Source organism: Oreochromis niloticus, linkage group LG19 (assembly GCF_001858045.2).
Source record: "Oreochromis niloticus isolate F11D_XX linkage group LG19, O_niloticus_UMD_NMBU, whole genome shotgun sequence".
NCBI lineage: Eukaryota > Metazoa > Chordata > Actinopteri > Cichliformes > Cichlidae > Oreochromis > Oreochromis niloticus.
Window position 1 is genome coordinate 13,842,197 of NC_031983.2, and position 65,752 is coordinate 13,907,948.

Sequence of the window (65,752 nt, forward strand, 5' to 3'; positions counted from 1 at the left end):
CTTTTGGATTCTAGTGGCAACCTCTAGTGACATGTTATAATAAACATGTAAAGGTATTTACCTCGTGGTGAACCAGAATTTCAGGTATGGAGTCAGTCACACAGGAAATGCAAATCTCTTTAATCTGTAATCGTTTCCATATTCTTATTTTTTAAAATCGACATTGAATGGTGACAATGATCCCATAACTCTCTAAGCCCTTAGCTAATATCGCCTGTGAATATGCCACCACCATCCTTCTGGTATGGAGGTGTTATACGTATTTGCACAGTATTACCTTATTAGAGGTGGGTGTGTATTTATTTGATTGTATATTTTTTACCCCTTTGAAATGGTGGATATATGTTATTAATGCCTCCTGGGTTTTAGCCTTTACCATAAGAAGTGCTCTGTAACCCTTTAAAAAAGTAAATAAAATCCAGATTAAACCAGATTAAATCAATGCTCAAAAATACAGCTACACTGCTGGGTATGGTTTTCCTTCAGTCTGTGATTTTAGTGTTGTTGCTGACCCGCTTCTCTTAACTCTGTTAAACATTTTTAAGTGATTCAAAGCAAAACTTTTGTGTTCATAAATGTGTGTTTACACTTTACTTGCTTTGTTGTTTGGCAGCTTTCATATTCATGTATTTATTACTTCTAGGCTGGACTACTGTAAATCATTATTGTCAGGTTCTTCTAAAATTCCCCTAAAAGCCTTCAGTTGGTCCAGAATGCTGCAGAGGGTACTGACAGGGACTAGAAAGACAGCATATTTCTCCTATATTGGCGTCTCTTCGTTGTTTCTCTGTTAAATCCAGAATAGAATTTAAAATCCTTCTCCCCTCATACAAGGTCAGAATATTAAGGGCCCATCTTAAAGACCTCATAGTACCAAATCACCCTAATAGAGCACTTTGCTCTCAGACTGCAGGCTTACTTTTGGTCCCCGGGGTATTTAAAAGTAGAAAGGAAGGCAGAGCCTTCAGCCTTTAGGCCCTTCTTCTGTGGAATCAGCTCCAGTTCAGATTTGGGAGACAGACACCCTCTCTACTTTTAAGATTACGCTAAAGCTTTCCCTTCTTGATAAAGCTTATAGCTAGGGCTGGATCAGGTGACCCTAAACCCTCCAGTAGTTATGTTACATTCGCCTAGGATGCTAGGAGCTTCCCATGTTCCCATCTTGTTCACTCATCTCTTTTCACTCTCTATGTGTTTATACACCACTCTGCATTTAATAATTAGTTATTAGTAATCTCTGGCTCACAACCGGTTGCTGCAGATGGCTTCCCCTACTTGAGCCTTATTCTGCCAGATGTTTCTTCCTGTTAAAAGGGAGTTTTTCTGTCGCCGCCGCCACTGCCTCCCGCGTGGTCGGCCGCCGGACCTGCTCTGTCGCCGCCGCTGCTGTCAGCGTGGTCGGCCACCTGAACTGCCTGAACTGCCTCATCGCCGCAGCCTTCCCCGCCTTCCCCGCGGTTGGCAGACCCGTTTTGTCCCTGTTGCTGGCCTCCGGGTCGGCCTCCTGAACGGTCTTAGTGGACTTTGTTTTGGTTTGATTCCGCCTGCCGCACAGCCAACCACGACAATTATTTTTTTAATTCAAGTTTATTTAAAAGAAACTGCCATTTTTCTTACACTCTTACATGCTGTAACATACAGAAGGCCTGTAAAAAGCCTCAAACGAACAGCTCTCACTTTAAAAGTGTGACTCACGACTCAAGCACCACATTTTTTATCTTCAGGGTTGCAAGCCAGATTACAGCAAAATCAATGCAAATAATTGTCTTCAGACTCAACAAAAGCAGCTGCGTGTTATTGTAAAACGGTCTTTACTCTTATGGCTCAATGGGTTTCAATAATTTAGTTGCACACCAGGATAACTGGAATGGTAATGCATGCTCGCGCCTGAAAAAAATCTTATATAGTTCGAGGAAAGAACACACACGTTCTTTCTGGCACTTGACCTCACTTGACCTTTTGACTCATAACTGCAGGTGGAACAATGCATTGGAGTAATCATACTCTGATCAATAACCCAACATGATTTACAACACAGGCCACGATATGTACCTACTGTGTTTATTTGGAAATCAATGTAATTCAGTGAAACGAATGAACTGGCTTAACCTCGTGTCATGTGGTCCTGACAGCTCTTTATCTTTGTAGAGCAACAATATACTTGAGTGGAAAAACGTGTGTCTTCAGGGTTGCTAAGGTCAGAGCTCATGCACATGTAAAGAGTTTTAGTAGAGTATGTGCCAAAAGGCTTTCACCATGACCTCTCTGGAGTCTCTCTGGATAAACCTCTAACTTAAATTTACAGTATGAAAACTCAAAGCATGTTTCATTTTTGTTGTTTTTGCTTTTTATTTTAGGTAAACAGACGAATTCAAACAGATGAATGATTCCAATAATTCACCTCTGTACTCATCACTAAATGGTATAAATACAAGTATTAGGAATATGAGGTTGCTGTTTGTCACATACAAAAACAAGTTCTCTTAATGAAAAATTAATTGCCTTCTGTTATCTGCTGTTCTTACAGCACATAATGAAAAGGTGTTGTGCAAATGTTACCAGCTGTGACGTGCGTGTGTGTGTCTGTCATCACGGCAAACCTGAATACAAGCACGAACAACCACAAATCCACTACTTTATAGGTGTTTATATTTTTGTCTGTCTGCTAACCAGCTAAAACTGAAGAAACAGTAAACACGAACTGTTTGGAGGCAGCTTATAAAAAATCCATTTAAGAATATGGGAAGCAATACTGCATGTTAAGTGTAAGGACATAAAACAGTTCACACTGTCACTTCAATTCTATATACAAAATAAAGTGATCATTAGGCTAAATTATAAAATTTTATGATGCTGATTGGTCACCAAAAGTCTTCTGCATTGTTCCAGCAAATGTTCTCATACTTTGTGCAAAGTAGCATCAAATGATGAGACATAAGACTGTCATGCATTGTGAAACACGGTCACTGTATCTATCCATTTGAAGAAAAAAACCTGTCTTGCATGTGATAAACAAATTTTAGCCAAAGCTAGTCATATGCTTTTTAGCCAAGTTAGAAGCTAGGAGGCTAACTGCCCCTGTTTTGCACTGCTTTTTGGCTAAATAGTGTGTTATAGTTTCTATACCCATGAGAGTACGGGGGCCACTTGCCCTAGTACATGTGACATAAATTTTGTAATCAGACAGTAAACGTGAGGCTTTATACGGACATCCAAAACCCTGCCAATTTGTATCTAGGTTGCTAGCCATAGCTTGCTAATGCTGTCACTAGCAAAGAACCATCTGAAGGCACCTCATTTTTCTTTCTTGTTCTTATGTGGAGTTTATGTTGTGCTGGCTGCCTGGTTATTTCTTGTCATTAATGATTAATGTTCTCCTAGGATATTAGTGTTGTTCACTGCTGACGCTGTAATGGAGTGGAACAAACACTAAGGTAAGACATTTGGAACCAAGAGTAAATATTCTTCTTCTTCTTAGTTACATTTCAATCCATTCACACATTGGTCCAAAAAGAGTAAATAAAATAAAAAAAGTTAGTATGTTTTCTTTGAAGTCATGGGAACCCTGTGTATATGATTTTAGGGCTTACAGAGTCTGTTTATCACCACCCTTCTGTGCATGAGGACCACATAGCAAAATGTCATCCCTTTCCCTTATAATGCCTGGGGCATAATGGTGAGCCTCTCTGTTTTCCTTTCATGTGCATACTCACTCCAGTTCTGCTTATTTACTTTGGATGCTCTTACTTTGTTGTACTTTGAGGCCAGACTCCTATCCATGCAATACCATAAAACATGATTAATTGCTCCAAGCTCTCATTTTGCATTCTCTGTTACACATAAAGCAATACTGCAAGCCGGATATACCTCTGAGTTACCACTGAATCCCACAGGCAATTTGTTGTATATCTTGACCACTGACTGTAAAAGACAGTCATTGATCTTGACCTATTAACAATGCCGCAAATAGATGAGCTGTTGACCTTGTAAGACCTACTGTGCCTTACGCTGTCCACGTCTGATCCACTTCTTTAATTCAGATGTATTTCAGATACATTTAAGTGTTTCAGGAGCCTGAAATGTATCAAGTTTAATCCTCTGCAACACAAATTGCCCAACAAACCATTATATATGTTTTTACTTTCTATAGCCTTCTAAAATCAACAATTCACTATCTCCCCTTAACACTAATTTTCCTCTGTGTTTAGGTAACTATGTGCTTCCCAGACTCTGTTACTCTCACTGTTAAATATTTATGGGACTTTTTATATACAGCTACTCCATTGTCACAGGGGATTTGTGACTCTAGCTGGAACTGAACCAGCAATTTGATTCCAGCCAACCAGTACCTGAAACGTGTTAACTACTACACCACTGGAAGCCATTTTTAACACTGCAAATACAGCATGATCAGTACCTACCTGGACAGACTTTCAAATCTGTGACATAATCACCATATTTAAATAACTTCCATCCCAGGTCAGTTTTTTTAAGCTTCCAGTTTGGTTATTGGAACAACTCTAAATACATAACTGAGGACATTGTCCAACAGCATGTCTTAAGTAAGAACATACAGTCATGTGAGCCTTAATTCAAAAGCAGTAGAGCCACTGTTAGTTGCAATAACTTGAAGTAAGTGTTTTCTGTATGATTTTCTCAGTGTCTCACTTTGTTGTGGAGGAATTCTGGCCCACTGTTCTTTGCAACGTTGCTTCAGTTCATTGAGATTTACAGACATTTATTTATACACAGCACTATCAAGTTTCTGCTACAGCATTTCAGTCAGGTTAAGATCTGGACTTTGACTAGGCCTTTGCAACACCTCGAATTTTTTCTTTTTCAGCTATTCAGATTTGCTGCTGTGTAAACCTATAGCTGTCAGGGAGACGCCCTCACATTTAGCTCTGATAGTTTTCTGTAGCGATGAGTTCATGGTTGACTCAGACCCTGTAAGGTGCCCGGGTCCTGTGGCTGTAAAAACAAGCACAAGTCATCACCACTCCACCAGCTGGTGTTATGTATTATTGCCAAACATCTCCACATTGAACTTGTCTGTCCAAAGCAGATTGCTCCAGAAGTCCTGTGATTTGTTCAGAACTTTGCGAACCATTTTCCTTTTAAAGAGAAGTTTCGCTTTCTCCCGGCACCCCATCCAAATGAGCCATACTCGTTCAATCTTTTTTTAAATTTTACTGTCAAGAACCTTTAACATTTAAAATGCTAACTGAAGCCTGTAGAGTCTGAAATGCAGCTCTTGGTCTTTTTGCAATTTCTCTAAGCATTGCATGAATTTGCTGGGATGTCAACTCCTGTAAAGACTGTGACATTGTGTTAACACACAACTGAACCAGACTTGAAGTCACACTTGCTTATGATCAGTTAATCAAGTGCTTTTGATTTTAGCACCCAGTACTTATCCTGTTATGGAATTAGCAACCGTACATTCTTGCTGCTTAGTTTTTAACAGGACTGCATATGAAATTATTCTTAAGCAACTTCAGATGTTTAATGCAGGAACTTACAGCAGCCTTAAAGTCACAGCACATTTTTATATCTGCCCAACAAATACATTTCAGAAATAAAATATATTTGTCAGTAGCAAAATTTCAGATATACAGTATTTACCAACAAGGAAAATAAGGTCATGTTGACTTACTATAGCACAAACTATTACAAAGACAGTTTTCAGTACTCTAGCAGGAGTCTATGTCTGCGTCTCTTCTCTTGTGTGTGATCTTAGATTAAAGTTGAAGCTCAAACTTTTCCTTGAAAGGCTGAAAGAAAGCACCATCAAACTTTGTGTAATAGAAATGTCTTTCTAAAGCTGACGCTTTCTTCTCAGAACTTGTGTCGGTACTTCATGTGAATGGAACTTAAAAAAAACCCCTCTTTGATCGCTTCTGTCTTTTGTATTGTATGGTAACCTTATTTTTATCACCTTGACTCACACAGATCACAGTGGCTTTGTAAAAATAAAAAGCTCACCATCATAGACGAGTTTGAATTTTAGCCTTACTTTATTAAAGGAAAACCAAACAATTCTGAATCTTGTCTTTCATCAGCAAGTATAAAGGAGTTCCCATTACCGCTGTGCATCAGATAATCAGTTAATTTCATGCAGGACTAAACAGATATGTAACACTAAAGCAGCATGGTGATCCTGAATACAGATTAAGCAAGATGTCATTATCATCACTGGGAACATGAGCCATTAGTTTGGTGACAGTATGCTGGTTCGCCCAACTTACTTGTGCCTGATTAAACTAGCATAGTTAAAAGGAAGCAAATGAATCAGGCAGTGGAAAACAGCTTTGCTGTGATTCTCTGAGGATTATCAACTAAATGGTCCTGAAAGCAATTTCACTTTGCTAAATTGTATAGAAATTACACTCACTTGTTTGCTCTCTAGTTAAAGCACTGTCACTTAAAAACAATAAGATAAAAAATGCCCACCAAAAGCAGTAGGTGTTTTATTTATAAGTTACTACCACAGCTGAGTGAATAAGCTCAAAGCTTTATAACCCCGTCTTCCTGCAGGGAAAAAACTGGCCATGTTTATAACTTAAAAATGTTTTCCATTCCCAGTTACTCAGTGGTACAGTGGTTTACACTCACAAAGCGAGGTATAGCCATCCTATGATCAATGCAGACAAACCCCACAAAGATGTAACACAGTGTAAATGGCTGTCCCATTTTGCTGCAGCTAATTTCAAGGCAGTTATTCACTGGCATATTTATATGCAGATTGGAGACATTCAAACCTTCTGTTTAAATGTTGGCACATGTAAACAACCTATACTGTTTGCAGTAATCTGAAAATATGCCAGATAGGACAAAAGAGGGGAATAAAGCTTTGGGTTTGCCACCATGTAATCAGGTTTCAGTGTAATCTGCATGCATTAGGCTAATGCAGCACATGTAAATTATGGCATGGGGGTCTAACTCTGAGCTGTGTTGTGTAGAAGAAGAACAAGAGACTTCCCAGGAATAATCACTGAATAGTTTATTTCCTCAAATACCCACGGTAAAGAACATTGTGAAGAGCAGACCATTCACATGATTTATTTGCTGCACATATTCTCGGCATCTGCTAAGGTGGTGAAAAATGAAATGAAAATAGTTTTATAAACACATTTTTGTGAATTGTTTGTGTAATATAAGATTAGGTTCTCAAACTAGCTACCATGTTGATACTACTTTAAATTTGGGAAAAGACATCCCGCAAGATGTGTTAACCCAGTCAGGTGTAAAAACCTGTTAATTATCTATTGTGACATTGTATTCTGCTGGGTGGAGTTTTTGTTTAGAGACCCAAAAGAAAGGCGCAAGAGACCAAAGAGATAAAGTCAGCATTTACTGCTAATAAGTCCAGGGGGCAAACAAAGACCAAAGCATGGAAATCCAAGATAACCGAAATCACCACACAACAGAGGAAGACTGAGATAATATAAACGAGAGGGGTGGAGGAAAGAGGTTAAAGCTGAAAACAAACTAGATAATGAGCCAGAGGAAGTAAAGTTACATAAGATAAACACGAACAAAACCACTACCAAAATAAAACAGGAAATAAAACAACTGAAGGGAACTCCAGTTAGGGCTGAATCAGGTGACCCTGAACCTCCCTGCACGGCTCGGTGCTTTCCGTGATGCACTGAGTATTTATTCATCACTCGCTCTTAATCCATATTATTAAACTCTGACTCTCTTTTTAAGGGTGTCTTTTGTCCTGTCTTCCTCTCCCAACCCCTAACCAGTTGCAGCAGATGGGTTCTGCCTGAGGTTTCTTCCTGTTAAAAGGGAGTTTTTCCTTCCCACTGTTGCCAAGTGCTTTCTCATAGTGGGTCTTCTGTATTATTGTAGGGTATATAAGATATACATCTTATATACATATAAATGATTACAGAAAGAAACAAAACTAGAAAATAACTCATAAGAAAATAAACAAGGTTTCTAAACTGCTAAATACAGGGGCTAAATATTTATAAGGGCCATTGAGGAGGTAATGAAGAATATAGCCATTATAAATAATGATCCCCCAAAAATAAAACAGATCATTCTCAAAACCAAAAGGCATTATGAAGTCAAAACCTCAAGTCCCTGGGACAAAGACGCAGGGACCATTACATACAGTGTGTAGTAGCACACCCATCAAATGTCCAATGCTGGGAGGAGCAAGGACCCCACATGTCCAAAAACCCAAACTCTATTTTATGTAAATATAAATTCTGTATCTGTAGAAGATGAACATTAGAAGTCAGTAAGTGAGGCCAGTATCTGATGCATGCTAAGATGCTGGATTTAGTTTTTGTTTTGCTATGTTTTATTAGTTTTTATTATCATTATGACAGTAGCATATTTCTGGAGAGGAACTCTTGTATACCTTTCAAGAGAAAATTATTCACGTACTCATCAAATTTTAATGCAGTGGGAAATTACAGTTGTACATATCAACCACCTACTCAGCACGTCTTCTCCAGGACGTCTGTCTCAGAGATGAGCAAATTAAGGGGTGAGAAGCAAAATGTGCGTTCCACTAATTCCCATCTCATATTGCTTCATTTGATTGCTTTCGCAATGTGGAACAGATGCTGACCTTTAGTCACATACACATTTCACACACATGTGTGCTGTCACTAAGCTTGGTTCAATAGGAATCTTGATTAAGCAGATTCAATATTATGAACTCTTTGCCTTTGTTAATGCGGCTGTGTTGGTCATGAAGTTCACCTGCTCATGGTTAATAGAGTTTAAAAGGCTAATATTGGAAATCTGCCTCATGAATTCATGTAGGTGGAGGCTGATAAAGTGAAGTGGGTCTAATAGGATAAACATGACCGTTCTGTTACCTAAAGTACCGTTCAGCTAGTAAATACAGGGAGGTTGGTGTGCAAATTCACTTCTATACACTGCATTAATGCTGGGAGAAGTGGGAGATTAAAGGTCTTATGAAGTCTGTGGTCTGGTAATTCTTTTTTAAAGTTCAGATAACAAATGGCTGGAGTAATTAAAGATCAGTGTGTAGGCCAGAGGGAGGATGGTACTGTGCTGCCAGCAGGCTGGCATAAGGTAATATATGGAGCACATGATCAGGAGGAGTCACTCCTGTGGGAAACCTCACTCAACTCTTTGGCTGTCCTGATTTTGAGAAATAAGGAGGACTGTAAATCTGGTAACTGCAGTATGAGAGAAGGAAGATGAGAAAATACAAAACAGAGTGGCTGGAAGAGAGTTCAGAATGAGTGGAGAAGGCAGAGCGTTATTTTTTTATATTTGTTATTTGCCTTTGTTCTGGTTTTTACCTATCTATATCGCCAAAGTATGATTTTAAATTGTTTATATCCAGTACTTGGCCATTGTTACCCAATAATCAGAATATTGCCATTGCATATTATTGAACCTATTTCTATAAGCTAAAATTACACAGGCACTTACAGATTTTGATTTGTATTTGATCTGAGCATAACATGTAGAGTCCACAGCACAGCAAAGAACCCAGATCTGTGACACAGCATTACCAAGACCCAGAAACAGTTACAGTTGACTGAAGTCAAAGCCTCAGTTGTTGGTTTAACAGCGACTATAATCCAGGCAGAAAACTGTGTATTAATCTAAAGTTGGAGTGTTTACAGCAGTTTGCATTTATAAATAGGGGTTCTTGACCTTGAGTCTGGTGTTGAACCACTGACGATCAGGAGGGTAAGATTCTTGAATGACTAACTCTTGAGGTGCATCTTGCTTGTACTGCTTCAAGTAATCAGCTTGTCAGGATTATCACACAGTTTAAACATCACACAGTAATAGGAATGAAGGAAGTGGACAATTACTGTAGCAAGTCACACATAGTGTCTTGCATAAAGACAGTTGCAATCAGAACAGTCAGTATAAGCCAAAGGGAAGGATTTCTTCATAGATTTCCCTGAAAGGCTCTGTCTAAAACAGTTGATTTAACAGTTTTTGACTTTGCTGACTCGTCTCAGCAGAGTGATTAATGATTTATTGTTTAAAAGTTGGGAGAATCCTCTTTTTCAGGTAACAGCAGCTGACGTCAGCTTCAATTAATGTCAGCTCCAGAATGACTGCAGAATGTCCAAAGAAACTTCTTAAACCTTTCATTGAGCACAATGCATTTCTTCACTGTCCATATGCTCAGTATGTTCCAAACACTGCTATTTTCAGCAAATGTAGCAAAACAAACTTCTTCCAAATTACAATGATTGACAATGAATGCTAAGGTTTGGGATTTTCAAGAACATTGGCTTAAATTATGCTCTGACCTTTAAGTTTTTTAAGTTTGTATCGGTGTGGGGGACTGTATGTAGCCTGTGGTTTATGTTGTTATGTGGTAATTATGAGAAAATGCATTTCAGGTCATTTTACAGAACAAGAAGAAAGTAATGTATTGAGTAGTGTAAGAGTTACTTTTGTTGATGAGTAATTAAGTAATGTACTCCATTACTTTTAACAAAAGTATAAAGTGTAATGCACCTACTTTTGGTAGTAACACTGTTGAGCGATGATGTGGCATGCTGCCACTCACAAGCTGTTTGTCTCTTTCTCCATACTTTTCTCTTCCCATCATTCCGGTATTAATCTTGGTTTTATCTCTCCAGAAATTTACTAGAATTGTGCAGGCTATTTTAGATGTTTTCTGGCAACGTATAATCGTACAGTCTGGCCTTGAGTGTAACCAGTGGATTGCACTTTGCCGTAAATCCTCTTTCTTTACATTCAAGACTGCACTGCTTTGCACTGATACTGATTGATGCGTTCTTGACATGGTTCGATGTTGCAAAGGAGTTTTGTTAATCAGAAAGAATTCATTCATTGTGTGGATGCCCTCAAAGGCATCCACACTATTGAGTTCCTGTTTCTCTTTATTCTTTATTCCACTATTTACTAGTTGCTTCCGTACGTTTTTCGGCACTTAACTACTCCCTCAGTTTTTGTGCTATTTTCACCGTTCAAATCTTAAAAAATTCTGCTCTTTGTGCTCTTTCCTGCTATGGCTTTTGGTGCTCATAACTTCTATACTTTTTGAGATATTGAATTTTTTATGCAATATTTTTTGCCCATTTCTGCCACATTATCAGTGGGGTCACTAGTTTTCCTTGCCGGTTTGAGCTGTGTTTTAGCTCAGTGAGATAAGCAGCCGTTCTCAGACTGGGAGGCCCGGGTTCAAATCCTGCTTATGGCAACATTTATTTCAGTTAACAGTTAAACTTTTTTTTAACTCTTTTCAACACAAATTTCAGCTTTTTCACCCCTTTTCAGCAGAACTTTCAGTTTTTTCACCACTTTTCAGCACAAATCCCAGCTTTTTCAGCTGTTTTCAGCAAAAACCTCTTTTCAGCACAAATTCTGCTGATTGAACTCTTTTCAGCAGAATTTTCAGAATTTTCACCTCTTATTAGCACAAATCTCAGCTGTTTTCAGGAAAAACTCTTTTCAGCAGAAATTCTGCTGATTCATCTCTTTTCAGCGCAACTTTCTGCTTCTTTGCCTCTTTTCAGCAGAAATTCTGCTGATTCACCTCTTTTCTGCAAAATTTTCAGCCTTTTCTCCTCTTATCAGCACAATTCTCAGCAGCTTCTGCTCATTTCAGCAGAATTGTCCGTCTCTCCACCTCTTCTTTGTGAGAATGAGTTTGACTCATTGAGAGTGACTTTGGCTTAGTGAGATGAGTAGCCGCTTTGAAACTAGGAGGGCCAGGTTTGAATCCTGCTCATGGCAACATTTTTTTTTCACCACTTTTCAGCAAAAATGTCTCTGTCTTTACCCCTTTCAGTAGAATTTTTGGCTTTTCACCACTTTTCAGCAAAAAAATTCTGCCTCTTCACTTCTTTTCAGCAGAATTTTCAGTTCCTTTAATGCCATACAATTTTTTGCAGGTTTTCATCTTTTTCAGTCATTTTCAGCAGACAGCTTCAGCGTTCCGGCATCCACACAGCATTTTCGCAGGAAATGCAAACTTTCTCTAGTTTTAGTTGTCTTCTGTACTCTATCAAATCATTTGGTCTTGCTCAGATGCTTGGGGCTCTCCTTCTCTTTAAGAATTGTCTGATTGTTGATTTGACTACTCCTAAGACTTTTTTTTCGATCTTGCCAAAAGGTTGATTTTGGATTTTTCAGACTAATTTTGGCTTCCTTCATTTGCATCTTCTTGGACTTCATATTGGGAGTTCCAATGAAAAGTCAAAATCAATTTCAACACTTAAAATCAGCTCCAGATCTTGGTTTGTCCATGAAACTGCCTGTCAGTCAATCATCAAATTAATTTTGAGCCTCTGAAAAAAATATGTATAAAAGTGGCAGCAATACCAAAGCAATTGTTGTTAAATCCTTTGAATTAAAGGTAAAAGTTTACAGTTCAATCACATCTTAACTGTGCCTTTCAAGGTGTGCTGCAGTGGTGTTGAGAGACATTGTCCAAATACCTGTGGACCAAACTTAATACTTATGTAACATGAAAGTCTAGCAGAGATCAGCAAGAGGATGAAGTCATTGACACTTTAACACAGCTGAGTGAAAGGCAACATTTTCCAGACTGCTGTAAATCTAAAAGTAGTTCCATCTGAAATAAATGTAATATAAAAGTGGCACAGACTGTCAAGGATACAGGGCAGATTGTTGTTAACACCATATGACAGATGATCAAAAAGAACATGTGCCTCATGTAAATGCACTCAGTGATGGAGGGCTGTTTAATAAACCAAGATTACCAAATAAGAAAGTAGTCAGAAAATGCTGCTTCAAGAAGAAGGATTACATAATTGGGACATGACCATGGAAACCCCATTTCTCCAAGCTAACCTGCACCTGTGGTTAATTTTTGGGCTTAATGTTGACTAGCTTACATTGTTTACAGAATCTATGTTTAGCTGCTCCTTTGTATATATAAGTTGTGTTCTGATATTTATAATCTGTCCTCAAACTGGAGGATGAGGTTAAGCTCAACCATAGGACTGAACAGCTATGACCACATGGGGAACAACAACAAAATAACCTTTTCATGGACTTTCATGTCTTAAAGATGCTTGTTTTCAAAATGGATTTTTGATATCATCTTTATCTTTGGCCCCGCGACAGTCTGATGACTTCTCCAGGTGTAGCCCATCTATGACAGCTGGGTAACCTTACTCAGCTTATGACGATATGATAGTGGAGCCCTTCTTCTGTGACCCTGAACGGGATAAGTGGAAGAAGATGGATGGATGCATCATTATATTTTGGGGGTAAAATAAAACCCACATCTTGAAAATTAAACCTGTGCCTGTACATGTCATGGTCTTGAAATCAAAGTTTTGACTTTTGTAGGTTCATGATTTCGTTTGGATTTCGACAAGGGATTTGTATTCTAGCAGTATGTTGGTTGTAGTCTTCTGTTTATTGTGTTATTTCATGTTCCTCAGTGAGTCTGAGTTTCTTTGTTATCTGTGTCTTTAGTTCTTTACTTTAAAGGATGATATGTTTGATTTTGTTTTGATTTCTTTTTGTGATTATGTTGTTGTCTTCCTGTTTTTCCGTTTTGAGTTTGGATTGTTGCATCTTAGTCTTTTGTCTCTGGTCCTTTTTCTTTAGTTTAACTTCCCAAGTTTTGTTATCTCTGATTTGTTCCTGCTGTGTCTCCCATCTTTTTCCCCTAGTCTCATTACTTAGTGTATATATTGTGTTTCTCCTTTTGACTATTGTGTATCTTCCTTTGGAGTTTATTACTGTGTACATTTGGCATAAAAGAGCACTTTATGTTCACTTTGTGTTTATTTCCTGTGTCCTGCATCTGGGTCTACAATCCGCCTGCGACACAGCTAAACATGACAGTACAGCCTTTGACTGCTTGGTTCCTTACAGGAAGCAACATTTCACTCACTGTCCTTTTCTAAAGCAAAGAAACGTGCACACTTAAATCTCTCTGTTGGATTTAGAGCTGATCTGAAGTCATTTAGCAATATTTTATTAATTAACTCCCTTTCTTGCTATAAAATAAATTACCGCACTGGTGTCCAGATGAGTACTTCAGGATGTTTACACATCCTATCCTACTGTACACAGTCATTCAGAAGTAAACTCACACGATGATGTGAGTAAAACCAGTGCACTCCTTTTATATTTTATTTCTGCATCATGTGTAATGTGTACAGTTTGGGTTTCCATGTCAGTTTTCTTCATCATGAATTGATGTTTTCTGTGATTTATAGTCAGTTCTCAAATCTGATGTGAATTTGTTTGATATCATCAGCTTTGAAATAGCTTTATTAAACAGATTCATTGACATACTGTGATTTTTCTCCATAACCCTTTCTATAAAATAGAAATTGTCCCTTCCCTTCAAAAGCAGTGAAAAGCAAACCAATGACTGACGGGCAATATAATGTGTTATTACTAAGCTGTCCCTTTGCCCATGTTAGCTTGTCCTTGAAATGTAGAGCCTGACTGGGTGGTAAAGTTCAGTTTTTTCTTTCATGTTTCTTTATGTCAAAAGAATGAAAAATGTAGATGTCTGCACCGCAGAGCAGAACAGACAGGCTGAAGAAAACAGTCAAAACCACCTGAAAATGTTGCTTGTTTGTAGACCTTTTAAAGGGTTCCTTAAACTTTTTCACTCTATCATTGGCAACTTTATGGCAACAAAAACAGGTTTGACAGGTGGAGCTGGAGGGATTTTTCCATCTGACTTTCTTGATTTCCACATTCCCGGTAAGTTTTCAAACTCAATCTCAGTTTTCAGCAGTCAGAATTTTAATGTCTCTTGCTGGGTTTGTACCAATAGTAAATTGCTACTTGTGGGACAGGGCTCAGAGCCTGGCTCTCCCCTAAACACCTAAACATCACACAAAGGAGAGACAAAGGGATCCAAAAAAAAAGGGATTCAGTTGTGTTCCTTAAATGATTTCCTGATTTAAAAAAAAGAGAAATAATAATAATAAAAACAAATGGCAGCGTGTCAAGCTACTCTCCATGCATAAAAAAGGAGGGAAGGTTGGGAAGACTGAAAAGCAGCATTGCCCAAATAATGAAAAGGAATGGATGCAGACGCAGATTTAGTGAAATAAATCTGCTCGATATTTCACTACAGTGGTTTCTTGTTTTTCTCTTACAGTATCAGGTCATGTTAGGTAACTGATGCTTGATCTCACAGCAATATGTTTTCTTATTGATAAATAAATGTAATAATTTGCTTTCTTTTTAGACTGATTCCCAAAGCGACATGCCTTTCTTCTTTCTTCCCATCTGTCTATATGTCATTCTCCGTTTCCCCGGCTGGTCTGTCTTTCCATCCGTCAAAGCCAGCGTGCTTGTGGGCTCGTGCACGTGTGTCATCGTATTCTGGCTAAATGCTAAGAGGCACTTGCAGATTAAGAAAATTGCATCGGAACAATAGTCTATAATAGACTTTAGCTGCATGCTGCCGGTGGGGTGACACCCCTATTATACAGACAAGTGGAGCAAGTCGCAGGGCTGTGTCAGCACAACAGAACTGCTTAGAGGTAAAGCCCCGTCACCAAAAACAGAAATAGAGGTGCCATGTGTAGAGATATGGAATGCAAATGTGTTTTTTCGGTCAGAGTCCAGAAGGTGCAGAGGATATTTTTTTTCTTTCTGCGAAAGGTGAAATGTGTTAATAGAAATATATTTTCTCTTCTGATAAAATACATCAGCTTTCAGTACTTAGAAACTCTAATTTCCTGCCTGCATTAAAGGCAAATATTCAGCATTTAAATGATGACTACTACTTAAGTGGGTTAATCATTAATCTTGTGCAAGATTTTCTTTCCCTATTTACAGCTTTAATTACATTTTTAAAGCTATAATTGCATCATTAATAGCTTAAATTAAGTCACCTTCTTGATAAGATAGGTTACGTCTTTCTGACCTTGAATATGATAAGCTGCTCAGAAAACTGATGAATGGATGCATATTACATTTTCTATGAGGCATCTCAACCTTTAATAAAAACCTAATTTACCTCTTTTTTTTTTAATTGAGCATTAAAACAGCTGCTTTTTAGATTCAGGAGCTATTAGTCACAGTGGTGGCTGCTAACCACTATTAATTTTATTCTTGACCAGGGTAGGTAGCATTAATAATAACTTTGGACCTTCTACATTGGGAGATTATATTTCAATAAAAAACTTTTTTTAACAAATTAATTTAAAAAATAATTTAAAAATTAATACTTTATAAAGCAATATCATGCCTCATTTAGTTCTAGTAATATGACATTATTAATAAGCTGTCAAAAAAATTACACATGAATAATTTGAAATTAAATGAGAATCAAAACAATGAGTGGTATTAGAACATACAGTGAGGTCTAAATTTTGACAGTATGAACAACTATTAGCCAAACTCTTGGTTTTTCTCAGCATGATGTGCAGTCCCTAAAAAATGTAGAGGATATTGGACAAGTGGAGAACAAAAGAAGTGTCAGGCCTAAAAAACACTATCTAATCTAGAGCAAAACAACAGTATCTGAAAGTCGTGCCCTTAAGACCGGACACAGGACCTTCAGTTCAGTTCTACTATTCACTGAAGACTCATCAGAAATGTAAGGCTCGCCAAGAAGCCATTCTTAAAGGAGAAAAACAGGGTGAAAATACTGAAGTATCCCAAATTACACGAGAAATGGTCTCAAAATTTGACATTTTTGGTTCAAACCACTGTCAGTATGTACAGAGGAGGTCAGGACACGGGTACAGCAGTGAGTGTCTACAGCCATCTGTAAAACACGGTGGAGGCTCTGTCATGGTTTGCGGCTGCATTTCAGCCAGTGGTGTTGGCAATCTTTAAAAAATGGAAATATGAATACAGAAAAGTACAGTCAGATCCACCATTCAACACCACACATTTTCTGAAAGTGTGGCATCATCTTGACTGAAAATGGACCAAAAGACAGCCGACATCAGTGTTGAAGAATAAAGTTGGTCATATCAAATTCTAACATTTAAGCAAGTTAGAGTTGTCATGTATGCTGTATTTCCTTCATTTATATTTGCATAATAAATCACTGCACTAATTTCCCATTATCCTTTGCACACTATTGCATATGAATTGCAAAATACTAAGAAATTTGTGCAAAATCTGTGTTATTCTAGTATAATCGTACAATGTTCAAAAAGATTCTTGGGATCTTAGGAAACACTGACTTTGTCTTTCTTGTGTTCTTCATTAAATGTTCAGTGCAGCAGTTGTGAAACAAAACCATGAGAGTGAAAATTTCTTTGGTCTTAAATAGTTCTTGCAAAGCTTTAAGGTGTGTTTCGGATCATTATCCTTCTGTAGCAATAATCCCCCAACAAACCAGTGAATGAAGAATGTCTCTGTCATTCTTTGTTGGCCACAGTGGAGCCAGTGAGCGAAGGTGTTTAATTCCAGTGTAGGCAAGTCATCTTCAGAAAGGTTCAACTAGTACTTTCCCCCCCGAAGAAGTGATTTACAGTCAACTACTCATCTGCTGAAAGACACCCTGGACAAAAATTCTGAAGTCTGTATCTGTGATGAAGTAGTTTGGATGAAGTTCTGAAATGTGATCTCAGACTTTTGAAACAAATTGTACACATGAGTAGAGTCATAAACAGAGTAGGCCGCAGGGAGAACAAATTGCATAATACAGACTTTTGAGAGGATTACTGCATCGGCTCAAGCATGTATACTGTCAAATTCTCATCACTGGAAATGGAATGAATGTATGTGTTAGACCCTGATCTATAGCTACCTTTTAAAACCTGAACAATGATTAAATATGATTAAAAGGACTTCAGTGATTGAGTTTATTGGTAGCAGGTAATAACAGGTAAAACCATTAACCATCTATAGCTATAGAAACAAGGTCAGCATGTAGATAAATAGCAGACATGGTACCTGTGCAGCTGCACTTACTGCTTCTAAAACTAACTTATGGTTACAGACTCAATGAAATGATACATTTTCATTCCTCTTACACAGGACTGTTTACAGTTATCCATGGAAAAGCAGTCTGTCCTCCTGCTGTAATGGTCTCTGTCACAGAACACATCATAGAAGTTGTCAAACAAGGTAAGAGAGAGCAAAGAAACACTCACATGCTCTTTCGTCGTGAGACGTCCCAGATTTTGTGTCACTTGTCTGTTAAATCGGAAACTATGCTTCTAAATCTGAATTTCCACCCCTTGTTTGTCAGCTAGGGTCTTTTTCATGCTGAACTCATGGAGTCTGATCTCAGTGATCAGACGTTTAATATCAGTTAGGGTCAGGAGTCTGGTTGTGCTCAGTGAACACAAGGCAAGGTATTTATTTTGTCTTTATGTGCAGCTAAATTCCTTAAATTTACATTTCCCTTTACTCCAAAACTCGGGTCCCTAGCTTTTATTCAAATCAGTGAGTATGTTTAGAGTTGATGTTCTTTTCAGACAACTTTATATACTCAAACAATGCCAGACCTCCTCATGAAAGATGTAGGAAGAGAAGGAGCATCTCCGTGAAGGAAAATACCAAGTTAATGACACAGTGGAGATTTAAGCTGATCGCTACACGAAGAAATCTTTTGTAACTGGGAATGTTTTCAAGAAGCATTGGAGTGCAAATCAAATTGTAGGAGGAAGAAAATATTTGTACAAGCCTAAAATAGATCATCTTATCATACATAACAAGAGGAGAAACTAAGGCTGTAAGATTTACATTAATCTCATGCACACTGTAATAAGAGTGCCTGTGCATGCGTTCATGCGTGTAAGCATGTGAATGCTTGAGTTCAGTTGTTTCTGTTTTTTGTTTTCCTGCTGGCCATCCAACATGTTTATGTTGTCCCTCACAGGCTTCTTGGCACTGCTTCACCTCAGACGCTATTAACTCCCTCTGAGCACAGCTATTTATCATATGTAATATTTTCACAGGGCGTTTTCCTTTTACTTTTTAATCAAAGGTTTGGATCCCATGCTGAGAGGCTTATTCAACTGTGAAACAAGGTCCTGTCATCCCCAGCTAACCATACGCATCGTTAACAGAGTGAGCTGCTTGCTGACAAATGAGTTCGGCTCGCACAGCAAGAGGACAGGCTGCTGAAAATAAAGGAAGGAACAAGAACAAGAAAGGAAAACAATACTTTATATACAAATGAATTGCTTCTTCATTTATCATGCGCCAGTCTTTTCATGTTGCAGCATAGTAGCAGGGCTTAAAAATGACAGTCTATTTAAAATATTACTGATTATATTACTTCATATGTTACAAGTGAGGGGAAAAGTGCCTTCTATACTGATCAGCTACAACATTAAAACCACTGACAGCTGCAGTGAATAACCTTAATTATCTCATTACAATGGCACCTGTCAAGAGATGGGATATATTGGGTAGCGAGCAAACAGTCAGGTCTTGTAAATCACTGGGGGCAGAAAAATGGGCACGGCTTAGGATCTGAATGACTTTGACAAGGGCCAAACTTTAATGGCTACATGACTGGGTCACAGCATTTCAAAAACAGGAGGTCTTACAGTTGTGGTCAAACGTTTACATAAAGTCATGATGAGCATGAATGTTATGGTAACTTGGAGCTTTTGATTTCTCTTTTCTTTTTTCAGGATAAAATAACTTTCAATGACTTTCAAAAACAATAATTGGGTGCACAAATTTGAATTTATTTCGATTTTTTTATAATCAATACTGCGCCAAAAATATACATACAGGCTGTCTATATAAATACATCCTCACTAATATTTGGTTCAATGTCCCTCAACAAGCTTCTGGCTGGATATTTGACCACTCTTCTTGGCATTGTTTTAGTTCATTACCACCCAGGAGCCAATAAGGCTCACCCTTCCCATACTGCTGGCAAATCCATTAATCTTGATTTTGGAGTTTGAAAAATTTACTGAAATTTGCTGCTGCTTTCATGGACGAGCCGAATGCTTTCTTGAGAAAAGTCTTATGGTCATATAAGACAAAGACTGAACTATTTGGCCACGGTGACACGATGTATGTTCGGAGGAGTTAAGGTGAGGTTTTCAAACCTAACAACACAGTGCCAGCTGTCAAGCATGGTGGTGACAGTTTGATGTTGTGGGGCTGTTTGGCTGTCAGTGGTACTGGTACACTGTGGAAAGTGGATGGAATAATGAAGAAGGAGTACTACCTCCAAGTTCTTCAACTTGAACTCAACTCAACAGCTTGTCAGTTGAAACTTGACAACTATTGTGTGTTCAACCAAGACAATGATGGTTATTGGTTTTGGAACAGATAAAGTAGACTTTGGATTGGCCTTTCCAAAGCAGTGACCTCAACCCTACTGACATTTTGTGGACTATGCTTGAAAGCCAGGTCTGTGCCAGGAAACAACCAATTTAAATGAATCTTAACAATTCCTCCAAGAAGAGTGGTCAAATATCCAGCAATAATTATGCAAGACACATCTGTTAGAGGTGTATGTTTATATTAGACCATATAAAGATTAAGGCAGCACGGTGGCACGGTGGTTAGCACTGTTGCCGCACAGCAAGAAGGTCCTGAGTTCAATTCCACCATCAGGCCGGGGTCTTTCTGTGTGGAGTTTGCATGTTCTCCCTGTGTTTGCGTGGGTTCCCTCCGGGTACTCCGGCTTCCTCCCACCGTCCAAAGACATACAGCTTGTGGGGATAGGTTAATTGGATAATCCAAATTGTCACTAGGTGTGAATGGTTGTCTGTCCCTATGTGTTAGCCCTGCGACAGACTGGCGACCTGTCCAGGGTGTACCCCGCCTCTCGCCCTATGACAGCTGGGATAGGCTCCCGCGACCCTGAAAAGGATAAGCGGAAGCGAATGGATGGATATAAAGATTAGAGAAAATCAAAAATAATTTCAAACGTATGTACACAATTCTTGGTTTTGAAAGGTATTAACGATATATGACATACAATCAATCCACTCTGGAAACAAAATAACAGTTAAAAGAAACCATTAAAAGCTTCAAATGACCATGAGATTCATGCCCATGATGAATGTATGTAAACGTCTGACTAAGAAGGGTAACCAGTGAACCACTGACGTATTCATGTGTGCCCAAAACTCACTAAAGGACATGGATAACAACAACTGACCCAAACTGCTCTGTGGAGCACGGTCTTGAGGTTAAAGAAATAAAATGGAAGAAAGCAAACTGGCAGAAACAGTAAGATGCTCTGAGCAATGTTGTGCTGGCAAACCACAGTTCCTAAAGCTCATGTGGATATTACTTTGACTTATGTCACCTACCGGATGTTGCTACTGACCTTAACACCCCCATGGTGATGGTATCCCCTGATACCCCTAATGCCCTATTTCATGTGGCTGTTGCACCCTGCAACACTGCAAATATGGTTTAGGATTGGTTTGACAACACGGCAAAGAGTTCAGGGTGTTGACTTACGCTCCAAATTGCAAAACTCTTAAGATACCATCAGAGGTCTTGTGGAATCCATAAAGGCAGCCTAATACTAGCTGCATGGGCTCTTTATTGTTTCTGAATGATACAACTTAGAGGATTAGCTTTGTGCATACATGCTTACATTAAATCTTCTCTAAACTAGATCTTGAATAGTCGAAAGGTACATAATATTTTCTGTACATGCAGGCATGTCTCACGCACTAAAAGTCCAGCGGAAGTGATGTATGCTGGTTTGAATGGATATCAAACATGGTTTGGTTTCAGGCTTTCAAATCTGTTCTTTTAATCTGTATCAACAAAGTCTGACTGTTCAGTGCAAATCAATTCAATTTTATTTTAGTTATATACACCAAATCACAACAGTCGCCTCAAGGTGTCACTGTTGATGACAATACTTTGGAACACGAATAATTGTTGGTGATGTCATATATGTTTTCAGTAATTGAAATTTACCGGTTTGATGGCTAAAATTTCAAAGAACAGTTAAAAAAGGCCTACAACATATAAAAATGTTTTATGGAAAATAAAGTGTTTAGTGAGCCTTCTGACAAATAATTTGCATATATGATTTTAAATTGATATCATATTTGCTAAATCACGCATTCTTTATCAATTTATTTCTTAAAAAATTTATTATTCTATTTATTTCATCCCACTGATAATGTAGAAATCTCAAAAATTCTCAAATCAAATATGATACACTTGACTTTAAAGGGTTAAAAATACAGAAAATACACGTTTTGGTTTAGGGGAGGGAGCTCCTGTGAAGATCATGCAGACACCCGGACATTAATTCGCTGGCTGTGAATTCACTGGACAATTACCAGCTGTGTTGTCACATGCCAGCAGTCAGAACATCACACTGAATTTGTAAACATGAGCAGGCAAATTAAAATTTAAAATAATTTCAGTTGCATTTTCACACATACCTCTGCAGATGAATGTTTAGACAAGTTAAGAAATATATTGTAACCACAGTATTATTCCCCCAGTGTTATGGGTAGAGTATTGTATTATCATGAAGGTCCCTTTGGTTTACCTCATCACAAACCCAGTTGTGGACTTGGCTGGGCAGCTGCTGTCACAGTCTAGTTCCATGCACACACACACAAAGCAGTCTGCTCTGGTGAAGCAAGACCACTGGAGCTCATACAACTGATAAAAACAACTAAGGGTATTTGGTTAGGCTTGCTGCACATTCTGGCATGGCTGTATCTGCTGGCATCGCCCTTGTGCGTGATCGCCAGGTTTCAGGGGGCTACTGCATGGAAAAGCGAGGTGATTAGAAAATATCCTAATCATCTCCTCACAGAGGAAAATGGAGGGAGCAGCCTTCCCAGTTTATACCGCCAAATTCTGTAATAGCGCTCGTCAAAATATTAGGGAAGCAAACTCTACAGATAATTTCAGGAATTTCAGTCCTACCTGCTGAGCCACATTTAGTATTTTGGAAGATACAGACCACGTACATCATTGGTCTTCACTGGTCTTCTACTTCAGTTACTTCTGTTACTTAGTAATACTGCTTTTATGACTGTGTGGGTGTGTAAATATTTCTGATGGGCTGCTTGTTTTTCTGCTTTAACTTGTGTCTTTGTTTCCTATTATGTTTTCATGCCCATGAAGCCCTTTGAACCTCTTTATGCAATATAGGGCTGTACAAATAAAATTTAAAGGAATTGAACATTTTACATGCTACATTTTTATATATTTGATATGTTGTATTTTTAAAATAGTCTCTTCTTGTTCTATAATCTAACAATGAGCTTGTTATCAGCAGCAGCCCAATTGCAAGCAACAAAGGCCTTTCTGTGAAGTCCATGACTGATCAGTTTTGAAAAGTTCTTGCACTGTGGAGAAACGCAGGCCTCAAAGTTATCAAAAAAAGATGGCGACATTAGTATTCTGTGAAGAAGATAGTGCAAACATCTTTCTGAAAATGAATGAGCTTGTTGACGCTCTCAGTGAATAATACCAAACCCTGCAGCTGACACTCTTCTGTCAGTCTGATATCTGCTGTTGTAGCTTCTTCAAAGAACACGCTGTTGTCTTGAGTTTGCAGAAAAGGGTATTTGTGGACTCAGTAAGAATTTTGTCTTTTGTTGGTAGGAGTATTTCACATGTTTTATTTATACTTATTTATTGTCAGTAAATCTCATGAGAAACACACCAGAAATATGTTAGACTGTCTCTCATACTCTCTGACTTCCCTGCCTTGCCTCTGGCACCTCATCCAAAAGCATAAATCTTTATAGACGTCACAGATATACAGTATAGTGTTTTTTGTTGTTTTCTAAGTGAGAATTTTTTCTTAAAAAGTTTCCAATTTTCCAAATAAATATGGCTTTAGTTGTCGATACTGATAAATCTACAGCGAAGCGTAACCTGACTCTGCAGCTCCCCTTGGCATTACAGAACTTAGTAAATTTCATCCAATTGATTATCTGTCTGGCCCACTATCATTGCGGTTCACTCTTAATGCTCCTTTTGTGTTGTTTTTGGCTAACAGCCAGTATCAACAACTTAGTGATACTGGCTGGCGGAGGGGAATTGTGCAGCTAAATAACTAGATATTTTCCTGGGAAGATTGAAAAGACCAAAATCAGAGCTGAAAGAGAGGGAATTCTGCTGATCAGGTGACCATAACACCTCCAATGTAAATCGAGACTGGTGGTGTTACAGAGATTGGTGACACCACCAATCTCAACTTATGGCCCACGACTAAAGTCCTTTATACACCTTTTGTGTATTAAAAATATTTCTCAGACTGACCTATTCTTATTGCTGCCTTTCACACAGGTCGATTTGTGTCATTTTTTGGATCAAGCTCCATTTAAGCTCGAGTAAAACAACACTATTTTACTTTAGACACTATGCTGCTCCGGATCAATTGGCTTTCTAAATTAATTCCTCTGCCTCCTCAGATGTGGTCCCAACTCTGCCAACCACAGCTCAAATGCCCCTCTGACATCCTGAAATATGTACAAAAGCTGCCGTAATACAGCTTTAACTCCTGGATCCATCCATGAAATTCTCCCAGCTGATTCCTTCTCTTGAGATTTGAGGAACCAAGAATCTCAGTTTCTTTCTTTTCTTGTTTAGAAACATCAGGAGCACCTCATCCTTGCTTTATTTCAGAATTGTAAGTCCTTTTTTTGCAATAACTTGTTGCCTGATCCTTAACGGTGTACTTTCCCTGTCACTGATTGGAATTTCAGCGTATTTTATTTCAAATTACAATGGAAATATATTACCTACAAATACTTAAAGGTAGGTACACAAGAATAAATGAGTAACAATTCAGATTTTTACAGGAAACAAAGATGGGAAAGTGGAGAAAGGAAGGTCGGTCTGTTAGTCAAACCTCGGCTCCAGCAGGATCAATGCGGTTTTCGTCCTGGTCATGGAACACTGGACCAGCTCTTTATCCTCTCAAGGATACTTGAGGGTGCATGGGAGTTTGCCCAACCAGTCTACATGTCTTTTGTGGACTTCGAGAAGGCATTCGACCATGTCCCTCGGGGTGTCCTGTGGGAGGTGCTTCGGGAGTATGGGGTGTCTGGCCCATCACTACAGGCCGTTCAATCCTTATCCAACCGTTACAAGAGCTTGGTCCGCATAGCCAGTAATAAGTCGGACTTGTTCCCGGTGGGACTCTGCCAGGGCTGCCGTTTGTCACCGATTCTGTTCGTAATTTTTATGAACAGAATTTCTAGGCGTAGCCAAGTAGCAGAAGGTTTTCACTTGAGTGGTCTCAGAATCTCATCTCTGCTTTTTGCGGATGATGTGGTTCTGTTGGCTTCATCGGGTGATGGCCTCCAGCTCGCACTGGAACGGTTTGCAGCTGAGTGTGAAGCTGTGGGAATGAGAATCAGCTTCTCCAAATCTGAGGCCATGGTTCTCAGCCAGAAAAGGGTGGAGTGCCCACTCCGGGTCAGGGACGAGTTCTTGCCCCAAGTGGAGAAGTTCAAGTATCTCGGGGTCTTGTTCACGAATGATGGGAGAAAGGAGTGGGAGATCAACAGACGGATTGGTGCTGTGGCTGCAGTGATGCAGACGCTGTACCGGTCCTTCATGTTGAAGAGAGAGCTGAGTGTAAAAGCAAAGCTCTCGATTTACCGGTCGATCTACGTCCCTACCCTCACCTATGGTCATGAGCTGTGAGTAGCGACCGAAAGAACGAGATCGCGGATACAAGCGGCAGAAATGGGCTTCCTCTGAAGGGTGGCTGGCCTCGCCCTTAGAGAATAGGGTGAGAAGTTCGGCCATAACTAGATATTTTCCTGGGAAGATTGAAAAGACCAAAATCAGAGCTGAAACAGAGGGATTTCTGCTGATCAGAGTAGAGCCGCTGCCCCTCTACATCGAAAGGAGCTGGTTGAGGTGGTTAGGGCAACTGAAAAGGATGCCTCCTGGGCACCTTCTGGGTGAGGTGGTATAGGCATGTCCCACCGGAAGGAGGCCCTGGGGTAGACCCAGGACACGCTGGAGAGATTATATCTGTCGACTGGCCTGGGAATGCCTTGGTGTTCCCCCAGACAAGCTGGAGGAGGTGGCTGGGGAGAGGGAGGCCTGGGCTTCTCTGCTTAGGCTGCTGCCCCTGTGACCCGGCCCCGGATAAGCGGAAGAAGATGGATGCATGGATGGATGGATGGACAAAGATATAATTATAATGTAGTTAAATTTAGGTAATGTGTAACTTATTTCAAATAAGTAAGGCTGCATGTCAATATTGTGTTCAGATCATGTCCTTTTCTTCCAGTTACAAAAATAGATGTAAAGCACCCATTTTTAAGAGTGTAGTGCTACAAGCTCCAGGAGCCTACAGTGTAATGCAAAGGGAATATGCATTAAAAACAACATCACTCTATTGGGACTGAAAGTTTGTCTGAGAGGGTTACTGTGGTAAATGACCTTGAGGTCACTAAAATCAATCTTTGTAGCATTAATGTGCTCAGGAATGTCATGGCAATCAAGCTGTTAAAGTGAGAAGTTGGCCTTTTGGCCTTAAGAAAGTGCAAGTGGAAAACTAATTGAGTTCCTAAAATGAACAGGAGAGATCCTCTGGGGACACAGCTGGATAATGAATGCTGAAATCTTTCTCTCATAGTTTAGGCGCCTATCGTGAAACAAAAGTGACTCAGTTCAAAATATTGAATTTATCTCTGGAAATCCTACCTGAATATAAAACAACCGTTTTGTTTAAACACCAGTTCCTGTTTGCAGTAGTCTTTTACCACGAGGGACGTGTTTTTACTTTGTGAGTGTGATAATAATACAATGATTTTTTTGTTCCGCACTTTGCCAAAAGGGAGGGGCTGCGCTTTTAATCTTTTATGTGTTTAAATTGGAGATGCAATAAAGATATCTGGTTCCTTCTTGGTGGATCTCCAGACGGCTAATGTGCACTCTGATCCTGTTTTTTTTTTCACCTACTAAGACAATATATCACTCCATAAAGATACGACAGGATATATTACACACTTACTGTTATTAAAGAGACAGAAATTATGATTAAAATGTAGCCTACTTGTATGTAGTACCTATATTTGGCATTTTGATGTCTTAGTACATGTGACATTGAAAGTGTACTTAACATATTCAAAAAACAAACAAACCGACAAAAAAATACATTGTTAGTATGACCGTTTAATGAGGGACAGTTTAAGGAATTAAATTTGTATATTTTTTTATTTTGATTTTTGCAGCATCCTTGCTTTTACTGATTTGTGAGCTGAAGAACCTACTAACCCATTTCCTCCTGTTCTAAAATGTGATGTCAGATATAGATTAGTTTTATTACAGCCATGAAACTGTGATTTCTATGTTTTAAATATAGGAAAAGCAGTAACCCCGAGTGTGTCTAATGGCAACAAAATATACAGTACTATGATAAATCTTCGAGCCAACCCTCGTTTCTTTATATTTTTCTTCCGATGAGCCAGGCTTTCTTATATCTAAAGTGGTGTCGGTCAATAGTTTTCCAGACTTTCTGAAGGTCTTGGCTGCTTTTCCACTCATTTTCAGTCCTGTCCTTGTACCTGACCATTTTCAGAGGAATGTTTTTTCGTTTATTAAGCCACTTAACACTGACCTATGAATCATTCAATATGTCAACATGATTCAAAAGTCAACATGTTGTGTCTGCAAATAAATTTTTTTTTAAAGTAATAAAAATAGCATTTTTGCACCAGCAAAGTGATTAACAAAGTGTTATTAGCTGAAAACTTAGCCTATCTCAGCATGGTGTTCAATGTTGAAAAAAAATTGAGGAAACTGGATTCATGGAGGAAAAAAGAAGCGGTAGGCCTACAAAAACTATCTACAGCAGATGAGCAGTACCTGAAAGTCGAGTCATTAAGAAATGGGGGGGAAAAAATCTACCAAAGACCTGAGAGATGCATTTGGACCTTCAGTTGTTCCATCTACTGTTCACATCATAGTGGACAGGTGGTAGGAAGGTCTCAGTGTTAAGAAGCCATTCTTAAGCCAGGAACAGGGATAAAAGACTGGGGTGTGCCAAATTACCTAAGAACTGTACTAAAAATAAGACCAACAGATCTTATGGAGTGACACATGTTTGCTTCAAATCATTTACACTGTACAGTCTGTCTTGAGAAAGGTGAAAAAGCAATCTGTGGAGGCTCTGTCATAATTTGGGGCTGCATTTGAGCATGAGGTGTTGGGGATCATCTCAAAATGGCTTTACATAGAAAAGTACTGCCAGATTTGAGTCACTATGCAATACCACCTGGAAAGTATGGGATTGACACCAGCTTCAAATATCAGTATGGCAACGATCTCAAACACACTGTCACTGAATTAAACGTAAACCTGGATAGAAAAAACACACAATGGGACTCTATCAGTCATGGATCGGGCTCCCCAGAGCGTATCAACATTATTACAGCAGTGTGGGATTATCTTGACAGAGAACAGAATAAAAGGCAGCCAGCATCCAAAGATGAGCTTTGAATGTCCTTCAGGAAGTCTGGAGATCTATTACTACTTAAAGAAATTACAAATAAGCTTGACTAAGAGAGTTCAGGCCTTTCTAAAGAATACAGGTGGTACCAAATATTTATTTTCAAGCTCTGTTATTTGCCTTATATAATGTATTTCCATGTTTGGTTGCACATGGTCCAATATGTAACTGCATCTATTACCCATTTGCCTAGCAAAATATTAAAAAAAACCAAGTCGCGCCTTAAGAATTTAGCACCAACAACTATGTAGGTAACGTGTTAAAAGTTGGCTGGTTTGTTAAAAATAAAAGGCTTTTGGTCTCTGAGAAGAAATCATCTTTTGCACCTACATGGCTTTTTCTCCACTCTTATGGATAAAGGATTGAAGTCTTGGAACATGTTGAAACAGCCATAATTTACCATCAAAAATAAGAAAAGAAAATCAATCTAACCTAATCTTTGCTATAACAACAGTTTAAGGCCACTAATACTCTCCAGTTATGGAGAAGCATTTCACTCACCAAAACACACCATCAGTTTTCATTGCTCTGTGTTTCAGAGAGATGATGAAATCAAAGTAAAAATAAAAATTCAGTTTTGGAGCTGAGCAGCTTTTTGTTCTGTGTAAAACATCACATAAACCCTTTATGTACAAATGTGAGCCCACAAGCTCAAGTGATACGCTCCATTTCTTCCTTAACATTTACTGTAGATGAAGAGTCTGCTAATTTGCTTTCAAAGAGCTGGTATTGATTCAATTAAAGATAAAACATACAGAAGATGGGAGAGAAACAGCAGTGCACTCAAAGTACTTAATGAACTAACAAGGCTGTTCTTTGGGTGAATTAGTTTGGCTCATGTAAAATTATGTCGTTCCTACAGTTTGTCATGTAATTCTTTTGAGGCTAAATCCTTGATGTCAGAAGAAACCACAACTCTAACATGACGTGCTTAAGCAAGATGCAAATTTAAAGAGAAACCAGTTGCTAACAGGCAGATAATTTTACTATATTCTCAATAGCAGCCTGTATCACACCTTTGTTTAAAAATAATTTGACCACCTAGCATTGCTCCTTGGGGGCACTCTTCAATTTCAGCTAAGCTGTCAAAGTCCAAGTCACGCAGGCTACTCTTAATGTATGTAGCCTCTATGCCTGCTCGTTTTCTCTACAGTCTCTGAATCAATCCAAGCAGAAGTTTCCCTCGAGGTCCAAATAATTTCCTTATGGCAGTTGCTTATTTCTCATTACTGACATCTGTGCTGAATTCCACTAAAGTTCCCAGGAGTGTGGCAACGCCAATATAAAAATGGCTGAGATGTGGATATATGATGAATAACGCTTTCAGCATTTAGGTAGTTACCTCCACTTTTGGAAGTTCACTGCAAACTGGTAAACAGCGGACCAAGTTTCTGCAAACTCATCACTGCGCAGCAACGCTCAAGAGGGTATCTGAACTGCAAGCTGCAGCTGTCCACATCAATTTAAACTTTTATTTTGATAGAAATCACACACTGTTCAGGTAATCCGTTCATGCCCCATGTGGAAAACAAAACAAAAACAGTACCATATGTAAATATATAAGACCTCATGCCTGTACCAGTTTTCCCCATCAGACTCTAAAAGAAATAATTTACAAAATAAACATAGTGTTAAATTCAGTGACACATGAAATGAGCACGTTTGATGATAGCATGATTGGTAAACTGCTTCCTGTGCTAATAAAGCCAGTTAAAAATAGATCAGTGTTCTTCTAACAGACTTCTATGCAATCACATTCAATTCAAAGCAGGGGATTGGACCCCCTGCTGCGTATGAGAAAGAATACAGGTTTAAGGTATTGGCTTCACTTTTCAGACGCAGAAGCCAATTCTGTCTCTTTTATATACCTCTTGCTTTTAGCACTCTTCCAAATAGACTCTCTCAGTGTCTGTTTTCATTCCCAGTGAGATGCTCCAGCCCACACTCCTTTCTGGAAGAGCTTGGTGAATGACAGAGGGAAGTAACCAATTGGAAAGGCACAGCACATTTAGTTGACTACATGGCAGCTGATCAGGCACAAATAAATCATCCTGTCATTTCCATCTTCCTCAGCGACTGATCATTTTCAATATAAATACAGCCGTTGACATCACAGCCTTTGTTTTATCATGAATTTGTCAGAAGAGGTTGCAATTATAAAATCGGGGTTTTAGCAGTGCAAAGGAGCGGCGCGAAAAACTGTCATGTAAGTCAGAACAGGTTATCTTGTAGTTAATGGTGATGTTGGATGCCCGTATTTTCTGACAACCAAAACAGGAAAATATGCCAATGAGATGAGCTTTATTGGGAATTTAGCCCTACTGAAATAAGGTACTGCATGTTATATGCAAACATAGAAGATAGAAACAAGAAAGCAAAGAGCTGAGAAAAACAAAAAACACTGTCAAGAATATAAGCTTTTATGTGCTCAAGTGTGGAGGCTCTAAATGCGATCAACTTTGTGCAAAACTTGGCAAAAAGAAAAAAGAAATCTTCTGATTCTGGTGTGCTTCCAAAATGAGAAACTTTTTCCATGTCACTATCATGAACTCCGAGTTCCATTTGAAGGTAAGTGGTAAATAGACTGGTACCTAAACAGTGCTTTTCAACTCAGCTGAGCACTCAAAGTGCTTTTCCCAGTCACACATATTCATGCAGTGCTTTTATTTACTTTTCTAACTTTTGCAAACACACTCACACTCCGATGTATGCCTTAAGGTCACCTCAGGGTTCAATATCTTTCCCAAGGCTCTACCACTTATGCCACAGTCCCCCCAACTAGATTGCAGCGTAATCTACATCATGCACTCACCTAGAGGCAGCAAGGTTATGCATACTTTGAGCTTGACAGCTATTGGTTATGACAAAAATCTTACTGTGGCTCGTAAATCTGGACCATCTTCCAGTTTGTGTGTATGGTACAAGAATGTAAAGAGTAAGAAGCAACAAATTGCAATCGCTTTGATTTGACACCCCTGAGTTTATCTAGAAAGAAACAAACTGAAAGCATGTGCGTTTTCACAAGATGATTTTCACTTTCGAGTTAAACAAAGTGTATCACTCTTTCAAGAACGTCCAAGGCTCTTAAGAATGTGCTTTTCTTCAATTTTAATGAACCTCAAATATACTTGGTGGGGTTTTTTTTGTAAATAGCAAAGTTTAATGGCACAAATGTTTTGTTCAGGGTACAGTACAACAAAATAATTTGTTTTGATAGTGATGTTATATGACAAAGTATGCAAAAAGTGAATGCAAACTTAAAGTGAGGGTTACATTTTCATTGTAAAGCGTGAGGCCAACGCATGCTGCATCAGCACTGCAGCGCATGCAGTGAAGTCTTGCACGAAGCTTTAAAAATCATGAAATTTTGATGAAGGCAATACATGCAACTGCAATGCCAGCATATGGGAATGACTCTTACAATTTTAGTCCTGAAAGAGCTTGGTGGAAATACGAGTCTTTAATTTAGCCCACATGTTAAGAAAAACGCATTATTTCATTAATTTTCTCTTTATTTTCTTCAAAGTAATATTGTTTATTCTGTGATGCCGTCTTGGACCCTACACCCGGTCTGGAACACCTCTAGCCAATGCTGTAACACTAACGGGGCGGACTGTCTAATGAATTACTTGGAAACGCGCCTGTGCTTGCAGCGGGTAAATTCGCTCTCAGTGCAGCCATGCAGCCAGTCTCAACTAAACCTTCTTAAAACGCAGGTTTGAATGGAACTTGTTGACGTTTCTCTAATCTTCCCGGTGGAGAATCGTTCGCATCAGCTCCAGGAAGTCCCCGTGTCTTCCACCGGGGGGTTAATTATTACTGGAGACACCCCATAACGAACTGCATCCTTGCGCATACAACGAAGCTTCGCCAGTACAGCAGTTTTCACACTTTTCAGACCGTGGGGATTTAACTCTGGTAATAAAAAAAGAAAGCAGCTTTGCCAGTGACTGTGAAGAAGTCGCTGAAAGTGTGAGAAAGTGTCAAATATCAGATTTGAACGCTGACCACACGACCGCCTTAACTGTGTTTATACCCACACGAAGGATCTGCCTTTCAGATAAGAGTTGAAGGAACCTCAGCGCATAGAGCAGCAACATCTACAGAAGCAGATGCGCTTTTAGTATAACCAGTCTGAGTTCCGACTGTTTGTACTGGACGTGCGTAAATAAAGGACGCCTCCAAAGAGATTCCGGGATAGCTTTTATACTCCAAAAGAAGAAAGACTGAATATCAACAGACGGAGAACATCCACGGTACGTTTTCTTTCTTTCTTTCTTTCTTTCTTTCTTTCTTTCTTTCTTTCTTTCTTTCTTTCTTTAATAACCTCTGGGTAGACCGGTGACTGTTTGTTACCATTACGCATGGATCTGAGCGCAGAGCCGATAATACAAAGACATCTAGTAAAGTTTAATATTTTTGAGTACAAAAAGAACTAACACAAAGACACAAGTAAAAGGGGGTACTCAATAATAAAAATCAAACAGGTCAGCGGGGAATTCTAAACTAATGTATATAAGATACGACGCAGTGTGATAAGGTCACTGGCGCAGTTTACGTCCCTTAAGGATTATTTTAAGCGACACAGTAGGTAATGAAGACATTTAAAGTAGGCTACAACAAGGCAACAACATGCTATAGGCTAAATATAGAAGTCCCCGTAAGAAACCAATGCGATCTTAACATAAGCGATAGACGTAAGAGATGTGAGATGAGAAAGCATGAACCTGCATGAACCTGCATGAAGCTCCAGTGTGCCAAAAACTGATTCACAGGGCGAGTAAACCTGATCTTGTCGGTTTCAGCTGAAGGTTGTTGCAGCGGTTAAAGGCAAAAAACACAGTTTTGTTCAGGGAAATCAGGAAAACCCCAAAGACCTTTTAGCTCTCCAATAAATATCATTGATGGTGCAGAGTCATTCTTTTTAAACAATGGTAGCATTTATTTGCTGGACCTGACTTTATTTATTTATTTATTTATTTATTTAGAACGCTCTTTAAAGCTTCTTAAGTACGACGTTCAAAATGACATATCTCATGTATTACAGAGCATAAGCTGCAGTGGGGGGACACATTTGAAAACATGTTGTACTTTGGTATCTGTAGAAGGTTTGAGCAACACATTTAAATGAATTTCCACCTTAACAACTGTTAAGGTGGATTAATGAGCAGCAAAGTCAATTAGTCAATTTCAAGTTGGAAAAATAGACCTCTGTGCTCTGTTGCTCCCCCCCCTTTTTATTAGAACACTGATGTGAGAGATGATAAGCAAAATGAAAGAGATTCACCACCACAGTGTTCTGATGAAATGTGTCTTTCAGCACAGAATGTACCCCCATTTCACCACTGAGAGACTCTCACACGTTTCCACTCTCACGTTCACCCTCACACCATTTTCTCCCCCATCCCCTCACAGTCAAGCAGAAATGTGACACACACACACCAGGAGACACACACAGACTCATCGGTGCACATACACCTTAACTATCAGGGTGTGACTGAAGATGAAGAACTGAATCCACCATCCATTTATAACCAGGCATTGCTTAATAACACTGAATTAAAAAACAGTAAAAAATTGAAGATTATTATATTTTTAAATAAGTAGCTTTACTGTATTATGATAAAAGATTTTTCTCCTATTATTTCAGGCAGGAGACGAGCACAGACGGGCGCAGACGGCTCATTTGCAGTTTTTTAGGCATTATATAAAATTCTGGTTTATCAGTTCATGTTGCACAAGTGCAGAGAAAAACGGCTGTTTAATCTCCTCTTACATTTAGAGAATATAGAAATTCAAGAATCACTGGTTGCTTTATGCCTCACTTGTTGGAGTCACATTAATTTTTCACCTATAGAATATTGAGCTATAATATATTGTGAGGTATGAGGACTTAAGTGAACGTTGTTTGTTTTGTGTGTCACTTTCAGGTTGAATAGTTATTGTGGGAAGTAAATATGCCCCTTTTTAGCTTATAGTGGCATTTTGGTGAATAGTGGGCTTATCATGTATAACACAGGATAGACGAGTGGGATGGGCATCTGCTTCAGCATTTAACATGCAGCTTTCAACTTTAGCAAAACATTTCATATGCAGCCATCCGTGTTACTGTATAAGTATGTGTTAGCTTAAAAAATTTACAAAAATCATCCATGCACATTTTTATCCAGCTCTTGGAGCATCATTAGCTAAAGCTAGAGCTGATGAAATCAGCACATGTCATTTTATATGTCCACTGGATACAAATGAGAACTCTGTCTTTGTCTACCTCTGAGATCAAGAGGTGAATGGTCCACCACTTTCAGTGTTGACTTTATATTTGCTGTGAAAGAATGTAAAGTTGTAGTAATGGTAACTAAGAGAGACAAGCCTCATTAAATGTTTAACTGTAAAATCTAGAATTATATAATTAAATGAAAGTCAGTAGAGAGGATCCCAGTGAGACGCCAACAGCTTATTTCTCTCAGCTCCTTCTTTCTGGCACAGGGATTACCAAAAGATATGGACAGCAAAGCACAGTAACGAAGTAAATGATTGAGTCTTCCAGTGCATGTGAGTAAACACCTGAAGGTAACTACTTCATCTGCTTCCCAGAGCTGAACAATTGAGAACTATAGAGCTATGGTTCACACTTTTAGTATGTAATATAATATACTTTTCCAAGACACAAAAACACTGGAAGCATCCTTACATAGTTTGTTCTGCAGTCCACTGTACTGTGCAGTACGAGTGCTGACTGACTAGCAGCATTACAGCTAAGCAGATGGTGAAGCAAGCAGTGTCTGTGAAGAAGAGTTCACCATTTGGCTATAAACCACTCCATCCTGACAACATATTTTTGCTAAAACTCCTTCAAGTGTCAGGGGAAGCTATATTCATTTGATTATTGCTTCACTACCAAAGAACTGTCAGTGCCAATGTAATGACTGCTACTGACTGTATGTGGCATCACTCATCCATCTCATCTCAGGATGAGCCCTCGTGCCTTAGTCATTAAGTAGCTCAACTTCTGACATAAAGGAGAGCTAACTACTGGCAGATAGAGTGTATTTCCCAAGCTCTGTGAGACACTATCATTCAGTCTGATAGCAGGTCTCAGTGGAGCATAACTTACAGACCAATGCATTAATGCTCTAAGCATAATGAATTTGTCACTGTGTGAGTGCATCGACTGTATATAAAAGGAGAGCGGCGTACCTTACTGCGAATGTCTACACAGTAGCAACTTGTCAATCACAAGGCTGCACAGTGCTTTATTGTCTTTGATTATCAAAAGCAGACAATAGCAGAAATAAAAAGGTAATTGTATAGCACTTTTCAAAAAATAGTTACAAAGGTGTTTTACAGAACACATTAACTGACTCAGGGCTTTGGGGTGAGGTGGTGGAGGCCTATACCACCTGTCACAGTGTGAGAGACTGGACACGTACTACACATGTCACCCATTTGTTACATGGTTAACACAGAGACAGACAACCTTTCATAATCACATTTACACCTACAGCCAATCTAACCCCACATGCATTGGGGTTAGATTACCCAGAGAGAGCCTACTCAGACAGTGGGAGAACATGTAAACACTACACAGAAGGCCCCGGACTGGATTCAAACTAGTTTGGTACTGGGTGACTGTACTAACCACCACACCATCATGGTGCCTGTTAAAAACAATAAAACAACAAGAAAAATAAATAACATAAGCTTAGATAAAATATGTGAGTAATATGACGGGTATAAGACTTGAGACAAACAAAACTTATGGGGAAAGATTTTAGTGAGGTATTAAATCTCGTAATAATAAAATTAAATTCAGCTGTGATCGGTGGAAAGGCCATCACAGCAGTCTTGATGACAGAAAGAGGGAGTGCTGCTTTGTCAAAGAGGGCTCGATTACATTAGGGTGGAAATGTTATTAAAAAACACACACATGCACACGCACATGCACAAATATAGGCTGATATTTAATATCAGCTATATATTATTGCTGAATTACCAGCAAACCACTCAAAAGTGAAATATTACATATAATTAAACTACTAGTTTAATTATATTTTATTAGTAACACAAAACGGAGAATAGATAAGGTGGGAAAGCTGTAGGAACTGTCATCAGATACATAAATATGCAAAGTGGGTCAGCACGTTGTAAGCACAGTAATCTATAAAGTGGAGATGTGTAATAAGAGTCCTGCTAAGTGTCATAGAGGTGTTATAGGAAACATGTTAATGTGATGAAAAAAATTACTGAGACAAACTGTCTGATTGGTTTGAGAGATCACATTGTCTGCCAGATCTGCAGTAATTAAGACAACAATGTAAGGTGGTGAGTGACCTGCTGCAGTATTTTAACTATAAACTATGTTTTTAAAAGCTGTGAAAATCTTAGAGAAACAGACCCACAAGTCAAAATCAGGTGTTGATCTCTGAGAAGAAAAATGAGCAGACTTTGTCAGATAAAACGTGCAGGCTCACAGTCGCCATTCAAGCTAAAGGTTAGAACTGAATCATTTTATATTTGAGTTCTGTGATTTGCATGAAAGGTATATAGCATTAGAAACCTTGAATTGTAAGAACTCTAGAGCTAGCGTTGCATGTTATTGCATGAGCACTGAAACAGCTTCGCATTCTTATACTGAGTTTAGTTAAACAAAAATGTCGGTCACACAATGAAGGTTGCATACATTAGACTTCTGTTCGTGCTTCCGCTCATTAAGTCCAGAAGAAGTGAACAAGTCACTGCACTCAGACAGTTTCAGGCTGTAATGGACTGCTGATGACCTGTAATGAAAACTGTTGTAAACACGCTGTCAACAGTCCAGAAGACAGTGGTCCGCTGAGGATGTCATTTATGAAATTTCGATATTCGACTATATGAGGACCGCTCACCCAAACGTCTTGTGAGAAAAAAAAAGTTTTCATAGGACTCTGCAGTCCTGTCATAAGCTAAGTACATCTCATTAATCAGTAGCTTGCAGAACCACCGTTAAAAGCAACAACTTTTTCTGTATGACTTTCTTAGTCTCTCTCATTGTTTTGAAGAAATTGAGGTTTGCAGTCATTCATTTATGCCCAGCTCTCTTGAGATCCCATCACAGCATCATGATCAGGCTGAACTCTGAACCTTAACTCGAACATTGCAGCACCTTGATTGTTTTGTTTTTCCCCATTATGTGCATGGAATTGTCCTGTTGTGTGACCCGGTTTTGGCTAAGCTTTAGCTGTTGGACAGATTTCCTCATATTTGACTCTAGAATATTTTGCTGTACAGATGAGTTATTGTTTGATTTAGGCACTGCAAAGCATCCGGGTCCTGTGGCTGCAAAACAAGTCCAAATCATCACCCCTCCGCCACCGTGCTTGAGAATCATTATACGGTATAAGGTGTGTTTATTTTTTGCTAAACATGGTGCAGTATATTGTGACCAAACATCTCCACTTTGGTCCAACCTGTCCAAAAGATATTGTTCCAGAGGTCTTGTGGTATATTCAGAGGCAGCTTTGCAAAGCTAAGCCATGCTGCCATGTTCTTTTTAGAGAGGAGAGGCTTTCGTTTGGCAATCTTTCCAAACAAGCCGTGCTTTTTTAGTGTCTTTCTAATTGTGCTGTGATGACCTTTAGACCTGTAGAGTCTCAAATGTAACACTTGTTTGTTTTTTTTCAGTTTCTCTGAGTATTACACGGTCTGACCTTCGGGTAAATTTGCTTTGACGTCCACTCCTGTGAAGATTGTGGCACAAACCTGAACGGTCCAAACTACCAAGCTGCAAAAAACTTGTGCCTTTAGAGAGGTGGTCACACTTGCTGATGATTAAAAAATATAGTACATGTTACTAGCAGCACAATGCTACTACTTAACCTCTTAATTCCTATGGAAGCATTAATGGTGTACTTAGTGTTTCACATGACTGCACAGAGAGCTGTGAAAACTTTCTTTTTCACATATTGGCTGACCTAACAGACACATGTCCACATTTATACAGATGTTCTTCTTTACCACTTATATTGGAGCCTGGATTTGATCAATCAGAGTCTTGTTTTGAATTTACGCGCCGTGTTAGCTTTCCATTTCACTTCCTCAAGTGTCAAAACATTAAAACAGCCAAATGGAAGTTAGAAGTAACAGTGTAGTTTGTTAAACTATGCTGAAAAAATATATTTTCACTTGGAAATATATGTGAATGTGGGCACAACTACACAAACTGTCTTCTACAGATACAAGTTCTTCCAAGTCAGTCTTCATTTCATGGTACGGGTCGCTTCTTTCATTAAATCCTCTTGTTAGTTTTAATGCTGCTTGGTTTTCACTTTACACTGGAATTAAAGCAACACAGAACATTAACACTGTATCACTGGTAATCCTGCTGGATTTACAGGCGAGATTATTTGACAGGGAACGCAATCAGTGTGAGATTTTTTTCACTCGGGAAATGACACGCCTCTGTCAGTCTGTCCTCTTTTCCTGTTTATCGTTTCCATATTACTGTTCCAGCAGCGGGGATAACCCACCACGTTGTCTCAGGCCTTGCAATGTTATTTAAGTTTTGTTTTTTTTTTCATGATGATTTCTAACCTCAGTCACCCAAAGTTTATATCTGTTTTCAGTCTGTTTTCCTGGCTCTCTTTCCAGGCCCTTGATTTCAAATATTTTCTGGTCTTGACTCTTTTGCTGTCCTCACTTTCTTTTTAGTCCCTTTTTTCTCCTTATTTTCCGGCCTTGTATTTTTTTCATTGCTGTATCCCTCCTCCTTCAACTAATCTGCAGTCAGGCTGTCGGTATAATTAGAGCTGATTCCTAGGGTTGGGCCCTCCAGATGAAAGCTGTAATTTTAAACCATGAGAATTTGTCACTTGCTATGAAAATGACAGCAGGGGTCATGTCTGATTTCACAGAAAGCTGCACTCCCTGCTCTCACAGCAGCAACCTATCAGGCCATTAATGGTCAGTGTTTCAAGATGGACTACTTCTTGAAAGATGTCTATTTCCGTTACTTCAAGGCAGCTCAGGGAAATAGTTAGCTCGCATTATCTCAGAGCCTGTAATTTGCTGACTGAAAGCTTCTAAGTTAAAAATGTCAAATAAAAATGAAATAATACAGTGTAGAAAAACAGGTTTTAAGGTTCTGTTTGACGCTTACAATTTTCCTTTTACTTGAAATTTAAAAAGATAATTTAGGGTAGGAGGAGGACCAGAAAAGTTTAAATATTAGTAGTTTTACGTGTTACTTGCTATAATAAAAATATTTTAATGATATTCAAGCCATAATATGACTATAATAGCTCAAATAATGAAATGTTATGTGTTTTGGCTTCTACAGGGAAAATTCATTTTTGCAGTTTAATAATTTATACTGTAAAATGCAGAAATACAACAACAAGGGCAAGCTGAATGCTGTAAGTTTATTTATAGGTCCAAACCAATCTAATAGAATAGATACAAACAGATATAGGTGACAAGCATAATTTAAGAGAATTTCCAAGTTTTCTTGTACTTTGATTTTCTCTTAGATACAAAAAAAATGTCATAGCGGTCCAGAATCAGCAGGAAGAAGCCTACCTTTGACTTCTTTCACCTGCTCACTTGCCACAAGTGATCACCCCAGTGGGCAGCTTCTACACAGAGATGCTCCTCCTGATGCAACCCCAAAAGGGAATTGTGCTTCTCACTCCACTTGCACGACTATATAAAGAGAAAAAAATCATAATAAGCAGAACTGAGTTCAACTGATGTGGCCCAGTCCAGGTTGTAATGTTGCACCTTGGGAATGGCAAATTAATTTCCCACCCCTGTCTTAATTCCCAAGTAACACAAAAAAATTGATCACATTACCCATATGGAAAAGAAATAGAAAAAACTTATAAAAGACTTGCATAAGATGTGGCCTACTTCATATAGTGAATCATATAAGGCTTATATGATTTACTCATGAAAGTGGCCACTTTCTCATCACTTTCATATATTGTTTTAGTAAGTATCCAAAACATACAAGTTTCATTTATATAATTTTTCAAGGGATCTTATATCTGTTTTCACTCTTGTATGCTTTTCATACAAGTTTCACACAAGACAGATACAAACTTTATAAGATTTATATATATCTTTCCATATGGGTAGCATTTATGTTAATTCACGTATTCCACAAAGTCCAGCTCAGCTGATAGCCTTCAATGTATCCAAATGTATCCTTTTTAAGATGCTTTAGCCTTCCCACAGTTGCTCGTTATCTGCAAGCTGCTTTACAACCCCCTTCCATTCAAGCTTTTCCTTTCATGCAGCTGCAGACTTAATCATTAGGTATCATATTCTGTGTGCAGATGAAATGGCAAAGTGGAGAGCTCTTCCTTTCATGTGCATATGCGAAATGCAGAAGTTCAGGGAGGTAAAGACATGCAGCCAAATATAAACAAATAATATAAACAAACGCCTTAACAAACACAGCAGAATGGATAATCTTATTCGGCATTAATATAATGATGAAAACACACAAACACACCTTCTCATGAACAGGTGGCACTCCTGAGGCTAAAATCAACTCCATAAGATTGCATGTTTGAGACAGTTTTTCATTTGGAGCCTTATTATGAATAAACCGCAGAGAAATCAGGGGAAATAGTGATAGAGTATTGGGCTAAGGGACATTTTTTGAGACAGGGACAGCATTTTTTCCCTATACAAGACAGTTAGCACACCACTTATGACTACAATGTAGTATTTGACCTTTAAAAGGAAACAGATATGGGGAAATAAACCTGGAATAAGACTGAAGATTTAATTGCGTTAATGTCATTTTGATGTTTAAAGAAATGTTTTTGCAGAATTTTTTAAGTTTAATATTATAAGACTGCAGGCAAACGTTGCATTTGGCATTTGATACACACCTGAGCTGTGTAACTGCATCCTGAACATAGTGATGTCAGCTCATCCCTAAAATTTTAAAGGTAGCTGAAAATGTGTTAATTGACACCATCTTTCTGTTAGAAATGTTACTCAAGTTTTGCTCAAAACTTCTTCTAAATTAGATAGTCAAGATGTCAGACTATACTGATCCTTTTACTTACAAATAGGCTTACACACATATTTTCTGGGGTTCTGCAATGCTCTATGGATCCATCCAGTTTAATTGACAATAAAATCGATATGCCATCTCTGTGAGAGCTACAGCTGTCTGGGTTTACTCACCAACTAACCGTTACCGCTCCTTTTTAGACCATTGTTTTACTGTCAAAAAGTTTATTTTTCTGCTATTTTTAAACACACCACAACTTGACCATTTAAAAAAAACTTTACGTACATTATAGGCATGTGTTGAGAAGCTTAAAAAACAATGAAGAGTAAACAAAATGACAAGCAATAGTGTAATAAGAAAAAAGGGAATACAGCTTTTGGATGAATAAGTCTGCAACAAAGCAGCATTACAAAGTCTGAATTCAGTAAATCAGGAGTCACATAAAGTAACACGAACATTTTTTTTTTTTTTTAATTAGGTGTAATGTAAACATTGTTTCCCTTGCTAAGTACTGTACATTGCTATTTGTATTCTCTGTCATGTTTCCCATAGTATTAGGTTATACTTTACTATTTGGAGTTATGGTCTATCTTTGGCTCTCTTTGCTTTTTTTGCCTCATCCATTTTTTTGTCACTATAGGAAGACTAAACCTACTATAGGCTTTCATGTTGTCCTCTTCAGTATCAAACATCCGCTGTTGTCTCCTGGATGGATCGTTGTTTCCTAACCTCTGGTGAATCACTGCCCGTTTACTTTTATGACTCATATACACAGTCTAACACAAAAGATAAAGATAAAAGCACTCCTGTTTGTCACCGTCAGGTGATATGAAATCCAGCTTTAGTACTTCCTCTTGCACTCTCTCTCTCTGTAACGCACACACACACACACACACACACACTGCAAATTATACTGTTGTTACAATTATCCAGACAATTTTATTTATTTCATTTTTTTAAATGCCCAAAGTAACAGGTACACTGTTAAAAAAAAAATCCTAGAAAAACAGTAATATTCCGGCAGCTGGGGCGCCAAAATAATACCAGAAAATAACAGAAAATAACTTTATCATAAAAAATACGGTTATTTTCAGTAATGACAATACAGTTTGTTGCCCTAATTTTACATGGGATTTTGCCTTTTGCAAGTGCTTTTAAACATTAAATTAGGAACATTTTAATGTGATTAAACAATGAAATTACCTATAAACAAGGTCAATGAATGTGGCAATATGAATAATAATACTTAAATGTACAGAAATATACAGTTAACAGTTGGTTTAAATAATAATGGATTGCATGCCCTGGGACAGAGGCGAGGCTGCCATATCGCACCATCGGCCCCTCCGGCCATCACCAGTAGGGTAGGTGAAGAGTCTTGACCAAGGACACAACGACTGAGAGTGTCCGAGCCGGGGCTCGAACTGGCAACCTTCTGATTACAAGGCAAACTGCCAACGCTTGAGCCACGATCGCCCTAAATAGCAATAATAGTAATAATTATTTGATGTTAAAACAGTTTATGAGAATCATTTCATATATTTTTCCATAGTATTACATTTGAATTTAACAGTTCAATCTTTCAAATAACGGACACATATTTGTGACATCATGATACATTTGTGAATGTATTTTAACAATCTAAATATGCATATGTACTGACAGATACATTTAAAAAACAAGAAAATTATGTTTTATTACATTACAGTGATTTTACGTTAATTTACATTTGAAATGTGAAATCACAGTCTATTTATGTCAATTTAATGATATTGTAGAAGAACAGAACAAAACTGTAAAATACACAGTAAAATACTTTTATATTAGGACTTTTTCTTACAGTGTAAAGTGAATAACACTGATTATTTCTTCATCCTGACACCTGTTAGTGGGTGGGATATTTTAGGGAGCAAGTGAACATTTTATCCTTTTGACAAGGGCCAAATTGTGATGGTTGGATGACTGGGTCAGAGCTTCTCCAAAAATATAGCTCTTGTGGTGTGTTCCTGGTCTGCATTAGTCAGTACTTATCAAAAGTGGTCCAAGAAAGGAACGGTGAGGAACCAGTGACAGGGTCATGGGTGGGCAAGGCTTACTGATCCAAGATACAAGCTTTTGTAGTTCAAATTGCCCAAAAAGTTATTGCTGGTTCTGATAAAACGGTGTCAGAATGCACAGAGTATTGCACTTTGTTGTCTATAGGGCTGCATTGCTGCAGACCAGTCAGGGTCCCATCTGTCCACTACCAAAACCACCAACAATGGACATGTGAGCATCAAAACTGGACCATGGAGCAATGGAAGAAGGTGGCGTGATCTGATGAAGCATGTTTTACAACATGTCTGTGTGTAGCTTACCTGGGGAACTCTTGGCACCAGGATGCACTGTGGGAAAAAGACAAGCGTGTAGAGACATTGTGAAGCTTTGGGCAATGTTCTGCTGGGAAGCCTTGGATCCTGCCATCCGTGTGGATGTTACTGTGACACGTACAACCTTTCTAAGCATCGTTGCAGACCAAGTGCACTCTTTCATGGAAACATTATTCTCTGATAGCCTCTTTTAGCAGGATAATGAGCCCTGCCACAAAGCAAAAATGGTTCAAGAATGGTTTGAGGAGCACAATAATGTATTTGAGGTGTTGACTTGACCTCAAAATTCCCCAGATCTCAGTCCAATTGAGCATCTATGGGATGTGCTGAACAAGCAAGTCCGTGGACTATCGGGGCTCCACCTCCCAACTTACAAGACTTAAAGGATCTGTTCCTAACATCTTTCTGCCGAATACCACAGCATACCTTCAGGGGTCTGGTGGAGCCCATGGGTCAGGCCTGTTTTGGCAGCAAAAGGAGGACCAACACAATATTAGGCTGGTGGTCCTAATATTATGCCCCATCGTTGTGGCCAGACTGCTTTGAGCTGATAGAAAGGCAACAGTAGCTCAAATAATAATTTTTACAAAGTATTTAGAAGATTACACTGTGTGGTCTGTGAGCTTAGAACAGGAAACTGAGACTATAATTTACTTGGGCTCACCAAAATTGGGAAATTGATTGGAAGATTGGAAAAGTGTTGCCTGATCTGGCGAGTTTCAGTCTCTGCTGCATCATTCACAGGACAGGATCAAACTTTGGTATAAACAACATGAAAGCATCGAGCCATCCTGCTTTGTATCAGTGTTATGTTATGTGCAACTGACAAACCAACTACAATGTAAATATATAACACACTCTCTAAGGAATGTTTCTGAGACCTTACTTAATCAGTGCCACAAATTCAGGTAGTTCTTAGGGCAAAAGGGGATCCAGCCTGGTACTAGCAAGGTGTCTGGTGAGTATATATTAAAGTAATCTGTGTGACTCAAACGTTCACAGGACATTAGCTTGTCTTTATAGCCAGGCACAGGTACTACCAGTGCTCTTCACAAAATTAGAATATACCAACAGTTTTCTCAGTCTCAGTGTTCCTCCTATAGCATCCTCTAACATTTGCATTCTGATAATCTCTGCACCGTGTTATTTTTTTTAGGCCAGCTTTCAACGAAGGGCATCTCAGGTGTCCCAGATTTACACCGGTCCTGTTCCACTTTCAAAGGGTCACATACATTATATTACTGGTGGGAAGGCTGTCTGTGTGTTGATAAAGTTTATTTTGTGCAGAAATGAAGAGAGAACAAAAGTCAGAATTTGCTTTTAAACCAGTTTTATGAAGCTGCTATACAGCCTGGTAAAACTAACCATTTGGATGACTTTAATTTATAGGAATGAATTTTCTACCATCTGTCACTTTCTTATCTCTTACAGAAGAGATTATCCTTCTCAGCTACTGTAATACATCCTGAAGTAGATACAGAAAACTATCACCATACCGCAGGTTAACCTCCTCTTCTTTCACACTTTCTAGTCATTTTCTGGCACCATAAATCAACATGAAGCTCCTTCAGTGTCCTCTAGTGCCAGTTACTCCAAGAACTGTGTGGTCCTTGGAATGAACTGTGTGGTTCATGTTTTTATATCTCTCTCTCTATATATATATGTTTCATTTTTCTGTGTGTTGCTCGGTGATGCAGATGTTGCATGTATTTGTGCTTCTACATATGCATGCTTCTCCACATGTGCAGCCCACACAGGTTGAGAAAAACACCTACTCTTTATGCACCCAAGAACCTGCAAACATAAAAAAAATAAAAAATTATATATATTTATATATATATTATGTTTTATTTTTTTATGTTTGAAGGTCAGGTTCTTATATATATATATATATATATATATATCCACCTGTATACACCTGAGTCCATATACACCTGTTATATGGACTCCTATTCTATCGTGTCCCACTGATGTATAACTCTGTTATTGCTCTGCACTAAGCTGCTAAAAGACAGTTTTTCCTTACAACTGTTGCAAAGAGGTTGCTCATACAGGAGATCACTGGATATGCATAAAAAACTTTTGCCTGTGTGCTGACTATAATGATAAGAAACAGCATCCAAATGCATTGGCAGCACACGCTTGGCTAGAACACAGTTAAAAGGCAGTTCACCTACTCAAATCAAATGAACAATGATTATTGTTTGAAGCCAGGCACGTAGGTTTGAGAAGTGAAATCGAGGAGCATAAAATGTATATTTCTTGCATTTAAATTAATCAAGAAAGTTCTTAATTCATGCATTTATTCATTTTTGACTTTCATTATTGTGCACAAGAAAAAACTGACTGATGGTAAGTTTTGAAATCTTTAACAACAAGTGTACACCTTCTAGGTCTGTGTGTTTTTGTGTTTGCGTCATTGTTCCAGGAATAATAAAGCTTTAAAAAATTTAACTGAGATCAGAATGGTGTTGTCTGATCCATTAGTACTGAGTACTGATACAGTAATGTAGTAACACTCAGCGACTACTCATGGGTCAGATCATCAACATTGTGACAGGATTTGTGGCTGGTGCAATCCCACTGTAAGATGATTTCTAGCCTTGGGAAGGTTTCTTATTTAAGAAATGTTATACTGATTTAATATGTTTTTGTGATGCAAAAATCAGTTACTTTTGTTGCAGCAGTAACTTAGCCATGCTTACTGTTTTCAGGTCATAGTAGCTGATGTAATTATATCAACATTTGTAATCAAATTAGGCAATCTCTCATCTGAGTGGTCTGGGAATAACTGTGGTTGCTGGACAAGAAAACAGTTTTCATGCATGTGCTGCAGCAATAAACTTTACCACTGCATCTGTGAAACCAAATGTCCACCTACGCCAGAAATGATAGTAAATGGTCTTTAAGCTCTCGTCTCTCGTCTAATGTAGTACGAGCAAGTCCAGAGGATTCACAACAATAGAGTGGACAGCAAATCTTCAATCCAACCTGGCCACCACCGTTCCTTAAACCCAAATAAAGGTCTCTTTCAATCCAGTATCACAGCAGACATGTAACAGACAACCCAAATGAAAATAATCATGGGAAAGCATTTAAACAGACATTACTAACACATTTGCGTGTAAATACGTATTAGTCACCTATCTTAATAGATGGATCCTAGAATGGACTTCATAGCCTTCTTTGTCACTAGACTTCTTGGCCTTAAATATATTATCTGCCCTTGCTGGTACTTAAACGTCTGCATGCCTGTCCTTTTCACGACTTGGAGAGGCAAAGCTTGAAATTGAAATGGTGGACCCGGTCTGTTACATGCTTTGCGGTGACATTGGGTTGACTATTTCCAGCCATGTGCTCAGACAAGTTCAGTTCAATTCAATTCAGTTTTATTTATATAGCACCAAATCACAACAACACTCACCTCAAGGTGTTTTAAATTGTAAGGTAAAGACAAGTAGTAGAAAGAAACCCCAACAATCTGACTACCCTCTATGAGCAATCACTTGGTAACAGTAGGAAGGAAAAACGTCCTTTTAACAGGAAGAAACCTCAGGGTAAAGGAGGGACAATCATCTGCTGGGCTAAGAGAGGGAGGCAGGACAAAAGAGACACAAGTACAAATTTGGACGTTGTCTAGAGTTCATGTGCGATGCACCTCTACAGATACTGCAGATGCTGTCTCAGAATGCATCATTTTACACCATCACTGGGTTCCCAGATGTCTTTCTCAGTTGGCATAAACTGAGAAAGACATAACCCTCATAAGCCCACCACACATTCAGGAACATAGCACATCCATGCTCAGCCACCATTTAGGGCATGCTTGAGTAAACACTAGACATTAGCTGACAGCAAAGGTAGCAATGGCTCTGCCTCTTGGTTAAATCAATTTGCCTATCTACACTGGGCCATACATCATATGCAGGCCTGCTGTATTTGGAGGGTATTACCCTTTCACCCAGACTAACAACCAGCCTGCCTCACATGCTGCAGCATCTGCTTGGACTTAACCCAAGCTTGAAATAAATTAATTTCTGATTTGTGAATGGCATGTGGAGCAATGGCTCCAACTGGGCAGAGATGCAATATTGTGGGTGCTTCAGTTCTTCTTTTTGTCACACCCACATGAGTAATTTTAACTTTTTTTTTTTTTTTTTTTGCTTTTTATTATTGCAGTCTTGAAATGTTGTTCCCACTAAGTTTTTTAAAGGATGATAAATGCGCATTTCAGCTTAGCACCAGGCCTTACTGCATTAGATCTTCAATTTCAAAGCCAGATGTAGACATAATCGCTTTCACACAAACAGTATAGAGCCAATTTTAGGCAAGGTCTGGTCTTGATTGAAAATCTTCCCCTCTTATCCATTCATTATGAATCTCATTAAGTCATTGTGCTGTAAACCAGGCCCTTAGGAGATAAGCTTTGTCCTTCACTTGTCTGATGTGTAAACAGATAAGCTGTTTAATCATCTATCATACATGCTACTAGCACATGTGTTTGTGAGTGTGTAGGTGGGGGGGTGACATTCACTAGACACATATTAGAGTATAGCAGCTTGCATCAGGGATAAGTGAATGAATAATTCAGCGTTGTCCACAACAGTCTTATTGCAGCCTCACTCTGTGGTGCATTCTGTATTACAACACTAGGAGTAAGCGTCATTACCAGACACTCTCCGCACGAATCAGTCACTTCTGTGCTGATGCAATGAAGCACTGGGATGACTGCAAAGTAGTCATGCTGTGTGAGCTGTGTGATGTTTCACTCAGCACCTCTGACACATGTGCACATCGTGTTTTTTGGTGATATTTTATGTGTACTATGAATAACAATATCTTGAGCTACTCTCATACACAAGGATGACAGCGCTGTGTTTGTATGCACATCTGGGAATGAATCTCCCCTCCTGTGTCTCCGTTAACCATGGTCACTGTTGTTGTTGTTCTTCACCGTGTTACTGTTTACGCTGCTGTGTGGACACTGAGTGATGATGATAGGCAGAATGCATATGCAGTAAAGCCAGAAGTGGCCATCCTAACGACTCAGTATGACTTATGTCTTTTTTAAAAATTATTATTATTTTAGTTTTCTAATTATTAAGCAGCTGGCTTATGGTGCAGCAATCCTCACCCTGGGGTTAAAAAAAGAAAGACAAAAAATGTTCAAAACCAGTAAGTACTTACCTACACAGTACCTTTTAATAAGGATTATTGTAAATGAAGCTGCAGTGAAGATTAGCAGGGCTCGGTTACCATTCCTTGTGTGTCTGACTCAGTTTTAGTAATAAGCTTGTATGTACAGTCAGTACTCTGTGCCCTTTTCTTGGCTGTTTAAGCGTACACGTCTTTGATGGAGGAAAGCCAGTAGTCGACTGACCTCTCAGCTATTCGAATGTCATGGTCCAGGCTTGGAGCAAAACAAAGCAAGTACAAAGAATTTGTATTGTATGATGTGAGGGAACTTAAATTATCTCAGTTTACACTAGCTGCCTAGGAGTGAAGGGGGGATCCCACAGGAGGAGATGAATGAAGTAACTATAGGCAAGGAGACTTACGACTACCCGGGCCCTGAAACGGACTGAAGGGTTTGATCAATGAGTGGATGAATTAAAACTCTTTTATACTTGCTAAGCAGTCCATAGGACACTTATAATGACAAAAAAAATGAACCACAGACCAATGAATATCCAAGCTGTCTCCACGTTTAAAAGCGGTCACAGCAGAAAAATATTGAAGGTTAGGTCACTATAAGGAAGGGATTAGATGTATTTGTCTTTTTTTTAAACAGTAACAACTAATGTGGTTAGTACATGGTTGTTAACAGTTGTTAACATGTTCACACAACTTTTCGCGTATACTGACTAGTATTATTTTTAGTTTTTAAAACAAAACTTTTAATACATTAATATATCTATGGTTTTGTACAGTAAATCAACAGTAGAAAACAATTCTTTTGTTAAACTTGCTCTTGCTAAAAAGACATCACGGCAATGTCGCCTCGAATCAACGCTAAGAGAATATCCATGATGTCGATTCAACTTTCATTTTGGAACTGTTACTATAGATCCAAACTATACTAAGATTAGATGCTGAGACAAGGCTGCCAGCTGATGGTTATTCACCATCAAAATAGTAGTCCTCATCCCCAACCAGTCACTACAGATGGATCCCCCTCCCTGAGCTTGCTTAAGAGTTTTCTTCCTGTTTAATTGGAGTTTTTCCTTCCCACTGTTGCCAAGTGTTTGCTGTAGGGGATTGTGTGATTGTTGGGGGTTTCTTTCTAATATTGTCTTTATCTTACAATACACAGCACCTTGATTTAGCACTACGTAAATGAAATTGTTCCTTGTGTTGTTTAGATGTTTTAGGTTGTTTGAACTTTTTATTTTTTCATAGGGGTCTAACCAGCTATTACAGCAGTAAATCTGCAAGTGCACCATTCCACATAGCCAATCGTGACACATTTATTATTGCGCTGCGGCATTCGTTGAAATGTTGTTAAAGAGACACCATCAATTACAGGAAAGAGAAACTGATTAGTAATGTCTTTTCCTATTTTCCCATCAGAGGCAGAAAGACACAACACAGGAACTTCAGATTAGAGTCAGCTGACCTTTATTGTCTCAGTGTTTGGATATGATTCACTTTGAGTCATGCTGCCTCTGGAGCTCTGTGGAAGTCAGCGCTGGTTGTTAGATCCACCATTGTAGTCTTGTTTGGAACACCTTAATAAATATTAGATGCATTGCCAATAAATTTGGTCATTCGTGGTCCTCAGATGATGGTTGTGTTTCAATAACAACTGGTTTGATTGTTCTGAAATTTGTGTTCATCTAATTTAATGAGTGAACAGTTTTTGTTTTACCTGATGGTTCTTAAGAAAACAGCACATATGAGAGCAAACACTGCAAAAACAAACCTTTATAAATTGTACTGAGGATGAATTATAAAAATGGTCATGGCCGCTTGAGAGTTTGCAAATGAATGCATCAAGACTGGTGAGACGGGCACCGAGACACCAAGAATGTTTCCTTTGCTACTTAATATGCCAATTTATTGTCACAGCCCAAGCACAATAATCCCTCTCAAGAGCCCAGCTGCCAATCAACACTTCACTTAATGGAGGTGATTTGTGGAGTTGTATCAGGAACAAACATACACTTGGAAATCGGTCTTGACAGCCATAATGTGCTAGCTGAAGGATGTGTTAAATGTGAAAAGGCAAACATTTGTAATTACCGTGGCAAACGCAGTTGTTTGTTTTCCAGCCACCACATTCCTTAACGCTCCGAAATCACTTCAAAGCTGGTTGATGTGTGAAAAATGAAATCAACAAAATCCCTAAAAATAATTAACAACTTTGCAGACTTTGTTCTGCTAATAACTCCTCTCCCTAATCCTTTCATGTTTAAATGAATAAAACCCACTTCCCACACAAAACTCAGCTGAGATTTTACAATGTGGCTTTTTCACAGTAACTGACAAGAATAAAGATTTACATGACAATTTGCCACATACGCTATAAGTGGTAAGTAAATCATGCTGTTGCTCTTCAATAATAAATGAAAGCAAATGTAATACATGGATGGAAAGCTGGAGGGTCGTGATTAGCAGTCATTTGAAGTTTTCGTTCCTTCTGGGACATAACGCCACATTTCCACATTTCAGTTCCTATCTCTTTTGTTGTATTTGAAATTGAGTCAGCTTCCATCATGTGATAATGTTCTGTTACTGCTGCCTGGAAGAAACATTTCCCTTTGTACCGCTACACTCCAATTTCCCATCTCCCTTCAGAGTAATGTGAATAAAAAAGTAAATACTTTCCAAAGTATTGACTTTTGAAGAAACTTTTTTCATTTTTTCCATGAAATATTAATTTGTGCTGCAATTATTGGAGAGAGAAAATCGTTTTTATGTAGTTGTTGACAATTTAGTCTTACAACTACACAACAGGAGTGTGGGTGTTAATCCATGGATCAAGTCACGATACTCCTTTCAGAAATCACAGTTGAGTTTGCAGTTTATTCACATGCGGTGATTGTAGGTGGCTTGTTTGTCTGTGTCTCTGTTCATATAAATAATATGGTGCACAGGATGATGCACTGCAAAAAACAACATTGCTAATCATTTTTCTCTCATTTGTCTCACCTAGGAAGAAAATGCCTCAGAAGAAGCTGGATGAAAATCTGACAAAACCTCGCAATCTTTACAGACTCTACAAGTGAACATCTGTCTGACAGGCGATGCTGTGAGAAGAGACATATGGATGTTGAAGAATTACCTATGAGCTACATTTATAAGTTTTTCCTTGGTTTGATGCTGATCATGTAACTGTAGTGCTTTGGCTTCCCGACATCATTAGAAATAGTGAGCAAAGCCAAGTTACAGTCAGAACCTCAATCCTTAAGCTTTCCTGTGGACTTCAGAAAAGATAAGAGAGAGAGAGCGCAAGCAAACCTTTGTATCTGTTGTCATCATCTTCCTACGCACAGTTCCCTGGTTTGCTTTATTGAAAAGGAGGAGCCCATTAAAGCATTTGACAGATAGGAAAGCTTGGTTTGAAGGTGTGGTTGCTGGCTGGCTGCTGGTTGGAGATGAGATAAGAGCGTTGGGAAACGAGAGAGACAAGACGTGCCTTTCTGACGGGAGATGAATACAAATTAGGATTTTGCCCTCCTGCAGCTACGCCAGTTAAGCAAATCAATACTGAAGTGGAGAAATGGTCAAATTAGTCTCTGATTCATGCCAACTAATCATCAGTATCATTAGTTCTGAACCGAAACTGTGGAATGAGTTGTTTGCTAACGGTTAATATGAAATCATTTTTTTGAATAAAAAGGATGATGAATTAAGGAGAGCTCCATTTACAAATGCGGTTTCAAAAAAGTTAGAAAAAAGAACATTAAAAGACGGACTTCTGGTCAAAACCATCAGTGCCACACCATCATGGCCTTTTTCAGTGTTACACCTGAACTGATCCGTGTACAGTTTTAGATTAAAGATATGAGACTGGATTAAAAGCAGGTTTTACAGAGTGGAGGCGAGATGGAGCTGGACAACAGCTCACTGGACTACTTCATTAGAAACTTCACAGAGATTCCTAACACCACTACAACACCACCCTGGAGCGAGGCCACACTCCTCGGTCTCCAGGTCTCTCTGTCTGCTCTGTTAGCCATTGTCACCTTGGCTACTGTCCTTTCAAATGCCTTTGTCATCGCCACCATCTTTCTGACCAGGAAGCTCCACACACCTGCCAACTTCCTAATTGGCTCACTCGCTGTCACAGACCTGTTGGTTTCCATTTTAGTCATGCCAATTAGCATCGTGTACACTGTCAGCAAGACCTGGTCGCTGGGGCAGATTGTTTGTGACATCTGGCTGTCATCTGATATCACATTCTGCACCGCCTCCATCTTGCACCTGTGTGTAATTGCGCTGGATCGCTATTGGGCTATCACGCACGCGCTGGAGTACTCAAAACGCCGCACCATGCGCCGTGCAGGGATCATGGTTGGGGTGGTGTGGGTGATATCTATATCAATTTCCATGCCTCCACTTTTCTGGCGGCAGGCCAAAGCCCATGAGGAGCTTACAGAGTGTATGGTGAATACAGATCAGATCTCTTACACCCTATACTCCACCTTCGGCGCCTTCTACGTTCCCACAGTGCTTCTCATCATCCTCTACGGTCGGATTTACGTTGCAGCCCGCTCTCGCATTTTTAAGACACCGTCGTCGTCTGGGAAGCGTTTCACCACAGCGCAGCTCATCCAGACCTCTGCAGGGTCCTCTCTCTGTTCTCTTAATTCCTCCTCCCACCACGAAGCACACCTACACTCTGGCAATGCGGGAGGTGTGGGAGGAGGAGGGGGAGGGTCGCCTCTGTTCATGAACAGCGTGAAAGTGAAGCTGGCAGACAACGTACTGGAGAGGAAACGTCTGTGTGCAGCACGGGAGAGGAAAGCAACCAAGACACTGGGCATCATCCTGGGCGCGTTCATTGTCTGTTGGCTTCCCTTCTTTGTTGGCACGCTTGTCATGGCGATATGCAAAGAGTGCTGGTTTGATCCAGTGCTGTTTGACATCTTTACATGGCTGGGATACCTGAACTCCCTCATCAACCCTGTAATCTATACAGTCTTCAACGACGAATTCAAGCAGGCTTTCCAAAAGCTCATCAAATTCAGACGGTGCTCCTGAAAAAAAGACAAGTGTGGATTAAAACTGGCATATCCAGTGAAAAAAAATGGAGTGAAAAAGGCAAAACAAAAACAAGAAAATAGATAATAGTCAGAGTGGAAATATTGTACAAAAAAATGTACAATCTTGTAAACACATGATAAATGTGATTTTTTTAAATACATGAAATATCTGTGCATAGGCCTTTAGATACCTACAGTATTTCAATTATAAAGACTTGTGCATGCATCCTAAAGAAGACCCCCCCCCTTTCCAGACATTGCGATGCACCAGAATTCCCAAACCTAAGAAAAACTAAAAAAGAAGTTTGGGAAATCTATTTAATATGAGAGAGACATTATTGCTATTTCTTGGAGCAAGGAAAAGCTTGTACACAGATAAGGACCAGTGCGACTGTTTGGAAGGAGCAAACTCTGAACGACTGAATTCAATCGAGCCAAAAAAGAAAAGCCATGAACCGTATGTTGTCTTCATCTCTGTGTCATACTGTATGCTGCTTTTCCTATGTACTGTAAAGTTTCTGTGGAACAGTATAGTACTTAGAAAGACTCCAACTTCTAAAAGCTCAGAAAAGCTTTGTCCATGTATGCAAATGTGCATTAAATGTGTGTGCTGGTGGTGGGAGCTCTGTGCGCACATGTGAGTAAAGGCAGATATGTGTTTGAAGAAGAAATGAGGATTTTGAAAAGGAAACTGCATTTCAAGTCCGAATATTAATTGTGACAAATAGACTTTAGGCGAAATTCAGGTTTTTGTGATGGATTACACGTGCTTCATTTCCACCAAGGCATAATAGCTATAGCAGTCGTGCATGTATTTCCCCATTCATGTTTTAGAAACAAACAAACGAAAAACAGATCTGACATGTGACTTGATCATGAAGAAACATTTAAAAAATTAATTAAAAAGATGACTAAAGTAACCAACTTTTTATGTATGCTCAAAAGGAATTCTGCCCAAAATAATGACTTTAACTAATCTGGATGTAATTTTGCTACGAGTACAATGTAAAATGTTACATTTAATGGAATCTGGTTAAATGAAATTTACTTACCAAAAACGTTTTCCTTAACAAATAAGCAGCATCAGCGTCATTGCTTCATGTTAACTGAGTGAATAATCTTTTTTTTTTATTTGGATTGTAAAAAATGCAACAATGAGGGATTTCCTTGTTGATAGATGTGAAATAATGTGACTCTATAGTCTTATATTCTGTTTATTTTGTAATTTATTGATTAACACAAATACAGGCCTGATATTAATGACTGATTTGCAAACTTTTAGAGAATCCCTGAGCTCCCTACCATGAGGAACAACACAAGGTGGACACACTGCTGGCTATACATGTACATATTTGTGGTAGCTTCACTTTGTCTCTAGATCAGTCTGTCAATGATCGGATGGATCGCCCAGTGTAATGGACAGTCTTTGACGATATTATGCTGAACCACCAGCTCAGACCCTTAAAATGAATATATTATTTATGTGCAATTTATATGTTTACATTTCCTGAGTGTGCTTTTTGATACTTCAGCTCATTGTGCAGCAGAGTAAAGCTCTCTTACTGCAAAATGTATTTTTAATGAAATGCTTCTTTTTTGTTGAGCTCAGCAAAGGCATCTCAATAATGGTGTACATTTTCCTCATTTTCTGTCATTTACATACTGTTAAATGCTTGGACGTTCATATATTTTTGACATGGATGAAGTTAAAAAATACGAAAACAAAAAAAGGCAACCATATGTATTAGCTTTGAACCAGAATTGAGAAAAAATCTGATTTGAAAACTATTAACAATGTTTGGTTGTCAAAATGTTTCTTTTACTTTTTGCTGTTTGGCATTTTGGCATGGATTTCCATACGTGGTAATTACAGGTTCAGTTAGAGGAGGCAAGGCTCTAGTTTCTCTTTAAAGATGTCAGATGAAGAGCAGCCAATCAGAATATCAGTCAGTCAGTCTTTAGCCTTGTGTCACTGGGGGCAAATATGCTGATTGTTATTTGAAAAGCTTCAGTATCAGACTGAAGTTGTGAACACCAGAAACAAACAGCCGATTCTTTGCAAATCCAGTAAATAAATATTAGCATATCATCAATCATCTACCATTTAATGCTGGGCAGTTAGTGCAGGTGAGATTTGTTAGCCATGAAAAATAGATGCATACTGCTATGGGAGCATTGAGCCTGAACTGAAATCGTAAAAGCAGGGCTGAACAATAAATGAATCAAGCTCATAACTTTAAAATGTTCTGTAAAACTGACGATAACTCCAAAGCCAGGTGGTAATTGTATGTAGATCTATTACTGCATACATGCAGAAATGCGATCTAGTGTAAAAATGAGCAATCATTTTAGTCATTTTAGTAGTTTTTAATTTTGCCCCAGTCATCAAAGGAGAAAAGGTTTTAGGTCAGAATTGCTGCTTCAATGCACACTGACTGTTAATAAGGGCGGAAGTAAAAGGGGGACAACATGTAGTCAGATTTTCCCTTTAACATTCTAGCTAGACTTTAAATAAGTAATCGTTTTGAAAGCTAATGGCCTTCACAGTGTCAAATTAATTAGACAGTGAATATACAAAGATCTGAGAAAAGAGGTCACATTTGCCCAAATTTGTCTGTGGATCATGTAATTCAGGATACAGGATTAAACATGCCACATTTAGTAAGATGGCTATGGCCTTTGGGATTTCTGAGGTCATAGATATGTGTTTAAATTAATTTAATTGATAAATGTTGAGCAGAAATCAAAACAAATCACAGAAAAAAGAATATCTGTACAAAGATATAAGTTAAGGAGCAAAAGAAGTGTTCTGACAGCTGAGCTGCTCAGACAAATACCACATAATCTTGGGTTCAAATCAGGCTGCACGTGCCTCTTTTTACTGAGTTCTCTAAAATAATCTCCAAACATTTATATGGATGAAGAAAATGAGAAAGCCAAAAGCAGTCCTGTCACTCTGGATGAGCTTGGACAGGAGATGGCTTCAGATAACGAAAGGCTGTCTTAAGCAGTGAAACCAAAATGTCAGGATGCACTTAACCTTATGAGATGGGAACTGCCACTTCCCGACCTGAGCAAGGCTGAAAGGGAGCACAGAGGAAAACAGCTGCAAGAGGGTAAGTGAATTTAAAGCAAGTGACAGTCCTACAAGCTCACAAAATGAAAGTGTCCAACAGACTGTTGAACTGTTAACCAAGTCAGGCCAAAGTGTAATAAAGTACCACTTGGTATATTACATACATACTATATTACTTAGAAAAAAAAATCAAGTTACAAGTATTTTGGCAGATTTTCTATAAAAATGTCCTGTAGATTTGTTTAAATAGCGAACTTACATATATAAACTCAAATTGGATGTTTTCATAATGTCATGACAAAAAAATTTGCACATTCTCTCAGCACCTTCCTCACGAAATGTTCAGATCAGCACAGTGTAAAAGCTAAAGTTGGCTGTTTGCTGATCTGGAGCATTCAGTTATGTGTTAAGTGAGATGAGTGCCATAATCTTCCCAGGAGTGGACATACTAGCAAATTCACCCCAAAGTCAGACTGTGAAATGCTCAGAGAAATTGAAAGAAGCCTAAGAGCTGCATCTCAGACTCTCCAACCTCATTTAGGATGTTAAATGTTAAAGTTCATTCATTAGAAGCAGACTGAGTGAGTCTGGCTTGTTTAGACAGATTGCCAGGAGAAAGCCTCTTCTCTCCGAAAGAACACTGCAGAATGGCAGAAAGTTTCATCTGAACAAACCACGAGACTTCTGCAACAGACAAGCTCAAAGTGAAGATGTTTGGTCATGATCAGCACCACATTTTGCCGCACAAACGCCTTACACCAACAGATAGTGGTGCAGAGGTGATGATTTGTGATGGTTTTTTCAGCCATAAAACCCGGGCACCTTGCAGTCTATGAGTCAAATATGAACTCCTCCATATTCAGAGTCAAATGTGAGGCAATGATGATAATAACCCAAGACAAGCAGCAAATCTACAACAGAATGTGTGAACAAAAAGAATTCAGGTGTTGCAATGGCCCAGTCAAAGTGCAGACCTCAACCTTATTAAAATACTGTGGAAAGACTTTATACTGTAGAGAAGAGCGAGCCAAGAGTCCTCCAAAATGATGTGAGAGACTAATAAAGTCAAATGGACACTGATCACTTCAAGTTATTACTGCTAAAGGTGATTCTGCAAGCTACTGAATCATGGGATGTATTTACTGTCTCAAAGGACTGCTTTTTATTTGTAGGCGATGTAGTCATGAACCAAAGTCCTGAAATATAAAAAAATACTGAGCCAAATGTGCCTGAAGACCACAACACGTGAACTTAAAAGTAACAGCTGTTCAAAAGTCTTTGCATGTCTTTACACACACACAGACACAATATCACAATCACACAATGGAGTAGTAATACCACAACAAGCAAGCTGACATTAAATTAATTATGGTGATACAATAGCTATACTAGAATAAAAGAAGCAATCTTCTTTTAGACCAAAACAAACATTTAAGTCAGTGAACGTTTTAACAGGACTTGTTCAAGAATAAAAGCACTGCAATCACATCATAAACTAAAGCAATCAGTCTGTAGATTGAATGCATTTCCCCAACCACCAGGAATCTGTGAACCTTGAATCATAGCTTTATAAAAAGTGATAAACTAAGTCGACTGAGATTAGAGTCACTTGTGTATACTCGTGCTTTCAGTGTAGAAATATTCAAAATACAAATGAATAAGTAATGTGAATGGATTGTTTCAGAGATTATCTTGTTCTATTCCTTCTCTCCTGTATGTGCACAGATACATACCTACAGATTTTTTTATTTAATTTTTTTACCCGAGCTGAGAACTCATGTTTAATGTATGAAGACAGAACAGCAGGAGTGTGTAAAAAATATTTCTTTAAAACATGTATGAGCTTCAGACACATTTCTGCAGAACTCTGCCTTATGGCACAGGTAAGTTATTCTTGGTTTATTTCAAGTGGATTGCATTGTCAAGTATTGGCATCAGCACTGTAAGTTATCTGGTGGCAGTTATGCCAGCCACCCAGCTTACCATACAACACCAAATGAGACTTTCAAATTCATATAAAGAGTACACAAAGAGTTAAAATCAGGGAGTAGGGGGAAAGAACGATTTGCTGAATCCACAAGAAACTACACAGACTGAAGGTTAACCAAGCACGAAAATGGGCACAGAGGAAACGCCGGTGTACGGCAGATGGGGCAAAAACATGATAAATAGCTGAAGAGGCTAAATTCAAAAATGAGAAAATCACAAAATGTGAACACAAACCCTCTCCCTCTCTTATCTTTGAGCAGTACATTTGTACAAGATCAGTTTTTACAATAAGATACTGTTGGTTTTCTGGATACCACAAAATGCCACAATTATGTATGACATCCAAAATTAAACCATGTATAGAATTTGACTTTCGTTAAGATGGTTTTCTTAGTTTGTTTATTTATTTATTTAATTGAATTGCCTTGTAAAGCCAGTCGTTGTCTTTATGTCCCAGCATCCCCTGTCTCACTGAAAGCTGGTACATAAATAGAGTATAACCAAAACACAGAATGATACTTAGAAAGTGCAAACCACCATAAGGATAAACTATTAATCTTGCATTAAGCTTGTCTTAGTTGTGCGCTTCAATTGTTTTTCTCCCTGTGGAGACAGGCACACTGCACAAAAGCATGACCAGCCTTAAAATGAGAAAATTACTGAATGCCACTAACGCTCTTAAATCTCTCGTGAGTGCTGGATAAAAAGAACAATTGTAATAAGGGCCTAACTTCTTTTGAAATTAACAACAAACGATGCTATTAACACCACTTATAAAACATATAAACATAGCATCCTCGGGGTGCTGTTACACAACGGCAATATTCTGAGTGTGAATATTCTGTGTTTATTCAGCTAAGAAGGTTCATATATCAAATTTCTATTTGTGACACTACCTGATATTTTCTACGCCCAGAAAGCCTGGATTTGCAACCAGTTGAGACCACTTATCCTTTGATGTGGATTCTACAAACGCTACAAATCTCTGAGTAAATTTTCAGTAAGCACACCTTCATAGAGCTTTTTGAAGATCTGTTACTTCTTTGTGCTGCTTTCCAAAGATCTGTGATACAGCAATTCAGTCTTTGGTCCTGAAGAGTTTTCAGAGCTACAAAAAGTCTCATGATGATGATAATTGTTTAAAGCAGGATGTCATGATTCGGCTGTGTGCCGGCAGGAATTGGACCCAAACGCAAACTCACTGGAGACTGGACTGAACTCAAAATGGCAGCTTTTATTGCTGAACACAAAAACTCTACAAAACCTAAACTGGGAAGACTCTAACAAAACACACAAGGAGCTACAGGTAGAAACACACAGCATGAGGGAGAACGCGACACAGAACTGAGGGAGACGCAGGCCTAAATACACAGAGGGTTAACGAGGGAAGTGGGAGCACACGAGGAACACAGGTGACACTGATAATCATAACAAGACAAGGCAGGAGTAAACGCAACACTGACGCATACTGACGAGGGACTGTCAAAGTAAAACAGGAAGTGCACAGAGGTTCAGACAGGAGGAGAGCGAGCACGGGGAGAGCACAGACATAACGGGCTGGGGAAAACATGGAATAAAACACAAGGAGAGACGAGGGCTCAGATACACAGAGGGGCACACAGGGGGTAAGAGTCACAAGGGGAAAAAACACATAAGGAAACAACGTAACAGAGCAACTCAGGAAGCATGGCCTAAATAAGGAACAAAATACATGAAAACTAAGAATACTGGGCCAACGTGGCCCAGGACCATGACACAGGATTAGAGTATAAAGAACTGCGGTGTAACAGTGAAAAAACACACACAGCTATAACAAATTACAGTACTGTGCAAACGTCTTAAGCTTAAAAAAAAACAGGCATTTTGGTCATTTAAGTCGTGTTGAGTAGTTCTCCAGGCTTTTTCTTTGGACTTTGGCTGGTATTTTACTCATTTTCACTTCAGTCCCCGCACCTAACCATTTTCAGAAAAATATTTGTTGTCTGTTAAGCTGCTTAATACCAACCTACAAATCTTTCTACACTCGAGGAATGAGCCAGTGTTGTGTCTACACTGTCACTGTTTGCACTGGCAGATTGTGTGGAAGGAGGAAGAGGACCCAAACGCAGACACTTGGAACAAAACTATAATTTAACAAAAGACAAGCCATTTATTTGTGGCTGGGAAAAGGTACAAAACAAAAGGCAGATGCACACTAGGTAAAACTAAATGCTAAACACAATAGACAACGAACAAAACCTTGAACATAGAAAAACATGGAAAAAACTGGACGCATGGAGACATGGAAACATGACGAGAACTCAACAGACAACCTGACCAGGAAGGAATGAAAATACACAGACTAAATGCACACAGGAGATGATGAGGGGAAGTGGAAACACATGGGGAAAGAGCTGATTAGAATGAACATAATGATGCCACAAGGGAAGCTAAGCACAATGAACATGGGACACCAGACCCCTTCACAATAAAACAGGAAACATAATGAGATGCAGACATGACACACATGAAGGGCCAGGGAGACTTAAACACAAGCATGAAGACACAAGGGGAATCTAATAAACAATGAACTATAACAGGGCAACATAGGCAAAATAGAATTGTCCCTAATGTCAGCAATTACACATGCATTTGTGTAATGGTATTTTTAAGTGTTGGCAATTCACAGACTTTAAGAAACATTATTTCTGTTGCAATCTCAATGATAAAAAAAATTCCCTTTGTGATTTTCAGAACGGAGATATCCAAAATCTACCTACCCTTGAGTTGTAGTGGATAGGCTAATGTGGACCTTGCAAGTTTGCATTGTCATGCCACAATTAACCTTTGATATTCTCTCCACTGGATGATTCTGAGATGCAGGACAGGAAAAGGTCATGATATTAAAGGTGACTAAAGGTCACTGTAACATTTTGGTCACTGAGGTTTTAGCAATTAACAAACACATGGCAGGTAAAGCCTTTCATGAAGGAATTGGACAGTCACCAAGGAAGTACACATTAACCTTATAAACCCCCTTTTTAAATCTACCCACCTGTTTACGCAGTGACGGCAATGCCAGACAGTAATGTCAGCTACCATAACAACAGCAAAGGACACTAATACTGAATACAGGTCACAGATACAAACACACAGTGAAGGATTGATGCACTTAAGGAAATACAAAAAATTCTCCAGTGACAGTGTGTAGGCTTCTGCTCCCAACAATGTTAATCACAATGAGGAGTTCCTGGCAGAGAAAATACTGGGTTTTAAGGTGAGAGGAGTAGAGAGAGAAAGTGGAAGGGCGAAGGGAAGTCGGGAATGACACACATATATACAGACACACACACAACACAAGGGTTGTCTGTTCAAGATTATCTACCTAGTTTAGAGCAGATGAACCACAGGTGAACCTAAACAGAATGAAGCATGGAAATCATATTTATTTATAAGTCTGCAAACATGCTCATTTTTAAACTTTTGTCTGAACAAATATTGAGAAAGTGATTTATTTTCTGCTCTTAGATGGGGTGTGAAACTGTATACATACACAATAAACAAATAGCTTCACTAATCTGGTGTTGTCATTCTTAGACTGAGTCTCCTTATAAATACAAAGAAAGATTTTGTGACAACCAAACACAATAATCCTCATAATAGCATGTATTAAAGCATGTATTATTCAGAGTCAATATTAGATGATGTCTGTACAGAGCTGTTGAATCTCTGATATTCATATGAAAAAAGCTTCACCTATAGAAATTCATATTAATAAATACTGATATTAATGATCACTCCAAAAATAAATGGCTTTTGGCATTATTACAGATAAATAGCCTTTATTATGTCTGTCTTTGTTAATAGCTGCTATAGTTTCAGCTCTCATTTAATTATAATAGGACATAATGCCTGCAACTGCAGTGCTGAGTGGACAACCCAACCCCAGTGATCCTCCTACGCTGGCCAGTGACAGCTCCAATAAATACTCCATCGCTGCTGCTGCTCCGGAAAGCTCATCCTGGAATGAAAATGTCCTCTTTTTCAGACCTTAGGCAGCAGCAGTTATCAATGGAAATTCATTATTCCCTTAGGCTTTGTTTTCAGAAGAAGATATCATATTTACATTCTTTTATTTGCTACTTACCATGTCATACAGATATATATGAAGCATGCTACATAAATGTAGCATACAGACAGGCCAAAATTTCCATCCCTATAAACACCCGCTACTAGTAAAAATGAGCAATTCAAATAACTGAGGTAGAAATAATGAATTTATTGAACATTATTATTCCAGAAAATCTTCTTTTCTTCAAGCTTTAAAGCATGCACACAAGACGTCTCAGGAAGGAATATTCTGAACAGTCCTGACCATTTTTGCAGCCAAATTGTGCACACACACTCACACTCTCTCACACACAAAACACACACTTATCAGATCATTGCACTACCTAAAGGGCGCACAAATCCTCCAAGAACTGCCTCTCTGCCTAACTTTGACAGAAAAAAAAAATCATCCCAATTTCCAGTCTTTGTACAGCGCTGCCATGCAACCATAGAGCGAGATAAAATGGTAAGTAATTTCCATACTTGCTGTATTGCCTGCAAAGTAACTGAGGGACTAATTAGTGCAGAATGACAAAAGAAAACTCTTTTTTTTCTCTGCACATTTTGAAATACTCCATTAAAGGCTAATTAAGTGAATCCATACCTTGCAGGAATCACATTTTACATTCCTGAATCTGTGCTCAGGGCTTAGGTGAAGAACTCCCTCAAAAAAAATTTCACTGCAGTGATAAAAGGTTTTAAGCATGAATTAACAAAACCCTCATTAGCGATCCACAACACCCACACATAAAGTAATGTACAATTATGCAATTACCCATTCAAAGAGCTGTTTATTTGTAGACAGATGATTGATGTAAAAAGGCTTCCTATTATTCTTCTGTTATTGGTGAATTTTGTTAACCTCAAAATAACCAATATACAGCATCATCTCTTCTGTCTGTCAGAGTCTTAAAGTCAAATTTAAATTTCTACTTCTACAAAGTGATTCTGAACTTCACATTCTGGGCGATAGAGCCTCTCTAGATATGAAGATGCATTTCTCTTTCTAACGGTCAAGCACATTTATAGGTCAGGTTGGATGGTATCTGACTTGAGGCATGAGCACAGCCTTTTATCAACCAGGAAAAGCTGGCCTTTCTGTCAACCTCTGTCTTGGTCTTCAGCTGCCTGTATTCCCCAGATTATAGCCTGGGCAGCTGGCTCATTTTCTGACCTGAGTAACTCCCAAGCAGAGAGGACGGGGCAGAGGCTGAGAGAGAATGCAGAGGATAGTGTGAGGAGGAGATAGGATGAAGAAATGTGAATAGGATAGAGGAAAACGGGAAAGCAAAGTCGCTCTGAGAGAGTCAGCGGTGCAGAAGAGAGGAGTCAGAGGAGTCACTGACTCACTGAATGAGACAGTGGTATTTCATTTCAGAAGAATGCTTTTCACTCGAGCTTTATCTCTAATGAAATATGGGGTATGAAAGCAAGATAGAAACTCCAGAGAATTGAGGCTTTCTTAAAAGCCACTATCATAACCCACACGTTTCCCCACTCATTTGTCAAGGTACCGTTAAATCTAAAAGTCAAGTAACGAAATGAGACAATTATAAATGCTAAAGTTGATTCCAAGCTGGAATAATATTTTAGAAGGTGTTTAGGATCACAAAACATTCAAAAGGAACATTCAAGGGGAAATATGCAAGGCATCCTGTCTTGTCCTTTATCCTGTTTTGTTTCTATGGTAACACAACCTTCAACAAGCCCGCATTTCCCACCAACACAGCAGCCACAGATAAACCATCACAAGCTCTCTCTAAGGAAATTACTCAAAGCAGACTTGCACTACTTGATTGGAGCATATTTGATTTGCTGCTGTTCTCTTAAAGTCTGCTGTGTGCATTTTTCAAAGAATCAGGGTTAGACTAAATGTTAGCTGTCTCTTTTAATTTGCATGCTCGTGCGTTGCTCTCGTTACTAGTGTGTACTGAAACCATGAAAGCATTGGTTTATTTCAAATTAAGCACTTGTAGGAAAGTGGAACAATGCCCGAAACTTCAAATCTTCTCATTGCTTACATTTCTGATGATGGAATTTAAAGAGATATGACTAATAGTCCCTGGAGAAGAGCAATATGAATGTTTTTAAGGAAGTTTAGAACACTGTGCTTCACCCAAATTAAACTAAATTAATATTTAAAATAGAAACATAAGTGTATGATAGCAAAAGTGGGGACATTTCATACAGCCAATTGTGGCTCCACAACCCGAAATCAGCGTGAAAGCAAGGGATCATAAATTCAGCCAGCAGGAGGGAGAAACTTAGCTAATGCTAGCTACCTAGTTAACAGCAGCAGATTATTTTTTTCAGGTACTAACATGATGTATTGTGACACTGAATGGTGTTTATGCATAATAAATTATGGAATTGGGCAAAGACATGATCATATGTCATGAAGATGTAAACATTTATTTAATCATAGCTTAAGGGTGAGTATCTGCTACATGACACACTGAAATAACTGCTGGTCAGGAAGATGTACTGCAAATAATGGCAGTACCAGATTTTGAAAAAGAACAAGACTGCTTGAAATACTAGTAAAAAGGTATCTACTGAGTGCTGAGCTGGATAGTGTCAGGGTTCTGGGTGGCTGCTCTAGATGTGGTACTCACCTCCCTGGATCCTCACCCTCCTTCTACTCACTTGATCGTTGTACTA

At 38.7% G+C, this 65,752-nt stretch overlaps 1 protein-coding gene and 1 long non-coding RNA gene across 3 annotated transcripts; both read left to right on the plus strand.

The window, feature by feature from the left end:
• Window positions 1-3,287: 3,287 nt before the first annotated feature.
• Window positions 3,288-19,066, plus strand: LOC102081818 (uncharacterized). The gene is made up of 3 exons (XR_270125.4): window positions 3,288-3,434; window positions 17,944-18,033; window positions 18,899-19,066. It is a non-coding gene; the product is annotated as an uncharacterized LOC102081818 (long non-coding RNA).
• Window positions 19,067-31,993: 12,927 nt separating this feature from the next.
• On the plus strand, window positions 31,994-55,748 carry htr1d (5-hydroxytryptamine (serotonin) receptor 1D, G protein-coupled). 2 transcript variants are annotated; one of them, XM_005477126.4, is made up of 2 exons: window positions 31,994-32,613; window positions 51,885-55,748. In XM_005477126.4, the coding sequence occupies exon 2, from the start codon at window positions 52,778-52,780 to the stop codon at window positions 53,933-53,935; it is 1,158 nt and encodes a 385-aa protein (XP_005477183.1). In that variant the 5' UTR covers window positions 31,994-32,613; window positions 51,885-52,777; the 3' UTR covers window positions 53,936-55,748. The 2 variants fall into 2 exon arrangements, with proteins under 2 accessions (XP_005477183.1, XP_025756985.1); XM_025901200.1 differs by lacking the exon at window positions 31,994-32,613 and adding an exon at window positions 34,891-34,909.
• Window positions 55,749-65,752: the final 10,004 nt, after the last annotated feature.

Bases quoted from the DNA above. Each gene is read 5' to 3' on its own strand.
- htr1d (XM_005477126.4), top strand. From the start codon at position 52,778: ATGGAGCTGGACAACAGCTCACTGGACTACTTCATTAGAAACTTCACA.